The sequence below is a fragment of the Cryptomeria japonica genome, chromosome 7, assembly GCF_030272615.1.
Source record: "Cryptomeria japonica chromosome 7, Sugi_1.0, whole genome shotgun sequence".
In the NCBI taxonomy this organism is placed as follows: Eukaryota; Viridiplantae; Streptophyta; class Pinopsida; order Cupressales; family Cupressaceae; genus Cryptomeria; species Cryptomeria japonica.
The window spans coordinates 787,079,186-787,151,274 of NC_081411.1; the positions used below are offsets into that span (position 1 = coordinate 787,079,186).

Here is a 72,089-nt window from a genome sequence, read left to right on the forward strand (position 1 = left end):
AAACCACTCCATAGCTTGTCCTCCTAGACTTCTTGGGAAGAGATGCATAAGATATGTCTATTCATGCATAAATTCCATACATAGAGCATATAATTCTCAGACATGGTCTTGAGGATCTGAGTTGCCATCATATTTGTCAAATTTAGGAATTTTTGTTCTTGAAGGAAATGGAGGCATGTGAAGATTCTTGTCGAATGGGAATAGACAGATTGTGTCCAAGGAATACTGTACAAAAGATTTATCTTTTCCTTCCATTATTTGATCTCAGTTTGCAATGCTTGCTATTGTTTGGTTACCAATGATAGTGGTGTCTCTTCTTCTTTAATGATAATGTTTTCAATGTTGTAGTCTGCAGGAAGTCTAGCTCCTTGTTTAGCCAATTCTAGAAAATGTTCTTCTTTTTCTTGGGCCATGATAATTTTCATCATTTTTATGAAACCCTTTTCCTTTTGACATTTAACTATAGTATCTTTTTTAGGTTCAAAAGGTTCATAATCACTAGATGAGGTGTCACTATCAGTACCATGAGTGCTAATGTTATCGTGAGCACTACGTTTTGAAGCCTCTCTTTCTTGTCTTTCCCCATACATATTGGAAGATAAAGGTTGATCAAAAATTAGTTGGCTTGAGGATGAAGTTTTTTCAAAGATTGGTTGTTCTTGAAAGAATGGATTAGTTTGCAATGAGAATGACTGCCTCTTACTTTCATCAGAATTCTTATAAGATCTCCTGGTTCAAACATACATTTATAATTGATGTGACCGAGAGCTAGAAGTGATAAAGATGTCAAGATCAAATTGAAGCTAGATGTTTGTTTGAGGTGATGATTGGATGAAGAGATTGAGACCAAGTTTGGTTTCAGGAACTATCTATTAGGATAACCAGTGAACAACTGAGAGGGGGGAGTGAATCAGTTGTTAACAAATTATGAAACTTTAAGCACACAAAACCTTTTACTAGAATGCATAAACCAAATACCAGAATAACATATATATCAATTAAGCACAAACATAAACTATAAACCAAATACCATGCATCCACAACACAACACCAAGATTTGTACGTGGAAAACCCAATAAAGGGAAAAACCATGGTGGGAAGCCTACCCATAGTCAGATGATACTTCTGTGGTAAGTATGTGATTACAATAAGGGGCCCGTACATGTAGGAAGGCCAACAACCTAGAGTGCACTGCTCATCACAAAGAATCCTCACTGACTACAAAAGAAATCCAAACTACAATCCGGAAATAAGAATGAATTGCGAGAATAACATTTCCTATGCTTGAGTACAGTTTCGGTTAAGCTCAATATCAGAGGTTTTAACCCTCTTACACAAACCCAATTTGATCACCTATGATCGACCAAACCTTCTCCATATGATTATAATTTTATTTGCACACAGATTATCCTTAATCTGATGCCACAATCTACAAAGAGATCTTACATCATATTTATACCAACCTGAGACCTAAACAATTAGGTCAAAAACCTAAAAGATAATACAATAAATGCATTACATAAATTCACAAACCAATGATAAACCAAGTCAGCCTAAGATCAAAACAACATTAACCAAACAATAAATCCAATTGGTAACGCATCAGGAGTATCCACCAACACGTTACATAAACCTGTCCATAACATAGAAGAATAAGACCGGACCTAAAATAGGTCGCTAGAAGCCAAATGAAATACCACCAATCAATTGGAACATGAACATGATAACTATTAGCATCTTGATAACCTTCTAGAAGCCGCACCAACACCACTTACCGAATTCATCAAAAGATCTTCAATAAAGCTATGTTGGTAAAACCCTTACCGGTAACCAAAAGGCTTACTAGAACATATAATAGCTTCCAGATCACCAAAACCCGATCCAACCGGATGTGACAAGCATCTGAACCACATGAATGACCAAACCAAACCAATTCCACCAATCGGAATATATCGAAGACAAATCTCCTAATCATCATCAAAGTCCAACCACTCTATCGAAATTTGGTAGACAACCAAATAAGCTAGTGTTGACACCAGTTCCTCCAAATTGCCAACACGATCTATCCTATATAAGACGTGATCTAAGCGGATCAGACTAATGGATGATTGATTGAACCAGCTAGGATATAATCGACAAAATCATGTAACACAATGACCAGGGCATACTATCAAGATGCTATGCTTAGGATGAAAAAGACTAGGTATATGTTGTCCTGTGATGTATCGGGATTGACCAGGAAAGTATGACAAAGGTTTGTAAAAGATATTAGAATCATGCAAACAAAGTTTTTTGGACTCAGGAAGAAGATTTTCGTATGAAAAAATGCCTAAGACTATATGACAAACTAGGTTACTCGTACGAGATGTTGTTATAAGTGTTAAAAGAAGACAGTGAAAGTTGTAGGCTGGTACAACAATTCTCAAAGGCTCATCCGAAAATTCTTTGATATCAGTACGACAAACTGGGCAATTAAGGTTTTGACTCATACAGAACAAGAAATGAGTTTTGATAGGAAACGGGGTTTTGACCACTGAGTTTGATACTTCAGTTGATTATTCAGGTTTTCCAGTTTCAGTTTCAGGTTGTTCAGTGATAGTTTCAGATAGTTCAAGGATAAAGATACAACAAACACACAAGATATAAAGTGAATTCAAGCACAACACACTAATCTTAAAGAAGTTGGCTAAGAGAGAAAACCTTTGCTTGCAGACTTAGGTACACACCCAATAGCTAATCAGAATACGGTCGTTGAGTCTCACACAATGGGTTTCAATGCCATATTAGTCGTCTCCAAATGCTAATGGGGGCACGATATGGCAAGTATCTTGGGAGAGTTATTATCTCTCTTGCACAAAGATTATCCCCCTTTCGGAGGTGAACCGGGTAGTTTCTATCCTAGAGTTCTTAGTAAGGGTTTCCATTCAAAGTTACCCCTTGAAGTCGCGCAAGCATGATTGAGGCCTATAGCATGACAAGGTACCACACAAGATGTAGTCACACAAGTGTAATTGAGATCGTGAGGCCCTACAAAATGCCCAATATGAGAAATCTCAAAGAGAAAATTCAAATAACTTCATCCTCCGAGAATTTAATCTCAAAGAGGCCTATTTATTATAGTGAGTCAGAATGCTTGGGTCTAGCTATACTCACTTGGGTCATTCTCAAAGTGTGATTACTTTTTCCCACTGTGACAGGCTCGCTAAAGGAACACAAATCTAAAACTAGAAAAGCTTCAAGGGTCTGGATTTCTAATTGTCTATGCAGATAAGAGCATACTCTCCTACCTTTTAGACTTTTCTTAAACATGAAAAAAAGATTTGTTTATTTACCACATTGCAATTTAGGTGCCTAGAAAATAATTAAGAATAAACAAAGTTTGCTTGAATCTTCTTAGGCAACTTGCAAAAACAATGAATCAGTAATCATATTGTTTTTGAGCGATACAGGCATATTCTTGGACACACGTTCTGTAAAAAATTGTCAGGCTATGAAAATCACTTAGACAGAAAAAAAAATCAGGGTTAGCTTTAGTGCTAGAAAAATCAAATCAGAAAAACCCCTAAAATTAGTCTTTTTTTCATGCGAGAAAGCAAAAAATCGTACAAACTTTCTCACTTGACCATACGAGAATTCTCACCTACACATATGATAGAAGATAAAATATTGTATTGTAATGAATATAATGTCATACGAGATTTTGCAGAGAATGTACGGACAAAATCCGAAAGATGAGAATTTGATCATCTGCGAGGCCAAAAAATTGAGTTTCCTACCCCATGGTGGGTGCCAAAAATGTGTGTGAAATTTGGCATCTATATCTGAAACACAAACACTCAATAAATCATTGCATGCATGTTTAGTTGATCAAAATCAATAAATGTAAAAACCATAACAAATTGACCTATTGCCTCCTAAAAGATGCGAGTATAGATTTGCTCTTAGATTTATCTAAGCAATACCAATGACTAGACTACACCAAGACGAAGGATTTAATCTATATGAATGCAAGATTAAGCTATCTAAAATCTAGATGCAAGAAATAATTATCAAGTTATATGATTCTATCAAGCTAACATGATTAAGCTAATATGCAATAAGATAAGATACAATATTTTCAATGACTCTAGAGAAAAACCAACATGATAAAAATAAAATCTCTAGCCTTTTTTATTGAGATATGAGAGCCTGAATTTATAGAAAATCTAGAGAGAAAGCGATGGTCGAGATTGATTGTTGATGAGTGGTCAAGATTCTCCTAGAAGTAGCACAATCCAGGTGATTTGATGTGATTGGTTGCTTTCTTCAGATTTGAAGGAGATAGGAATGAACTAAAATTGAGATAAAATCAGAAAAACTGATTTATTCCACTTTCCTTTCTTAAAGCAAGCTTTCTTTGATTTATTCCATTTTATTCAATTTTGCTCCTTTTTTGAAATTTGTTTTTCAAATTATCTCAAATTAATTCCCTTTTCAAAATAATTACTTTTTTAAAATTTAAATGGTAAATTAATTTATTAATTAAATATGCTAGGATATTTAATTAAATAAATAGGATAATTGATTAAAGAGATTTTGATGATTTATTTAATTGAAAACATTAACTTGTCATGTGACGTTGATGATTTAGGAATTAATTAATTAGGTACTCAAAATTGATTTAATTGCCTTTGGTTAGGACCTTGGTGATGTAGTCGAGATTAGGGGCCCATGGTTTAGATGACATTACAACAACCACCAGTACTAATGTCACCAATTCAAGGTAAGTCGTTGTTACTATATGTATCAACCACATAAGTATCATTAGGAGTTTTGCTCGCACAATAGGATAATGAAGGAAAAGAACGAGCTATTTACTACATCAACATAACATTACTGGGATACGAGCTCAATTATTCACCAACAGAAAAAGCATTCTTAGTGGTAGTGTTCGCTTCTCAAAAATTATGACATCATCTACTCTCTCACTCAATCAAACTGATTGCGAAAATAGATTCATTAAAGTATTTGCTCAGCAAGGCGACATTAACAGGAAGATTAGCAAAATGGGTCATGATCTTGAGCAAATTTGATATTGAATATGTGGACAAAAAAGCTATCAAGGGACAAGTCATTGTAGACTAGCTGGCAGAAGAAACACTTCAAGATGATCATCCCTTAAACATTGAATTTCTATATGCTAATATACTCACAGTCACCAAACAGACATGGCAGTTGTACTTTGATGGTTCATATACACAGCATGGATCAGGAGAAGGCATTTTATTCATCACACCACATGGTCACACAAATCCAAATGCATATAAATTGAGTTTTCCATGCACCAACAATACAATAGAATATGAAGCTTTGGTCATAGGAATCAAAATGGCCATAGAATGGAACATCACACAACTACAGGTTTTTGGAGACTCTCAGCTCGTCATCAATCAAATTAATGATGATTATCAAACAAAGGATGACAAACTAATGCCTTATAAAAATATGGTAGATGATTTCAAAAATTATTTTGTAGAAATCACTTTTGAGCAGATTCCACGAAATGACAACAAAGCAGCAGATGCCATGGCAACACTTGCTTCTCTACTTCAAACGTAGGAAAATCAAGAGCGTTACGAATTCCTGGTGGAAGAGTTGTTTTACCCTGCCCATGATTGTCTTGATTCCCAAATTATATGTCATGTTGCTGGGCATGATTCCTCACACTATGGCTAAATTTATACATACCTTAAAGATAACACCCTCCCTCCTGACTTGTCAAAGAACCAAAAGAGAAATTTCATCCGCCAATCCTCTCATTATACTCTTGTCATGGATACCCTTTTTAAACACGGTCTGGACGATACTCTCTTAAGATGTCTCAAGCAAGAAGAATCTGAAAAGGCCTTAAATGAAGTCTATAACAACATTTGTGGCACTCATTTAAGTGGTCTTACTCTTTCGAAAAAACTCATACGCTTGGGCTATTATTGGCCAACTATGGAATGAGATTCTTTTCAGATAGCTAAAACATGCGAACAATGTCAGATCTATGGAAATTTAATTCATGCACTAGCACAAGAGCTTCATGCTTTAGCAAGATCTTGGACTTTCTGCTAATGGGGTCTTGATCTAGTAGGAAAGATAAATCCTCCCTCATCCAATTGTCATAAATTCATCCTCGTACCTACATAATATTGTATAAAATAGATTGAGGCGGTACTTCTCACAAATATCATAGGAAAACAAGTTGTTGGATTTATCTTGAACTACATCATATGTCGCTATGGCATACCCATGACCATTATCACTGATAATGGGCAACCATTCAAGAACCAGGACGTACATGAACTTTGTGAGGAATTTTAGATCCAACATAGGCTCTCCACACCCTACTATCCACAAGGGAATGGACAAGCAGAAGCATCAAACAAAACAATTTTGAAAATCCTCAAAAAGATAGTGAATGATGCTGGCAGAGATTGGCATATTCAATTAAACCCTGCTTTATGGGCCTACTGTACTAGTATATGCACTCCTATAGAAGCCACACCTTTCTCTCTTGTCTATGGATCTGAAGCAATATTGCCAATAGAATTAGAGATACCTTCTCTACGTGTATCATTAAAAGGCCATTTTCCCAAATGAAGAACAACAAGTATCTAGACTGCAAGAGCTAGAATTGATCCATGAATGACGAAAAAATGCCTTTGATCATTTGAAGGTGTATCCACAAAGAATGTGTCGAAGTTATAATCACAAGGTCAAACTAAGAGCATTTCAAGTTGGAGAACTATTGCTAGAGGAAAATCCATGCAACTAGTCAAATTGAGAAAAGAAAGGGAAGTTTGAACCAAACTGGTTGGGTCCATTTGTGGTCACAACAACATTTGGGTCAGGAGCCTATCAACTATCAATGCTAGATGGGGATCAGCTCGAGGAACCCATCAATTGTCTAAAACCTTGAAAAATACAAAAAAAAGTGAAAAAGCAGAAAATCCAAAAAAAAGGTGAAAAAGCATAAAATCCAAAAACTATGAAAAAACAAAAAATCCAAAAACAGCAAAAACAGTGAAATAATAATAAAAATCAAATATGAGAAAAAGTGCAATAAAAAAAGGTGGTGAAAACTTGGCAATGGGCGTTATCTATTAGCTAGCTCTTCCATCTATTAGTTCATGCATCCTTTTGCTTGCATTCATTTTCATCAACATTGTTCATATCCATAATAAAGACTTTGTACATACACAGGCTTCACAGGTGATTTCTCACCATGGTTTGGATCATTGTATATACCATAATAAAGTTTGTTTCTGGACTGGGGGCAAAATTCTGAACTTAGCTAGGGGCAAAATTTTCTTGGGCTTAATCAAACAGGTAGAACAACAGTTAGGCAACACTTGTGAAGCAAAAACTGAGACACATCCAATGTTGAACACAAGATCAAATTATCAATTATCAACTATCAGTCTAAACATGACAAACACATATCAATGGATGATATCTTTTGAGTAATGGTTTTAACACTTTATCAACATTGGTTCAACTTTTATATCATGATTTTTGAGTGACTCCAGAGTGTCTCTGACTAGAAGAACAAGGAAGGAACATGATATTTTATTGTCTATTGTATGTAAATTAATCATTAATATGTGAAAATTTGTCTTAGGACATGATCATCAAAGTATCATCGAAGACATTTTGGATTTGCATATAGAAATGGTTAATACTACCTATTTTATGCAAGCAACACTTAGGTTATCTTGGTTCAATTATATCTTGATGCTTGTGCTAACTTGCAATATCAAAACCCAAAAAAGTAGTGCTTAGGTCATCATGGTTCAAGTATACCGTCGATGTTTGCACTCACTTCCCACATTTTAAAGGCTTAATGATGACAAAAAGCAATGACAAAGTGACTGATCCGATCGTAGTATTGCATTTAATTTGCATATTTAAAGTAGATTGAATTTCATTTTGCATGGGATCACAAAAGCTCATCTTTTCCAAGGCTAAATGCTTCAACAGGTGTTATCGATGATCAATCTCTCATATCAATGTCAACTAGGATGATGACTAGAACTCTCTCCAGATGTTGTCGGCCTAAAATAATCTCATTCTCTTCCCATGAATGCACCAACATCGACACATCTAAATCTTCTTGCAACAGGATATCAACAAAATGTTAGTTCTTTATCCAATCAATCGCTTTGATCAATTGATCTGCTATCCTATCTGCTCACTTGAGATTTACATTAATCTCTTTTAGTGTCCATCAGTGATGCTCGTTCATCATGAGGTCATGCATCTAGTCTATCCAATCTTGTGTTTACATCATTGAAGCTCATCAGTCATGAAGTCAATCAAATCATCAATCATGAAGTCAATCAAACTCTATCAATCATCAAATCAAGCCGAATATCAAAGTAATCAGAGAACTGACATTTGTATCGACCAAAGTTGCATAAATCAAATAAATTTTATCGAGAAATCAATTTTGCACAAATCCAAACAATTCAGTAGTCAATTTTCTCAATTGATCTCCTGAGGGGGCATCCTCATATTGTCATCTATCAATCAACGGCTGGGGCATCGTATCGAATTATGTCTGGGGAATCATATCGAGATCAAATCCGCATTGCATCAAATCATATCAGCAACATCATTGAATCAAATTTTATTTGAACCAATGCATCATCACACGTCGCTTCAAAGAGGGGCAAAATGTATACACCTAAAAAATGGTCTGAAGATAATTAATTGAATAAGCAGTTATTTAATTAATCCCCCTTCTTAATTAATTGAATTTGCAAATAATTTGATTAATTTCCCTATTCATCTACTAATAAATAAATCTACATGATTTATTTTTATAGTTCATTTCATAATCCCCCTTTGATTAATTAATTCCCTCCATCAATTTCATTCTTCTAATTCCTAATTAAGATTAACAAATTCTTAATTTGTTGAGATTAATTATATTTTCCTAATTATTTGAATTTCTAAATTCAAATATGAGCACATGGCTCCTAACTTATAACCACCTAGCCTAGCCTCCCCCTAACCTAACCCATTATATCTAATCTTGGGCTTAACTAACCCTATCCTATCTTGCACATCCTAACCTCTTATGGGTTGGACATTCTCCCCTTGAGACACATGGCACTTTTGCCACATGTCTTCTCCCTTGGACACTTGCCCTCTCATGAGCAAGGATCCTTGACACTTGTCACCATAGAGATGACATGTGTCCCTTCCTCCAACCCCTTCTCCAACTTCCTCAATCTTAGCCCTTGATATCTTTAGATCAAATTTGAACCATCGATTCCTTCCACCTCAACTTTGGCCTTGGAATTCCTATAAATACCCCTTATTTTGGAGTAATAAATTTCCCCTGCATCCTAGATTTTAGCATCATTACTATAGGCATTTTTATCTCAATCATTTAGTATAATTGGCATTATAGATTAATCATGCATACAATCATGCTTCTCATATCATTTTATATTAGTCTAGCTTAATTTGCTTAATCTCGCATTCATTTAGTTTGCATTCATATAGATTAAATTCTCCATCTTGGTGTAGTCTAGTCACTGGTATTACTTACATAAATGTGAGAGCAAATCTATACTCGCATCTTTTAGGAGGCAATAAGTCGATTTGTTATGGTTTTTACATTTATTATTTTTTATCAACTAACCATGCATGCAATGATTTATTGAGTGTTTGTGTTTCAGATACATATTCCAAATCTCACACACACAGAAACCATCTAGCTAAACGTGGAAATGGTACAAAAAGACTCGGTGCTTCAACAAAATACTATGGTTCTTATACAAGAAGCTTTTATGTTTTAGGATTTTCTTTAGACAACTTATTTTTCTTGACTTGGTGATGGATTAACTTTTTGAGATGCTTAAGGGACCTTTGGTTATGGTGTATGGATGTGAACTGGCTAGGAATTTGATTTAGGTGAAGACAACAAAACAACAATGGAGACGACGGTTTGCAGGTGTAGATGATGTTTTTTAGGAAAATGGAGACAACGATTTATGAGTGTAGATAGAAAAATAGAGGCACAGATGGTGAAGTGTACTTAGATAGTGACTAGGAAATTTTTTCATAGATTTGGTCGAATTTAAGGTAAAATTTGATATTTTTGGGCTTGTTGTTTTGGCAAGAGATATCAAACAATAAATACGTGTTAGCCAAGGAGTTGCTTGAAAAACGCGTGAGATGGAGGGCCTAGATTAGCCAGATTTTATAAAATCAGTAGTATGCACAATTGAAGACATATGTAAGCATGTACTACCTAGGCTAGAAATAGGATTCTACTTGTTGAGTCCCCTCTTGGATTTCTCCATATACTTAGACAAGGCAGACATAAAGAGATTTTATGGCATTGGATCCCCCTTACATGACACACACTTATCGAGCACACCTGAATCTCATACCTTAAAGATCTAGATATCTTATGAATCGGGGAACATCTATCTCAATAATGAATAGTACAATGTGTGGTGACTTCAGAGATCTAACCTCCTACACAAACAAGCAAATGGGATTTTTGCCTCTACTACAAATGGTGTCTAGTCAAATTTTGGGGTAATACTAGTGTCTATACATGCAATAGTTCGCTCAATTAGGAGGCCTCCCAACCCTTTGAACAAGGGTTTAACATGTCACACAAACATTGGAGAAGAAATACATTGGTATAGAATAGCGACACCAGGTGGTGATGAATTTTTTCACCCTCCCAAACATTTGTATAATGGACTGAAAGAGTACCACTTGGTTCGTTCCCTCTCACCTGCATATTGCATTGGGAGGCAGACCCACTAGAGAAACATTAAGTGTTATCCTCACCCACCAAAGGGGGGAGAATACCACAAAGTTTTTATGGTTCTAACTAAGACAAAAAGGGATTGGTTTGGCTTTTTGATCACCCAAGCTTTCGCAAGGGGAGAGCATATACCTACTATCTCGTGCAAGCACAATTTTTTTATTTTTTTTCTAATCTATGATGACTATCATAATCATCATAAATTCTCTTACAACCCTTGAAAAGTGTCCAATTGCCTCAAAGTATAAGTTTCCAAAAGGGGTCACCTAGATATTTTGTCCTTTTCCCCGAAGACAAATGATAAAGGTAACTTCACCTTTACATGGTCTCTTTCACCACTGTTGGTTAAACGGTTTAACCTCTTATGGGTAAATTACAAAAGATATTAGGAAAATAATAAATGAAGGATTTACAAGGTTGATGGTGCCTAAATACTAACATTCTCCCACTTGACATCATACATTGTAAATTATCCCATAGAACTACAAACTACAAATCAAGTATAGTGATCAAGGCCCATGGCTTTGCTGCACCAAGAGAACTTATCTATGGTTAGTGGCTTCATAAGTGAATTTGCTACATTATCCAAAGTGTCAAATTGTTCAATCAAGACCTTTCCACTCTCAACCATCTCTCACACAAAGTGATACTAAACATCAACATGTTTAGTACGAGCATGATATGTAGGATTTTTGGCCAAACATATGGCACTTTGACTGTCACATCCAATACTCACTGTCCTACAATAAAAAACAATGCCATTGCCAAGTCTCTATAGCCAAACTGCCTCCTTCAAGGTACATGTAGCAGCCATATACTGTTCTTCATTTGTGGACAATGCAACTGTAGGTTGTCTTTCACTCTTCCAACTCACTACACCTCCAAACAAAGTAAACACATAGCCACTAGTGGACCTTTGACTATCCAAGTTAGTTGTCCAATCTGCATCAACAAAACCTTATATGTCTAATGACATATAAATCATCAATACCACAATAAACCAAATAATAATCATAAGTACCTCACAAGTATCTTAATACCTTTTTAGCAAAATTCTAATGCTCTTTACTTGGGTTAGACATAAACCTGCTTAGAACTCCCACTGCTTGAGCTATATCTGGTCTAGTATAAACCATTGCATACATTAAACTCCCAATGACACTAGCAAAAGGAACATTATAAATCTCTTCAATATCATAATCAGAATGAGGAAACATGGCTAAACTCAACTTAGTACCAATAAAAAATGTAATACTTACTGGTTTACAGACTTGCATTTTAAATCTCTACAAAAGGGTATCAACATACTTACTCTGACTTAACCAAATCTCTTTGTGAAATCAATCCTTGTTGATTTCCATCTCAAGAATATATTGACCCCAAATTATTCATATCAAATGTTCCATAAATCAAAGTTTTGAGCTCTCCAATCATCACCTTGTTGTTACCAATAAACAACATGTCATCAATATACAAGACAATAATTAATAACTCATCATCAATAGCCTTAATATAAACACAATGATCCTCTTCACTTCTAACATAACCCAACCTTAATGCAAAAGCATCAAACTTTTGGTACCACATCCTAGGGGACTATTTCAAACCATACAATGACCTGCAAACCAAGTTTTTTTTTCCTTTCTCAACAAAACTGTTAGACTGCTGCATATAAATCTCTTCTGAACAAGATCCCTATGCAAGAAATAAATTTCAACATCCATTTTCTCTATCTCAAAATCACAAGCAGTAGCAATAGATAATAGGAATCTAATAGAAGTTACCTTAACAACAAGAGAGAATATCTTATCGAAATCAACTCCTTCTCTCTAGGAGTAGCAGCCCTTGGCCACTAGTCTGGCCTTATACCTCTCTAACCGACTATCTACTCCAAATTTCTTCTTAAATACCACTTTTATCCAAAGGGATTTCCTCCTTTGGGTAAACTAACAAGATCTTAGGTGTCATAACGATCCAAAGTTGTCATCTCCTCCTACATGGCCTGCATCCAAGACTCACTTTCCTCAAAAGAGAGTGCTTCCCTATAAGATCTAGGTTCATAGTCAGTACTTAATAAAACAAACTTACAACTAAAATCTAGTGGGCTATACTTGTCAACTAGATTTTGTTGTCTTGTGGACCTTCTCAAAGGTGGAGTAAGAGGTGTTAGGAACCAGAAGGGCAACTGAGAGTGGGGGGGAGTGAATCAGTTGTCAATGAATTTTAACCCAATTATAAATTAATCCAACTTAATACTTAATATCGGAAAACCAAACTTAATGTTGGTTAACAGATTAGCAATTAATATCAATACCGGTGAAACTTAATGCATGAAACAGAAAGAGAAACAACATCCACAACACATAACATAGATATTTTGACGTGGAAACCCTGTAAGGGGAATAACCACGGTGGGAAACCTTACCCACAATCAGATGATACTACTACAGATAGTATGTGTATACAAATGGGGTCTGCACATGCAGAAAGGCCAACCACCTAGAGAACACTGTTTAAATGGGAGTCACATTGACTACAGTAGGATGGTTAAATCCTAGAATAATGTACTGCTCAAAATAGCATCTCCAATGCTTGTTTCAGTACCGTTTAAGCTCTGATAGACACCTTTAAACCTTCCTTTAACCTTCAAATGATGGCTGCTTGATTCGCTCTATGATCTACTCATATGATTTCAATACTCACACATACCATGACCATACCACAATTCCACACTTCATCTCATAAATGAGATCTTACATTTATACAAAACTTAAGACCAAATGTGTAGGTCAGCTCACTAAGAATATTGCAATTAAATCAATTGCAAATAAGTCTTGATGCAATACAACATGTCGGCTCAATACATTTACAACAATATCCAATCAATAAATCATCTTCATAACGTGTCGTGCTGATTTGGAATAGATAACGTATACCGGTCCATAACCTAGACCAATCTGTCGGTAACAACAAAAAATGTCAACCCGATTATACCAATAACCAAAACACCAAAACCAAGTATCCAAACCATGTCTTAGACATAATCAAGTGATCTCCAGATGATAACGAGTCATCATCAGTGTCGGTGAACCATATAACCTGTTGGTGAGCATATACTGGTGACTGTGCATAAGTCACTGACCTTGTCGGTGAACACAGGGTGAGCTCACAAAGTTGGTTCCCACTTTTTGGTACGTCCTGATTTTTGCTGAAATCTTACATTTTTTAGAAAATATAATGATTTAAGCTTTAAGAGGTCCCATTTTAAGTAATTAATTGAAGAGAGTTAAATCAAAAGCTCTTAGATCAAAATTTCTTGGATAGAACCTCTCTACTTCTAAATCATACTTGCAATGGACTCTCCTTTGCATCTATCAAATGTTGATAAAAAAACAATTTTACATTAGCTTTTGGGGGATCAAATTTGTTGGTGTAAATAATTATTCATCATGGATATTATTACACCTTACTTAAGTTTACTTAGGATAATGCATTTCATAGTAGTTTGGGTATGAGACACTTGGGTGTTTGCGCCACATTGGGATAGTGTGTGTAGGAGAAATTCCACCTTTTGTGGTGTTGATCTTGTTGTTACACTCCACTCTTGTTGTTACACTCCACATTCAGTGGGTGAGCCACCTCATGTGGACTATTATATTATTTCTCCTACCTACCCACACCTATTTCCTACCTACCCTTGTTTCTTATTGAGCCACATGTCATGTTTGTGTGCTCACATATCCCTAGCCTTGCCTATATAAGCAAGCTCATCTACATTGTATGTAACTATGTAATTATGATTATTGATCATTTTCTATTGATGAGAATACAATTTATTCTTGTCCTATATTGTGTCTCTATTTTGTACATTTCATTGAGCTCTTGATCTTGGCAAAATCTCACAAAATTAATTCATTTAAAAGTTTTTAAAAAAAAGTATTTAGTCCTTATTATAAGCTTTCCAAATAGTATAACTTTTAATATATTTAATTTCATTAATATATTTTTATTTTATTTCTTATACCAAATATGAACTTCTTTGTTCAATGCATTGGGAAAAATAGTAAACTAAATAAAAAAATCTGAAAAATATCTATGCACTAGGTATTGATGTTTTCTTTCTAACAAAAAAAAGAAAATTGAATTTTGATATATATAGAACAAGTTATGTGTTCAAATGTACACCTATATCTAAATTATAATTAGTCAAACTTCAAAACTTAATAAAATGAAAAATATTCAACATATCATTATCAAACCAACTACATGCCTTAAGTATTGATGTTACAAACCAAAATTCAAAATAATTAAGTTTTTATCATTTATAGAAAAAAATTATGCATTTCGGGATACACATCACTCTTAAAAATGTTGTTTGTTGTAAAAAATTACTTTTTGAGGGAGATGGAAAAATTAATAAAATTTTATTCAAACAAATTTGAAAAAAAAAATATTTAGAATCTACAAACAATATGTTAAAAATCACTAGTTTATATCATCTCCAAATTCTTAACGGTTTAAAAGTTATAGGTGTCAGAAAGTGAAGGTTTTTTTCAAAATATTCATATAAGTGTCAAAGTTGGTCAAAAAGTGGGAACTAGTATTGTGAGTTCACCCCATATTGCGTCGGCTCAACAGTAAACCAATATAACCATAGTGCCAAATCAACAATGTAGATCTCCATAAGGATAAGTGTTGACATCAATGACAAAACCAATGCAACACATCCATAATACCAACAAGAGTTTCTTCCTCATGTTCTTCTTTATTATTTTCAACTACTTCGATCACAATTGAATCTTCAAAACTTTCACTTGAACTCTCTTCTTCTTCTCCATCTTCTTGTCCATCTCTCTATTCTTCCACAAGTGCATCTTCTTCCTTAGTTTCAAATTGCATTGTTTTTTACTTTTCCTTTGGTTGTTCTTCACCTAATCAACTCTAAATTTACTGAAAATGACATTTGTCAAAAATATCATTTAATGAGTTAGAGGATTCCTATGCTTATACCATTTTACATTCTCACCATATCCTACAAAGATGCATTTCTAAGCTTTTGGATCCAATTTAAATAAATTGCCTTGAGGCACATGAACAAAATCCTCACAACCAAATACCCTTAAATGTGAAATTGGAGGCTTTTTACCCAACCACATCTCATAAGGTGTTTTATCAACACGAGCTTTACAAGGAGATCTATTAATTAAATAACAAGTAGTACTAATAGTTTCTACCCAAAAATAGTTATCAATCTTAGCACTACTTAACATGCTCCTAGCTCTTTCCATTAATGTATGGTTCATTCTTTCTTCTACCCCATTTTGTTGGGGAGTGCAAGGTGTAGTATTTTACCTAACAATTCCTACATGTTTACAAAACTCATCAATTTCCCTAGAGAAATATTCACCCCCATTGTCAAGTCTCATTACTTTTATCTCATAATCTTATCGATTTTCAACCAATGCCTTAAATTCCTTAAACTTAGTGAAAAAATAATATTTTGAATGCATAAAATAAATCAAAGTATATCTTGAGACATCGTCAATGAATGAAACATAATACTGAGATCTATTCAAGGAGTCAACATCCACTAGACCACATACATCCAAATGAATAATCTCTAAAAGTCTCTTAGCTTTATTAACTCCTTAGGAAATGACGATCTATTTTTTTTTACCAAACACACGATGCTCACATAAATCACTCTTGCTAACAAAATAATAAGAAATTCCCTCAAGTAGTTTGTTATCTAGAATGGTCTTAAGACCTTTTTCACCAATGTGATCCAATCTATGGTGCCACAACATACATGCATTTTCATTCCTAGTTACAAAAGTTGAATTGCAAAAATTAGAAGCATGTATCTTAAACAAAGTCCATTTCTAAGATCCTTTAGCCACTACCAAAATTCCCCTTACCAACCTATAACTAGACTTATCAAATGTCACACACATTCTAGAATCATTTAACTTGGAAACTAAAAGTAAACTTCTTGCAAAGTTTGGAGTATGTAAAACATTATCAATGGAAACAATCCTCCCATCATTGAAACATAACTTTACCTTTCCTTTGCCAACAATCTTCACTGAGGAATTTTCAGCAAGACAAACTTCTCCTCCATCATATCCTTTATACTCAGAAAACCACTCCTTGTGAGGAGTCATGTGGTAGGAAGCACCTGAATCAACAAGCCAAGCATCATTACTAATAGAGTTAGCTGAAATAAATGAAGCATCAAAATCACCATCATCTAAGGAATTATTCGTGGAAGCTTCAGTTCTCTTTTTTTTTTCTACACTCCTTCACATGCCCTCTTTTACCACAATTCCAGCACTTCATTCTACTCTTTCTGGGGGTCTTAGAATTTTTTTTTGACTTATCCTTCTTTTTATCCCCTTTAGGCCCTTTTTCCTCAGGCCTTTCTCAAACACGCATGGCATCTTAGGAGCCAACATTCATGATCTTTCTCCTCATCTCTTCTGAAAGAAGTATGAGAATCACATTGTCCATCTTAGGCTCTACACTACCACTACTTGTGACAACAATTAGATTTTCCCAAGAATCAAGCAAAGAGAAAAGTAGAAGAATACATTTATTTTCATCTTAAATACTAACATTTATTGATGCAAGCTAACTTCAAATCAAAAGCATTCAAATGTTAATTAATAAAATCACCATCCCTCGTTTTTAAAGAATACAAACATCTTATTAGATAAAGATTGTTATACAAACTCTTAGTTTGATAGATATCACCTATTTTCCTCCATAGCTTGTATGCAGTATCTTCTATAGAGACATTCAAGAGGATAGAGTTAGAAAGACACAACCAAATGGTTCCTCATGCCTTCTTCTCTAACTTTTTCCACTCATCATCTATCAGGGAAGAATCCTCTAGTTTCTTTTCTTTTGAAACTAGGAACCATTGGTCTCTCTCTTCTAAGCAATCCTCAACTTTCAACTTCCACATCTCGTAACCAGTGCCATTTAACTTCTCAATATCTTGATGAAAGGTGGAGGCCATGGTATACAACCTTTCTCAAATTTGCAAAAAGCTCACAAAACAAAAGCTCCCACTACAACAAAAAATGTTCAACACTTATAGAGAAAGGTGTCCCTTCCTCAACAAAACCCATTAGCTCTGATACCAAACATTTTAAAACAAGGTGAAGAAAGCTTGCAATATGAACTTTAAATGAATATTATTGCAAATCTAAAACTAAGATTGACCCTTATCACAGTGATTGTAGAATCAAAACAAGAATAAGAAAACCATTACACATGAAACACCAAAATTATGTGGAGAAACCCTTTCGGGAAAAAAATCCACCACAAAAAGAGATGCAAGTATATAATAATGAAATGATTATTACAACAACAATACACTTCTCTTTTAGACCTTTGTAAAATCTAGTAGCACTTCGTTATCCTAGAAACTGGACAAGATAGAATGAATAACTCTAGCTTAAGGAACCAATTTATAGAGTTTTGTGAGAATGAATACCACCATTGTATCACCAAACAATATGCTATAAAACAACCTACAAAAACTCACATGTATCTCCTTGAAATGAGTCAAAAACATCCAAAATAGCCTCTTACAGATGCTCTTATAATTGTCATAAGGCATCTCTCATGCATGGGCACTTGCATAAGGATTCTATCATAAATACTATCACAGAATCAATAATGATTGTCATAACCCTCATATATGCTCCTACAAACCTTAACAAGTATCCAACTACCTCAAAATAGAAGCTTCCAAAAGGGGTCATCTAGCTATTTTATTTTTTTCCTCAAAGACAAATGGTAAAAATAACTTCACCTTTATATGGTCTCTTTCACCATCTTTGGTAAATAGTTTAACCTATTATGGGTAAATTAAAAATATATTGGGAAAATAATAAATTAAAGGATTTACAAGGTTGATGGCACCTAAATCCTAACACCATTCAATAAAAAGTGACAGATATTCTTGGGTGTCAATTTGAGCTTCATTATCGAATTCTTATTTGGGTCTTCCTCTTATATTTAAGCTTCCTTCTCACTCCCTTCAGAATAATATAATTGAGAGATTTCAAAATAATTTGTTAGGTTAGAAAGGGAAAATGTGAAGTTAGGCAAGGAAATTACAGTTGCTTAAGGCCTCTCTTCAAAATATTTCAGGTTAATATCTTTCTCTTTTTCAAGATGTCTTCTCTTGTTGCAAACAAAATTGAACAAATCAAAAAAAATTCTTTGGATATGTACTAAACAAAAAACTATAATCTCACTAGTTAGTTGGGGGAAGGTTTGTGCTCCAAATAAGTATGGTGGATTGGGGATAAGACATTTGAATTTGTTTATTAAAGCTTTATTAGCTAAAATTGGATGGTAGTTTTTAGAACGTAAGAAAGATAGGGTCTCAATCCTAAAAGCTAAATACTTAGAAGCTAAATATCAAAGCTATTTTTTGCATTACATTAGCATGCCTTAGGGTTCTGTTTTATGGAATAATATCCTCAAAATTAGAAATTTCCTAAAACAAGGTCTTAGAAAGACAGTTGGGAATGGTAGAGACTCCTTTTTTGGGGACGACCCTTCATTCTCTAGTTCCCCCCTTTGTACTAATGGAAGCTTAAAAAGTATTAAGGAAAGAATTCAAAGGAGTTTTGGAAAAAGGATAAGTGATTATATTCAATGGAAGGAAGAAGCTCCCAAATGGAAAGACTTTCGAAGATAGTTGGCTTATGAAAGACAGCAAAGGAACAAATATGTTGCTAACTGGGATCTTAAACAGTTTCAAATGTTGCTCCTTAGATTGGGAGACTGTGCTTTCTTTTCTTCAAACAAACGAGATGAATAGATTTGGGAGTTGGTTCGCGCAAGTGAGTTGTATGTTCGATCATTCTATTCTCTCTTGGAAAATCCTTTTTTAAGATAGGAGGATTTTGAATGGAAGAAGGTTTGGAATTTTAAAATTACTCCTAAAGTAAACTATTTTTGGTGGATTGCATCTCACAATAATATTCTTGTCATTAACTTGATTAAAGGAGGTTGTCAGTTTGTTAATAGATATTGACTTTATTACAATGCCTAGGAATATATTGATCATTTGTTCTTCCACAATGATTTTGCTAAAGAAGTTCGGTTTCATATTTTGCAACAGGTTTTGGTGGACTGGGTTTTTCCCCAATCTATGTTGCTCATTTAAGCATAATTTTATTCATGATTTGTGGTTTCAGATTCCCCCATTTGTGGCTTGGGCTCTCTAGAAAGAAGAAATAATAGGATTTTTTTAGAGATAAGGCTAGGAACAGTACAAAGGTTTTTATGACAATCAAATGTCTTGTTAAGGAAAACATAAATGTTATCTATTATGGTTATTCAAAAGTCCTTTCATCTCTCCAAGAAATTAGAATAAAATAGCTTTGGGGTCTTCAATAGGACCTTACAAGAATTAACTGGCTAGATTATTTTTTTAGGAGGAATACAGTTTGGGTTCATCCAGGTAGGGGAAGGGTGAAATGTAATTTTGATGGTTGTTCAAAAGGTAATCTAGGAATTGCGGGGGTAGGAGGAATCTTAAGAGATCATAGGGGATTCTAATTGAATGTTGTGCTAGAAATCTAGGTATCACTACGAATAATAGGGCATAAGCAATTGCAGCTTGGAGGAATATCAAATTGGCAAAGGAACTAAGGTTTTAGAGGGTTATTGTAGAAGGAGATTCAAAACTTATTATTGATATGCTAAATGGAAAAGGAAAAGGGCCCTAGGAGATAAGAGATCTTAGGGAAGATAGCATAAAAAAAATTTCATCAGTTCAAAATTTAGCATATTTTTAGAGAAGGTAATGTAGTTGTGGAGCTTATTGCTAATGAAGGTTTGAAATTTCAAAATTCGAGCCGTTGGAATAAGGAGACTGTCCCACCAAATATTAAAAAAGTGATTTTTAATGAAATACAAGTGGATCAAGTTAATGCCTAATTGGCATATTTGGATGTTGATGTATTTGTTTGATTGAGGGGTCGATTTGCAAAGGTGTAAGGGGAACACATACTCCTTATTTAAAATGAAAAATTGTAATCATTAAATGATAAGAGGGAGTGTAAAGGTGGCAGTTTTAACGCTGATGATATGACTATTTTTAGAAGTATTTATTTTATTATTGGTATGGCGAGGTTAGAATATATTCATAAGATCTTTTTTCCTATCTTTCAAAGGCCTTGCTCATGTGGAGGGGATAAAAATATGAAAAATATTAATTATGAGTTGGAGAGGAAGTGGAAAGTTAATGATCGTCTTTAATTCCCAAAGAAAGTATAGAAAGTTAATTATTTAATCCTACAAAGTTAACATTTGTAAGCTTCAAGTTGTCAATTTTCACTTTAATGGTTTTTGGGAGAAGTTTTGTAAAATTGGCAGTTCTTATTCTAAGACATTCTTCATGGAGAAACTGTAAAATGGGGGGTCCTCATAAGCAGTTGGAGCTTGTCAGTTGTGAACCTCTGAAAAAGAAAGTTGGTCTATGGGATTTTTTTGTTAGGGCAAGGTTGTTTCCTTTCTTTTAGGCTATGTATGGATATAATAGATCAAATTGAACTCTGACCCTAACACTAAATAAACATTAACCCTAACTTTAAATCATATTTAATGTTAACGCTATACAAACTAAACCCTAACAATGTAGGATATTGAACACTAATCCTAATCCTAATTAAATATTAAACCAAATTCAACACTACCCCTAACCCTAAGTCATATTATACCCTAGCTCTAACAATAAAACAAATCAAACGCTGACCCTAAACTAAATTGAATTGTAACCCTAACCCTAATTGAAATTATATTTTAACCCTAGTCTTAATCAAATTGTAACCCTAATTGAACTCTAACTATATCTTCTAATAAACATTACATTAACCTTTATTACTATTACCAAAAATTGAACCCTAACCACCCTAATTAAACTTTCACCATAAACCTTATATTAACTCTATTTTAACCATTTCTTAATAAAACAACCACCCTAAATAGTGTCTTATCACATATGTTTGAACTAAGAATCTACTCCATCATCATCAAGCTTATTTACTCTGTAATTACCTTCCAAAATTTACTCCCATGGTGAATGAAAATTTATAGTCATTGTCATTGTAATCTATCTTGATGTGTATTGAAGATGAAACTAAATTGAAGTCTAATTCTAATACAAAACCATATTAAACCTTAACCTTAACACTAAAAAAAATTGAATATTAGGGTTAGAGTTTAATTTGATTTAATATTTAATTAGATTTATCGTTGGGGTTACAAATCAATTTGATTTAGAGTTAGGGTTTAATATGGTCTACTCTTAGAGTCATGACTCAATTGATTCAAGATTTGGGTTCGATGTGGACTTCATAAAAGTCTAGTCAAGTCCAACTACAATTAGAGTTAAATTAAAATTAAGACTAAATAAAGATCCCAACTAGAATTTACTTGTAATTACTATTGAATTAGGACAAGAGTTATAATAAAATAAGATTTATACTTTAATAATGATTAGGGTTCAATTTGAGTTTGTCTTTAATAAGAGAACTGTTTTTTTTATAAATTAAAACAATTTTATTAATGTTATTTAATCTAAATTAAAATAATATTAATTTTTAATTAAATTTACTTTATAATTAATAAAAATAAATTACTTAAAAATAATAATTTTTTTTTTTTGTTTTCTTTTATGTTGTAGATGTAAATGTTTATATATATATATATATATATATATATATATACACACATATAAAAACCGAGCTAAGAAATATCAAGATTTTAATAATATATCATTTTCACTTAAATAAAAAATAAAAAATCAAAGCCTTCACATGGACTTAATTTATTTATATATTGGTTATCTTTTATTCCCATCCACCTTTTTATATTTAGCTTTGATAATAATATAGTATACTACTTGTAGTCACACAAATCTGTCCAGCTTAATTAAATAAATATTCGCTATTTATTTGATTAAAAATCCACTAGCCACCAGTTAATTAAATTAATAGTTAATTAAATTAATATTTAATTAAATTAATATTTAATTAATTCATCCCCAAACATTCTTCTATTAATTAAATAAATTATTCAATTTATTTTAATTAATTCATTAAATCAAATTCAAATCAATTAAATAAATAAAATCTATTTATTTAATAAAATCCCCTTTTCCTCTTTTAAATAAATTAAATAAAACATTTATTTAAATCATTATCCCCACCCCACTTGCATTTTCCTACAAATGCAACTTGCACACATTTATTGGAATAAATGAATTTTTATTTTAATAAAATCCTATTTTCCCTCACCCACCAAATCCAATTTCAAAATCTAATCCCCTTCTAGATTCTTCTAACCCCTTCCTAATTAGCCTAATCCATCCCCTAATTATTGTCACATTCCTAAGCAAAATGGAGTCACTTTTCAAAGACTCCAAAGTCTTTGAAAAACATTTAATGCTTTGTGTGTTCAACAAATTAACCCCCAAAGTCTTCCAAGACCACTAATGGCTCTTACATGACCATTTATGGCTCTTACATAACCATTTATGGTTATTTCAAACTTGTCCCCCCAAACATTTATTGTTTTGACCATATTCCTCCATTTCACATTTGCGCAAGAATTTATCCATTGGATAAAAGCTTTATTCTTTGAATAAAGAGTTTATTCATTCAACCAACCTTGACTTTAGCTCCCAAGGTCATATCAAACATTTAATGCTTATTCCCTCCCCTCTCAACCTATCTCACATTGACACTTGTCATCCTGGGATTGGGTTGAAAGCCATCACATGGATTTGAAATCATTCAATCCTGACCCTTGTTGAGATTGCTCAATCTCAACCATCGATTGCTCCATTTTTCCTATAAATAGAGCCCATTTCTTCATAATCCAGATCCTGAAAACTTGTATGCATTTAAGCTATAGGCATTTTAAGAGAGCATTTTAGCATAATTAACTCATATATTGTCATTTTGGATAAAATCAATCATTTTAGTATCAATAGCTTAATATTAGCTTCTTTATTTACATTTAGAGCAACATTTCAATCTCAATCCTCCATAAGCATCCATAGTGCAAAAAGCTGCTGAGAGCTACACTATTTTGGAACTTGGAGAGGAGAGGAACAAGGGAGAATGAGCTAAGAGCATGCTAAGAGGCATTTGGAGATGCCTCATTATCTTTGTTTCATTAGTTAAAGATATTAGCATGATTTTAGTGTCTCTCTTGATATGCCTGTTTAGATTAGTTTTTGATTGAATAACACTAACGATGTTTTTGTGTGTCTTGTGTTGTTTATCTTAGACTAACCTTGTTGCCTCTTAGCATGTTTCATTAGTTAGAGATATTAGCATGATTTTAGTGTCTCTCTTGATTTGCCTGTTTAGATTAGTTTTTGATTGAATAACACTAACAGTTTCTTGTCTTGTGTGTGTTTTATCTTAGACTAACTTTGTCCACTTTGCAGGGCATCACTACTATCTCACATTGTGACCTCAACCAAAAAAATCAAAGCCTCCATATGGACTTAAAAATTTATTTATATATTTTAAAATATATACCTATTATTTTTTTTCCCATCCACCTTTTTATATTTAATTTTGATAATCAGAAAATATACTACTATTTCATATTTTGACCTCAACATTCTTTATGCACTCAACATTGACAAGAATTTTTTATTTTATTTATTTTATATATGATCAAGTAATATTTTTTGTTATTTTTAACTTACATTAAATATCCTTAATGCAACGAACCTTGACCAAAAATTTTTATTTGAGAAATTGAAGATCAAACAGTTTATTTTATTTTTTTCTTTCTATGTATCCTCATTATTGGATATCAATCAAACTTATCATAGTACTAAATATATTAATACAAATTTTAAATCTTTTTTTAATTTTAGGTATCTTTTTTCTGTTGTGAAATAGGTAGCCCATGAAGAATCTTATTTGGATGAATCAAAATCTTAGCACGTTTCTCAATAAAAAAAAACAGTAAGGCTTTCAACATAGGCAAAGACATAAATGGATATTTATAGAAAATCGTATATACGGCAGGTCTAGGTCTCATCATTATCATAACAGAGGACAAAATAAATAATAATAATAAATATAACAAAAAGGATATCTCCATAGCAAGCATTTTTCGTAAATTAAGAAATCGTATGCCTTTTGAAAACCATACGACGACGTATATGGCTGACAATCTATACACAATCTTAAATATCTCTCTCCCGTCTACAAAAATACACAAGGCCTTTGGGAGACTTCTGTCTCTCCCTCATATTTTCCGTCACAACCCTAAATAAATAATCATAATATCATATCATATCATATATGTATTTGTATTGTATTGTATTAATCATCGTATTTTCCGTCCCCTGAATATATACACACACACGCATATGTTAGCGACATATACACATGTATATACTCACTGTGTATACATCCGTCGAGCAAGATTACGTTACCTGTGGAGCGAGAGGTGGCGAGCACACCCAGCACAAGGTATCCGTTCCAGAATATTACGCGGCCGCCACCGCCCTCGATACGCGCCACTTCATCAGCTCGGTCCGGCTGTCATAAATCAACCCCCAAAAAAAAAAATTTTTAACGTAAGTGCCTGCCACCCTCTGCTACAAGCCATGATTTATAAGGTATTTAAAACCCCCAAAGAGCTGATAAAAAGAGAATTTTGTGTATATACAGCTACAATCACAAAAAAAAAGTGTATATACGTCTCAAAAACCGCATTTAGTAAGAACAAATTTGTGTGTATACATCTAAAAGTTAGTAAGGATAAATTTTATATAATCATCTATATTTTATATAATCTGTATTACTAATATTATATTCATATTTTATTTTTTAATAAAAAAATATTTCTATTTAAATCTCAAATAATCTTTTTATGCTATATTGTTATTGAAAATAATATATAATATAATAATTATTATAGAAAATTTTGATTTCAAAATCTAATAACAAATTTAATCACTCAAATCCAAAAATAATACAATTTAATTAAACTACTAATAACCTAACCAAAATTTAACTTTTAAATAAAATACAATAATAAGAAATAATTATTTTTTTATTGAATCAATATAAGAGTACAAAGAATAATTAATAGCTTAAAAGAGAATACATCACAACCTAAAAGGATTGCAATATGTCATCAATAAGCAACACGTAACAACAAGCAACTGAAAGAGAAACATCACAAATTGATAAAGATTACAAAGACAAAAAAACAACCTGAAAAACATTTTTACTTATTTAACCCCCCAAAAAATTCACATTTAGAGAAATGACCATGACATGAAAACTATCGTTAGCTAATAAATTTTAAAAAAAATACTAAATAATGCTCTACCACAGATGCCTTATTTATTTAACAACAAATTATTAATTAAGTACATTAAACGAAGTCGAATGGTATGTAGTAGGTTTGACTGTAGGTTTGGGGCATGCATCTCTTATGACCTTGTTCCGGCAGAGATGCCAAGGCAAAAGTTAAGCATGGGAGGCCAAATATCTCACTAGATGAAGGTGGCCATTGAAGAAATAAAGCTCAAACATCTGCAGCACAAACACGCTACACCACCAGAAATACCACATAACACACACAAATCATCACTAGTTGATAGAAACCACCAAAAACTCGCACAACTATCAATGCGGATCGCTAAGACAAATAGGAAATGATTAAGAAACACCAACAAGCACATTAAAATCATCCAGAACAGCTGCACCAACACCACTTTTCAAATCTTCATCGGTCAACATTTGAAAGCTCAAGAACACAACCAATCAACAACTGTCACGAAGAAAGATAACTTGTGGATCACCAAATCATGATCCAACTAAGATGAAGATACACAAGATCATCCAAAACAATATCCCAAAAGCTCACACCGAATCTGATCACACCGGAATATACTGGAGGATACATCGGACTCTACAAAACAGTGATCAACAAACCAACATTACAAACCGAATCAGAAAATCTTCCCAAACTACAATCACTGGAGCAAATCACCAGAATATGTTGATATCAATGACAACAACATATCCTAGCAGCAACAATGACCAACAATATCCAACAATCTCTCCCTTTGGCATTGATGGCAGCATATGAATATGAAAAACAATCAATGCAAAGAAAAGAATATATCTCTAGCAAACTCCCCCTAAGATCATGACTTAGAAAGAAGTTTTTCACATGATCTCTCTCCCCCTTTGACAACAATGCCAAAGTTCACAAAGCAGAAAACCAAACTCTCCCAAAAATAGAAACATGAATCTTCCTCCCCAAAACATAGAATACTCCAACAGAGGAGTAGCACCAACTCACCAATCCAGATAAAAAGATAAAGCTCGAAAATCCACCGGATTGATGCAACTTAATGCATCTAGTTCTCATCAGGAGGGGTGGATACTCCTAACTTGTCTCTTAAGTAGACAAATGTATCTGCAGGCAAAGGTTTAGTGAAAATATCAACTATTTGTTCCTTTGTAGATACATACTCCAGCTTCACCTTCTCTTCACTGACTTGCTCTCTCAAGTAATGATATTTGATTGACACATGTTTAGTCTTTGAATGTTGCACCAGATTCTTTGACATATTGATAGCACTAGAATTATCACAGTATATAATAGTAGGCTCATTATAAATAATTATGATTTCCTTCAACATTTGCTTCATCCAAACTACCCGAGTGCAATTACTAGCAGCAGTAATGTACTCAGCTTCAATAGTAGATAAGGACATTGAATCTTGTTTCTTGTTAGCCCATGAAACCAACTTCTTACCCAAAAAGAATGCTCCACCGGTAGTGCTCTTCTGGTCATCAACATCACCAACCTAATCAACATCGATATACGCACAAAGCATGAAATCATCATTCCTAGGATACCATAATCCATAGTCCACAATCCCTTTAGGTATTTGAATATCCTTTTCATAGAAGTGACATGACTCTCTTTTGGATCAACTTGATATCTAGCATCCATGCACATAGCATGCATAATGTCGGGCCTAGTCTGAGTAAGATACAATAGTCCACTGACCATAGATCTATACAAACTCTGATTATCTGTAGGAGATTCATCATTCTTGGACAATTTGCAACCAGTCACCATAAGAGTTCCAACTAGTTTGGAGTCATCTAATCCAAACTTCTTCAACAATTCCTTCACATACTTAGTTTGAGATATGAATATACCTTTTCCAACCTGTGCAATCTGCAAACCTAAGAAAATTTTCATTTCACCAATCATAGACATCTCAAATTCTTTTTGCATATCAACGACAAACTTCATGCTCAAGTTATCATCACCACCAAAGATAATATCATCAACAAAGACTTCAACAATCAAGATGTTATCATTTTCAATCTTGAAATACAAATTATTATTAGCAGCACCTTTACTAAATCCCAATTTCAACAGGTATTTATCTAGTCTAGCATACCGGGCTCTAGGAGCTTGTTTCAGTCCATAAAGAGATTTCTTCAACTTACATGCCATGTCTCCATCATCTGACAGTGAAAATACATCAGGTTGTTCAATGTAAACTTCTTCCTCAAGATCACCATTCAAAAATGCAGATTTGACATCCATCTGATGTACCTTGAAATCTTTATAAGTAGCATAAGAAAGCAATAGTCTAACAACTTCAAGTCTGGCAACTGGAGAAAAATTCTCCTCATAATCAACCCTTCTTGTTGTGAATACCCTTTGTAGACCAGTCTATTTTTATTTCTGACAACTTCACTAGCTTCATTCAGTTTATTTTTGAATACCCATTTAGTACCAATAGCATTCTTATCCTTAGGTCTAGATACAATAACTCCCAAGTGTTATTCTTTTCAATTTGATCTAGTTCTTCTTCCATAGCTCCCATCCAACTTTCATCTTTACAAGTTTCAACAACATCTTTAAGTTCAACTTTGGAAATCAAACATACTTCTTCAGCAACTAACCTTCTTGTAGTCATCACACCTTTAATTTTATCACCAATAATTTGATTTTAAGAATGATTTAATATTACATACCTCATAATCTTCTAATTGTTCTAGTTTTCAGGTTCCTGCACTCCTTCACTAGCAACATCCGGATTCACAATCTCTACTGGATCATTCTGCTTAGGCTCTTCAGGTTGAATAGGGGCTAAAATAATGTGTTGACCATCATCATAACCACATGCTCTAATCTCTTTCCCAAGGTTCTCATCCACCTTCACATTTGCACTTTCTACTATCTTTCTCAGTCTCTTATTGTAGCACTGGTAGGCCTTGCTCTTTGTTGAATATCTTAAGAAAATACCTGCATCACTTCTAGCATCAAAATTACATATATCCTCATCTCTTTTCATATAATATTTGGTACCAAATACTTTGAAATATTTCACAGTAGGAACTTGACCAAACCAAAGCTCATAAGGGGTCTTATCGGTATCTCCTTTGATGAAAACTTTGTTGAATGTGTAAACAGCGGTACTAATAGCTTCTCTCTAGTAGATCTTCAAAACATTCTCTTCAATCAGCATAGTCATTGCACCATCCAAAACAATTCTATTCTTTCTCTCAATGACTCCATTCTGCTGAGGGGTTCTAGGAACAAATAATTGTCTTCTAATCCCATGCTTCTCACAGAATGAATTGAACTCACTGGAAAAATATTCTCCACCTCTATCAGATCTCATAAACTTCACCTTCAATCCAGACTCGGTCTCAACCTTAGCTTTGAATATCCTGAATTTATCAAATGCTTCCGATTTCTCCTCAAAAAGACAACCCACATCATCCTAGAATAATCATCAATTAACAGCATAAAATATCTATCACCCTGCACACTTCTAACATTTGTAGGTCCACATAGGTCAGTATGCAGAAGTTCTAGCAATCCATCAAATGTATATTTTTTGCTTTTGAAAGAAATTCTTGTTTGCTTACCCAACTGACATTCCTTACATACCAGATTAGGAGGCTTATCAAACTTAGGCAGATCTCTAACAACATGTGTAGAACAGATCTTAATCATTGAATCAAAATTTGCATGACACATTCTCCTATGCCATAGCCAACTCTCATCAATCTAAGAAATCAAACAACTTTTCTCACCAGCATTCAAATGAAAATATTACCTTCAGTCTTAGTCCCAGATGCAATCTCTATACCAGAGGCATTCAAGATCTCGCATTTACCATCCTTGAATTGTAGATCATAACCCTTATCAACCATCTGTCCAACACTTAAAAGATTATGCTTCAAACCTTCAACATATAAGACATCATCAGTGTTATGCTTACCATCAAAGAAATAGAACCTCTCCCATAGATCACGTAGGTTTGTCATCTCCAAATCTAACTATTCCACTATCATATCTTTCCATGCTTAAAATTTTTCTTTTATCACCAGTCATATGATGTGAACAACCACTGTCAATCACCCATTCATCTTTCTCTTCAACTTTAGCAGCTAAAGCTTTCTCCTCAATAGTACAGCTAGTGGAATCAACAGGTACAGGTCCATCTTCCTTAATGGAAAGGAATACAACTTCATCTCCTTTAGATTCTTCATTTGTAATACCTTCATTAGCAGCATAATAACAGTTCTTCTGATTCCTATACTTTTGGTTAGGCTTGTAAGACTTGTCATACTTCTCATGCTTGTCATATCTATCATTCCTATCATGCTTATCAAACTTATCATGTCTGTGATACTTAGCCATTCTCTTTGGGCATCTAGAAGCAAAATCTCCTATCTTGTTACAAGATAAACATTTCAAAGGCAACTTTCCATCATACTTACTGACACCTTTACGCAATCTTCGAGCAATCAGTGCTTCAAGTTCATCTAGTTTCCTTTCTTGTTCTTCCATCTCTCTTCTCTCTCTTTCATATCTAGATATTTTGCACTCATCGGGATCATATTTATGCTTACCTAATATAGATGCAGATGCTCTAAATATTGTCTCAAGACTTTCCATGCGATTCTCCAAATTCATTCAGCTCAAATGCAGCAACATTTCCAACCAACATATCTCTTAACATTGTAGTCACATTCCAGATCTCATCAATAGAAGCAACCTTATGCTTATAGGTAGGAGGCAAAGATCTCAACACCTTAGCAACAATTTCATCTTCCTCAATGGTTCCACCAGCACATCTGAATACCTAGGACAAGATCATTCACCTTAGGCATAAAAGAGTGTATGTTCTCATCATCTCTCATATTCAATGTCTCATACTTTCCTTTTAAACTCTGCAACTTAACAACCTTCACATGTTTATCACCTTCATACAACACCTCAAGCTTCACCTAGATCTCATGTGCAGTTTGAAGTACCATTACATTTGTCATCTCTGAATCAGTCAGGGCACTAAGAAATGCTTCTTTCGCTCTAATATTATGTTCTTCTTCCTTAACTTCATCAGGAGTAGATGGTCCATTCTGAGGAACAACATTGACATTCTTTGTAATCTTTCAATAATCTTCACCAAGACATTTCAAGTGCATTTCCATCCGGTCCTTCCATATAGCATAGTTACTTTCATCAAATCTTAGACTGTCCTTCTTAAAGATTGCACCTTGAGTTGCCATCCCATATCTCCTCAAGTGGTTAAGCTTCTACTAGAGGATCTAGCTTTGATAGCAATTGTTACCAGCAACCAAGAGGGATGACTAAGAGGTGGGGGTGAATTAGTCTTCACCAAAATAACAAACTTAACCACAAAACACAGATCTGATAAACTGCATCAATAAGACAGATAAGCAAATTAACAACACACCACACAACACCAAGATTTTGACATGGAAAACTCGATTAAAGGAAAAACCACAGTGGGAACCTACCCACAGTAAAATGATACTCTGCAATAGTATGTGAAAATATTACAATGGGGTATGCACATGCATTCGGGCACACTGCTCAAAAGATATTTGCCCAGAAGGCTACAAACCTCAGGGAAGTTTCACTGACTTACAATATAATTCAGACTACAATCCAGAAGAAATGAATTGAAAGAATAACATCTCCAAATGCCTGATTACAGTTCCGGTTAAGCACAAATGTCTGCCCTGCAACACACCAATCTCACCACAAACTCAACACCAAATAATAAATCACTTTTTCACACATACACCACTTTTTGATGATGAAGACACAACACCGACACCCAAACTACATGACCATATCACCTATATATACAATTCATCAACCTTGACAACAAGGTCGACTAAACCCTCAATTACAAAATTACATCACACGATACAAAGAACGGCCACCAGATCAATATAATGGTTTACATAGCATAGCATGGTCCTAAATTAGATTTCCAAACTCACAACTCCACCAAAAATCATGCCAAGATCAACCGCAACACGCTACACCACCAGAAATACCACATAACACACATCATCACTGATTGATAGAAACTGCCAAAAACTTGCACAATGATCAATGTAGATCACCAAGACAAATAGGACATGATTAAGAAACACCAGCAAGCATGTTAGAATAATCCAGAACATCTGCACCAATACCACTTTTCAAATCTTCATCTGTCAACGTTTGAAAGCTCAAGAACACAACCAATTAGCAATTGTCATGAAGAAAGATAAATCAAGGAGCACCAAATCACGATCCAACTAAAATGAAGATACACAAGATCATCCAAAACAATATCCCAAAATCTCAGCACCAGATCTGGTCACACCAGAATATACCGGAGGATATACTAGACTCTGCAAAACAGTGATCAGCAAACCAACACTACAAACCGTATCAGAAAATCTTCCCAATCTACAATCATTGGAGAAAATCACCAGAATATGTTGACATCGATGACAACAACATATCCTAGCAACAACAATGACCAACAAAAATAAATACCCCCTAACATAAGGAAAAAATAAAAACCTACACTAACATAGTTTCCTAATAAAGACAATGCGATTGATGTTAATGTTAAGTCTAAAGATGCTAGGGAGGAAGGGAGTATAAGAGTTGAACTGGTTGATATCCAAATGAGGCTCAGTATTGTAGAGTCTAAATTGGAGGAGATGACTGAAAATATGAAGGCTAAGGAGTAAGATAATGCCTTTATGTCTATCATTAGGATCACAGATGGCATTATGAAGAAAGATCTTATGAGTACCTCTACAGGAAGCGCAGAAATCAAAAAACAGTTGAAGAAATTGGGTCCAATAGGTGACAAAAAAAATGCTAGTTCGGAGGACAAAGGCACCACTAACTGGAAGTGTTGGGAGAGCTGTAAAAAATTGGGACATCATTTTGGTTCCAAAAAATATTAGTTAGTTTGCATTGCTTTTTTAAGTAGCTTTTTGGTGGCCCTCTATGCCCTATTTAATCTCTGGGTGATTAAAGACTTTAACAGTTTCTTTATGATTGCTTATGTGAACTATTATATGTGGCTTTTGATTAGTGGTAGTAGGTTTGTTTATTAGGATATGAACTGTTATAAGTGTTTTTTTGTTAGTGTTAGTAGGCCTATATGTAGGTTTATGAATTACTCTATGGATAGTGATGATATAAGCTAGCATGTTCTTGATGTAGTCTTTGATCAACTATGTGTTGGCTGATTACAGTTTCTTTTTTGTTTTTGTCGGTTGTTTTGATGTTTCTCTACTACATTGTCTCGTAATGTGACTAGGGCCCTTTCCTAGCTAATCTAATAAAAACCACTCAACCAAATTAAACCCCAACCCTAACCCTAAATCAAACTAAACCCTAAATTCATCCCTATCCCAAGATGAAACCCAAACCTAATAGTACACCAAATTAAACTTTAACCCTAACCCTAACTCAAATCAAATTGAACCTTTACCCATAACAAATATTAACCCTAAGCCTATACAATATTGAAACCTAATTCTAACACTAAATGAAATGAGACACTAACACTAAACCAAATTATACCCTAGAATCCTAAACAAAATTGAACCCAAATCTTGCACCAAATTAAACTGTAACTCTAACACTTAACCAAATTGAATACTAACCTTAAATCAAATTGGATTGTGAACCTAACCTTGAATGAAATTGAATTCTAACTCTAATTCTAATTTAATTATAACATTAAACTTGAGTGAAATTGAACCATAACCCTAACTCCAAACAAATTTAAACGTTGACCCTAAACCTAATTCTATCCTAAACAAAATCAAACTCTACCCCTAATAGTAGAATAAAATAAATCCTAACCTTAAACCAAAATTTACCCAAATTGTAAACCAAATTGAACCCTAATTAAACCACATTAAACCTAAATCCTAAACCAAATTGAATCCCAACTCTAACACTAAACCAAATTGAACCTTATATCCTAAACCAAATTGAGCAATAAATCAAATCCAAATTGAACCTTATTCCCTAAACCTAATTGAGCAATAAATCAAATTGAACTCTGACCCTAACACTAAATAAACATTAACTTTAAGCAATAAACAATATTGAACACTAAGCCTAATCCTAATTAAATATTGAACCAAATTCAACACTACCCCTAACCCTAAGCCAAACTATACCCACAAATCAAACGTTGACCCTAAACCAAATTGAATTGTAACCCTAACCCTAATTGAAGTTATATGTTAACCCTAATCTTAATCGAAATGTAACCCTAATTGAACTCTAATTATATCTTCTAATAAACATTATATTAACCTTTATTAAACCATTACCAAAAATTGAACCCTAACCACCCTAACTAAACTTTCACCGTAAACCTTATATTAAACTCTATTTTAACCATTTCTTAATTAAACAACCACCCTAAATAGTGTCTTAATCATCAAGCTATTGTGAATGAAAATTTATAGTTAAACATGGTTGAGCTTATTTGATTTAATATTCAATTAGGTTTATGGTTAGGGTTACAATTCAATTTAATTTAGAGTTAGGGTTCAATATGGTTTACTCTTAGAGTCTTGACTCAAGTGGTTCAAGATTTGGGTTTGATTTGGATTTCATAAAAGTCAAACTTATGAATTAATCAAGTCCAAATCAATCAAGTCCAACTACGATTATAATTAAATTAAAATTAAGACTAAATAAAGAACACAACTAGAATTTACTTGTAATTCCTATTGAATTAAGACAAGTTACAATAAAATAAGATTTATATTATAATAATGATTAGGGTTCAATTTGAATTTGCCAACTATTTATTTAATTATATAAATTTTTAATTAAATTTATTTAAATAATTAATAAAAAATAAATTGTTACTTATAATTTTTTTTTTTTCATGTAAATGCTCTCACACCCACACACATATATATACACACACTAAGACAAGAAATATCAAGATTTTAATAATATATCATTTTCACTTAAATAAGAAAAATCAAAGCCTATGGACTTAATTTATTCCCATCCAGCTTTTTATATTTAGCTCTGATAACATTATAATATAATATACTATTATTTCATTCCCATCCTCCTTTTTATATTTAGCTTTGATAACCATTATAATATTCTACTATTTCAAATTTTGCCCTCAACATTCTTTATACAATGATATAATATCTTGTTCTCACTGTTTTACATTCTTTATACAATGATATAATATTTTGTGTCAAACAGTTATTTTACTTTTTGCTTCCTATAAATCCTTAATATTGGATATCAATCAAACTTGTCATAGTACTAAATATACTAATACAAATTTTAATTTTTTTTTAATTTTAATTATCTTTTTTCTTTTGTGACATAGGTATACAATGAAGAATCTGATTTGGATGAATAAAATCTTAGCACGTTTCTCAATAAAATAAATAAATATAGTGAGGCTTTCAAAATAAGCGAAGACCTAAATGGATTTTTACAGAAAATCGTATATAAGGCAGGTATAGGTCTCATCATTATCATAACAGAGGACATAAAAAATAAAACCAAAAAAATATCTCCATAGCAAACATTTTAAGTAAATTAAGAAATCGTATGCCTTTTGAAAACCATACGACGACGTACATGGCTGACAATCTATACACAATCTTAAATATATCTCTCCCGTTTACAAAAATACACAAGGCCTGGCCTTTGGGAGACTTCTGTCTCTCCCTCGTATTTTCTTTCACAACCCTAAAAAAATAATCATCGTATCATATCATATATGTATTTGTATGGTATTGTATTAATCACCGTATTTTTCTTGTCGCAGGTCTACAACGACCACACTGATATTATCTGAACTCCCGCGCGCAATTGCCAGTTTCGCAAGCATGGTCGCCGCCACGCCGGCGGGTGTTCCCTCCGGCGCTCCCGGCAATAGCCCGTCACAATTGTTGGTACGACCGGCTAGGCACCGTCTCGCTACCTCGCATGCTGTTTCATTGGAGACTACGTCCCACAGTCCATCGCTGCCCAGAATCAGACACTCGTCCTCAATGCACCGGCTGCTGAAGGTCACCTCCGGCTCTGCAATTACATATGGCTTCAAGTATCCGTCCCCTGAATATATACACACACACGCATATGTTAGCGACGACATATACACATGTATATACTCACTGTGTATACGTCCGTCAAGCAAGATTACGTTACCTATGGAGCGAGAGGTGGCGAGCACGCCCAGCACACGGTATCCGTTCCAGAATATTACGCGGCCGCCACCGCCCTCGATACGCGCCGCTTCATCTGCTCGGTCCGGCTGTCATAAATCAACCCAAAACAATTAAAAATTTTAACCGAAGTGCCTGCCACCCTCTGCTACAAGCCAAACCAAAAGAACTGAAAAAAGAGAATTTTGTGCATATACATCTAAAATCACAAAAAAAGGTGTATATACGTCTCAAAAACTGCATTTAGGAAACAAAAAAAAGGTGTATATACGTCTCATAAGCTGCATTTTCTTAAGAACAAATTTTTTTGTGTGCATCTAAAAGTTATAGTAAGGATAAATTTGTGTATATACATCTAAAAGCTATAGTAATGACAAATTTGTGTTTTACACATCTAAAAACTATGTGCCTGCCGCGACTAGAAACAGTTACCCTTGCAGCTTCATCTTTATAAATACAAATAAAACGCAGAATTTTTTTGTCCTTTAACTATACTTCATAAAGACAAAGAACAACATGGCAATGACACTTTGGCTTATAAAATATTGTAAGCAAAGAAGAGCTGATAAAGACAAATGTGTCTATATATCACCAAAAACCCATTTTGACAACGACAAATGTGTGCATATCACATGAAATGCATTTTGATAACGACAAATGTGTGTGTATGCATCCAAAATCACAAAGAAACGGATTCCAGACAAAGTTACTGTGCAAATGTGCAATGTATGTATATATACCTTATGATCGAGCGTCAGAGGAATTGCATGGCCGCCGCGGGCAAGTACGGCACGCGAGTCGCCGCAGTTAGCGATGGCTATTTCATCGGTGCCGACAACCGCAACGACGGCCGTAGAGCCATCCGTGCATGGCGGCGCAACAACAGACGAGCGTTCATCACCATCCCCGCTAGTCTGAAAGCATGCCTCGTCATCCATGCGAAGGAATCCAGACGAAAAGATGCTCCGCCAGGTCGCGTGGTCGAAACCCGGGGCGTCGGAGCCCTGAAGCTCCTCCGCAAGGACCTTGTGCAGGCGTTCCCTGCACAGAAACGCCACTCTTGAGCCGCCATGGCCGTCATAAACGGCAAAGAAATGACGCCCCTCCGAAAATGACGGCACAATCGCCGTTGCATCTTCCATTTCCCGTCGCCTGCCGCAGACGGAGACACACCCGTGTGGCGGGCAAAATTCACGCCCTGTTAGCACAGCATTTCCGTCATTTGACACAAAATTTGCAGGGCGCCTGCTCTTATTCTTACCAGAGGCCCTGCTTCGTAGGGATTTAAGGAAATCTTCCTGCTCGACTATACTCAGCCGCCGATGGCGGCGGCGTCTTAGCGCTTGCTTGTTCATGGAGCTTTAAATGCATGCCAAAATATAAACTTCCGCTACATTTTGGTACCGCTCATGTGACCATAGGCCAAGAGCAACGACACAGTCAAATCAAATCACCATTAAGACGGAAACCTAAACAGAAGGAAAAGAAGAAAACGAATAAGGAAGGAAAAAGGAACGATCCTTTCCTTGCTTCCTGTAACAGCCTTAATAAGGCTCCCCGGTTGCCCAGATGAGTGCCACGTGTACGCCCGAAAGGGTGCCAGCGCCGCGTGTCAATTCGAAGCAGGAGTCTGACAAACATTTCCCCCGGTTCCTTCATACGCCTAAATCTGTGCACTGCAGCTAAAACGTGGGCCAATAGGAATCCAACACCTCACGACGAAAGCGACACGTTTATATCTGTACGCCTAAAGAAACGCAAGGACTGTGTACCAGTTCGAGTCTGATTTTTGTTATAGAATAAAATGTCAATAAAGATTGCCTTGTGTTTGTCGAATTTTGTCCACGTGGCACCCTTTCATTATAGGAGTCCATGCATCGATTTGAAAAAATATTATTGTGTCGCCTCACACCTTAGCCAAAGCAGCCCTTTTGAGATATTTGGAGATCCTTTGAAACACAATAATTCACATACATTTGTCCAGGAAAATGACTTGCACACTATCTTTTCGTTGGATGGGCATGCCGAATCAGATTTGATCGTCTTTTCGTATTGCTTTCACACCTCAGCCAATTAAACATGAAGTCTATAAAGCATTTTGCCCGTGTCCCGACAGATAATGAATTCACATGGGACACGTCATTAGGTGGTATCCAATAAGAATAAATCATGTACACCTTCTCAGGCATAAATATCTCCACGTTCTTCTTTCTCGTTTTTCATTCTGTCTTAAATGTAATCTTCTAGCACTCTACTCTCTCGCTTTTTCATGAAATCTGATCACTTACCTCTTCTTGATAAGCTGGACATCTCTTCAATCAGTCAACACGATAATTAGGATCTTCACAAGCAAAAGAATACTTATAAAATAAAGAGAAGAGATAAAGTGTTTAGTGCTGTCAATATAAGTAGATTTCTACAATCTATTAGTATGTTTCTATGAGCTTCTAGATTTGATTGTGTGAGCTTTATTGCATCAACGTTTTGGATCACACTCTCTGATGAAAGTAGAGAGTTCAAGGGGAAATGAAAAAATAGTATTAAGGGTAATGCAGCTAATGAGATGGGTGTTCACAGTAGTATGTTAATCCTACTAATTCATAAGGCTTTACATGTATGCAAAAGGTCTCACTTCAAATTGTGGGTTGCAAACACTTTTCCAGCAAACTCGTGTTATGATGAAGAATGTAAGACATCCAAGAGATCACTAAAAGAGAAAGGAATGGACAAATAATACAAGGAAAAATATGAAAAAATTGGTGTGATCTAAAAAAATAAAATATATAAATGAAAGAAGGCAGGCATTAATCACTCTTGGAAAACATAATCTCAAAGATTTTTGAAAGGAATTGCAGCAAAAGAAAAAGAAGATTCAAAACAGTATTACAGATGTTCAGTGGTTAGAATATGCTAGGCTCATTTATGAGCAAGTTCATGAGAAAGATTATCCATCCATTGTCAATTCTTCTATGGGACTTTTCACAGTGGATGATATTAAACAAGGAATAAAGAATTTTAACAAGTGGTAAAACACATGACATAGATGGGTTACAAGCAAAAAATTTAAAATGGAGGATTGAGACTCTTACCCCTCACATAAAAAGAATTTTCAATAATGTCAATCAAGAAGGCTTCCCAGTGGAGTGGACAACCGGTGTGGTCGTCCCTCTTTTTAAAAGTGGTGATATCAATAACCCATCTAACTACCGCATGATTATGGTCAACCCTCTCTTTGGCAAGCTCTTTGGGACCATGTTAGAGCAAAGGATCAGCAATTGGGCAGAAAAGGAAGGTAAAAGGGCAAAAGCGCAAGCAGGTTTTAGGTCAAGACACTTTACTATTGATCATTGCATCACCCTTAGACACTTGATAGAAAAAATATGGGACACTCTGTTGGAATCAATGAACACTGAGGGGGGGGTGGGGGAAGGGGGGTGAATCAGTGTTTTGCAATTCACAAATTTATTAAATTAATTCTTAAACCATCAGATGCATAAGAATGAAAGTAAAGTGCAGAAATAGAAACCAATCAACCACAAAACCATAACACTAGAATTTTTACGTGGAAACCTAGAAAAGGAAAAACCACAGTAGGATTTGAACCCACAATATTATTATACTTTGATCAAGAGTATGATAATATTACAAAAGGGGAATGCACTTGGATTCAGGCACATTGCCTAGAGCTCACTGCTCAAATACAAAAGAGGGCAACAACCCCGGAGGACTCATTGTCCTACAAATGATTATAAATTATTACAATAGTGTCTGAACTGAAGAATAACATCTACTAATGCCAAATAATAGTTCTGATTAGGCTCAAGAGTTCTTCTACAACTGTTATGTCTCTCTACTTTGTTTTGTTGCTCTGTCATATACCGGATCACTAAAACCTTCAATCACATTCACAAAATTTTGCACATTTGATCATACAGTCTTCTCAAACTCATACCATGTCTCAAAATGCTCAAATGAATCGATCTTATATATCCGCATCAACAAAATAATTTAATTCCCATGTCGGCTTCCAAAAACGCATAACATGCAACATGAAACGTGTAACCATAAGTCGGCTCAATTCGATTACCAATCCATATGCGGACCCAAACAAATTGACAACAAGCTTCACACATGTCGGCTCAATCTCCTCGAACTCAAAACTAATCACCAAAATCATCGCAAAGATTCTGGATCACACGTTACATCAAAAAAGCTTTGTTCTACTTGAATTATCGGTTACCGAACCTTCAATCTCACTCATGAATCAACACCGGTTACTAGGATTACGAAATAAGTTGCCTCGGACTTCGAATCATCCGCCTCTATTACCGCAACCAAAGTTATGCAACCAAAATTAAGTTTTGCACAATGTACTCATACTCTGTCGGATATTGTATTCCACCTTCCAGACTTACGCCTAATGAATAATACAACTTCCAGTAAATCAAGTCTACATATACCAGATATGATTTCTAAATCGAGTTGCCATCAATGACAACTCCTAAACATCTCTCATGGATCAATCTTCACCGAAACAATGTATCTTGTCAACACACTCAAGGTGAGGAAGCCTATTGTTGTTTTGTTGATATAAGAAATCTTTTGACATGATACCTAGAGACAAACTATGAAGCATAATGGAAGAATTAGACATCCCAGATGTGTTTAGGGTTGTTGTACATAAACTTTATGAAAAATTTAGAGCTAAAATTAGAACAAGTGAAGGTATGTTAGAGTGTTTTGGCAATGCCATTGGAGTTAAGCAAAGTTGCCCTTTATCTCCCACACTTTTTGGGCTATACATTGATAAGTTGGAGGCATGGTTAAACAAGATAGATGAGGATGGTATTTAGTTGGTAGGTTAAGTGGTGAAATACTTTTATATGTTGATGATCTTATCCTAATTTCAAAATCGGAACATGGGCTAAGAGAACATTTGAAGGCATTAGAACACTTTTGTCAGGAAGTTGGGATGCAAGTGAACATCTCCGAGACCAAAATCATGATTTTCTCATTAAAAAGAAATGATAAGTAGATTACCTCTCTTTTTGAAGGTAGGCCACAAGAAATAGTGAAAGAATACAAGTATCTTGGGATTGACTTCCACTATAAGCTCAGTTGGGAGACTTGTAGAACAAAAATGATACAGGGAGGTTGGAATGCTTCAAACTTGCTTCAAAATAGGTGCAGAAAAGCTGAACTTTGGGATTGGAAAACCAAAAAAATCTTTTTTGGTTTGCTGGTCACACCAGTGGTCCTTTATAGTTGCGAGGTGTGGGGAGGCAACATATCAAACTATAGATGGAGACAAATAGAAAGAATCCATAAACATCTTATAACAAGTAATCTCAAAGTTAAATGATCCATAGTCCCATATGAAATTCTTCTAGCTAAAGCAGGAACTTTTCCATTAGAAGCATCAACAATAATCTAGTTGATAAGTTATTTAAAGAAGGTTGAAAACATGGATAACCAGCGTTGGTCTAAAATAGTGGTGGAGGAGATGCCTGATCGTAGGAAGAAAATGTGGATGAAGCAAAACAACATCTGGATGAACAAGTGGGGCATTGATTTGCACGAATGTCCTAATACCAATGGTGAAATAAAAAAGTTATGTGATTGAAAAATTTCGGATTGCCACATGGAAAAATTAGATTGGGCGAAAAAAACATATGAAATTAAAGAGTTTAACCCAACAAAGTGAAAGGACCATGGTGAAAAAACATATTTAGGGGTAACTATCAAAGGAAAAGTGATGTTGTTAGTTGCACAACTGAGGACGAGGTCACATCATCTTAGATGTGAGACTAGTAGGTGGAAAATACCCAAAGAAACTTGGAAAGTAAGAGTTTGCACATTTTGCAACAAGGGGGTAGTGGAAATGGAATGACACTTCATAAGGGAATTCTCTGCCTATGAGGATATTCGTACCCAGTACGAAAATAGCTTAAAATTTGACAACATGCACCAGTTATTTGAGGAAGACAAGATTAACCAGACAACTAGTCTTCTAGTCAAAATCAGTTTTAGGAGATCAAACATCGAAAAGAATTTGAAGATAAGTTAAGGGTGTTCATCTTGGTCCCATAAATTGTTTAGTCTCGTGGACATCATTAAAACCTTTCATTCATTCATTTAGGTGCTTCCTCTTGGCCTTCCTTTTTCTTCACATTTTTTTACTTAGTGTTTCTAGCAGTCTCCATTTATTAAAATTATTTAATTATATCTCACTTCCACCTCTCAACTTCATCAATCAATTTGTCTATCTATATGCAATCAGTTAACTTCGTATTTATCTCAATCTAATATTATTAATTATGGGAGATTGAAAGTGTCCCTACAGAAGTCCATTGTTTTCCTTAGAATAAGGATAGGAAGGAATATAAAATAAAAATATAACAAAAATAATTTGGTAATATAATAATAATAATACATTAAAACATAATAATCTAATCATATCTTAATAATAATTTAATATTGATTATAATATCATAATGTAATAATAAATTTTGGTAAAACATGACACAAGATTGTGAGAATTGTATTAAATCATAAAAGTGTGATATACATATTGCATTGCAGATCTTACAGAAGATCGAAGTTGCCTCTGACAACTCAAAACATAGATTATTGTGTCTACGTCTATATGCAATATATTACAAAAAACAAACAAAATGGGGTCTAAAAGAGAGGCATCAAAGAGTCCACCCCCAACTAGAGAGAACACTAGAACAAAACCATATGTAGCTAGCCATTGTCTTAATGCCATATTGAAACCTATCGCCTCGACCCATGTATTTGGCAACAGAAGGCCTAAGAGGAAAAAAGAGGAGACCGACCTTTAGTTCACTCCTCATATTAAAAAGCCTCTAAATATATGGTATCAAAAACTGAATTGAGCCACTGCAGATTGTCGAAATCATCAATCCCCAATTGCTTGCTCAAAAATTTTGGACCCGCCATTGACCAATGCCTGTGTTGAGTGAGGGCTGCAACATCCAAGTTAAGGATGAAGGGTTGCCTTGTCACCATAATATTGAGTCACAAAACCTTGGACAGGTTGTCCAGCACAATGCCAACCCCCAACTCTACATATACCACAATGTTTATATCATCCAAGAGTGATGCCAAGAAACAAGAGTATTCCCTCTCTATCTTGGATCTCTTTTAAGCTATTTCAAAATACTGGTGAATGAAACATACTGCTTGCCGCATCACTTAATCAGATTGTCACTCAAGCTTTGTTTTTTAAAAATGAATTGACCTCGTCAACACCATCATTTGCCAACTCATTTGCCATCATGTTGCCTTCTCTGTACATGTGATTGAAGGTGGCTTCATCAAAGCTTCTAATCAATTGTCGAGCCCTCTCTAACAGAGCTCAGAGCTTCCAATTAGGAGTAGAGCCCATGTGTACAACACATTTATGACAAGAATTAAATATCCTTCCACTTCTAACAATTGGATCCCTAGATCCTTATTTAGCTTTAGGCCATGGATTAGTGCAAGAAACTCTGCTTCATTATTATTCCTTTTGGCAATGACATTGAAGCACTTAGAATAACTTGACCTTCCTAATTAAGCACAACTAATCTAACCCCTAATTTTCCTAGGTTACCTCTGGATATCCATCAATGTTAAGCTTAGTCCACCCAAAATTGGCAAGGGACTAGGTAGTATGCTCTCTAGCCAGTTTTGTTGTTGAGCCACCCTGCCAACCTAGGGGGCACCTTTAGTCCTACCTAGTTCAGGCTCATCTTTGCATCCCAATTGGTGAATTGGACACATTTAGGATGAAGATTCAAAAGTCTATTGTTAATCACTTCAACTATGGACACCTCAATTTTATTTCGTAAAGAGGCCACATTCATCTCTTTTTATTGGAATAACCTTTTGTTCCTTTCTTTCCAAACTTCCCACATCATTATCAAGGGACTGGAAATCCATAGTCCTACAAATGCTACTCCTTTTTATATTAATCACCATGATTGATAAAGGATAAGGATGTCATTTGGCAAAGCACCAGATTACCCCAGTTTGGCACAAAGCCTTCTAATAGGTTTGTGACAAAGGACAACCAAGAAACAAATTGTCTATGGTTTCTTCATGTGATTTACAAAGGACACGGCTAGATGATCCCTAAAAGCCCATTCTAAGAAACTTATCTGTCATTAAAATCTTCTTTTGAAGAGTGGCCCACACAAATGTTCCTACCTTTGAAAGGTAGAATTTGTCCCAAGAAAAGTGCAAAGACAATCCCGAATTGATATGGACTTGATTCCTCGTCAGACATATGTATCCATCCTTAGCATTATATTCCCCAGTCTCAGCACCAACCCAAATCAACAGATCTTCCCCCCTTCTAAACACAATTCTTCGATTATATAGGACATCCTCGAGCTAATCCATCTCCCTGTGTGGAAGATTTAGAGATGCAAAATATTTCCATTTCCAACACAATATATTATCCTCATCTTGAAACACTGAAGAGGGGAAAATAGATTTGAAGGTCAAATGATCAAAACATAACGAAATAAACCTGCAAAATGCTAAAATAGCATGAAAAGACCATTTCACCTTTCTATTTTACCTTCTCCTTCGGATTGAGCTTGATGAAGTGAAGGCACCCCTTGATAATGCTCCACTTGATGTGCTCCTTTGATTGCTGGATGTGGATGGCTCTCCAATGTTGTGCACAAATGGAATGGATTTGAAAAATGATAAGGATGAGATGATCAAGTTGCCAAGATGATTTCCTGGGCTCAAAAGGGCAGCATAAACTTACTGGATTTCAAGATGTTTAGAATGAAGGGATGGAGCCCTATTTTATAGGAAGAGGAGACGAAAATGGATGGCTAGGATGAATTCAAGATGAAGGGCTAAGATTTACTTGTGAGCTCACACAAGGTCCAAGAGAGGGTGTGGAGACCAAGAAATATGCCTTAAAGGCATTTCGTATCTCCACACTCCACAAGATGCATTGGAGGAATTAAAAATTCTCCAAAAAAGGATATCATGGGGATTGGAGGAATAAAAAGGAATTAAAAATTCCTTGGGAGAGGGGATGCCTAGAGGAATGTGTGATTTAGAAAATCTTACATTCACCTAAGAAAAGAGCATTTAAAGCTAGTGGTTGGATGAAAATGACAAAGAGTTGACTTTGTGGCTAATCAAGTTGATTAACCATTAACGACTCATTAGGAGGGGGATTAGAGGAAATGTTAGGTGGGATTAATATTTGTAGGAGAATTCGACTGGGAGAGAGAATGAGTGGAGGAAATAAAAAAAATTAGAAGAATAATATTAAGTGAGTTTAGGGAGTTTCTAGAAGAATGAATTAAGAAGATGATTTGTAGGAATCATGTAGGTTAACTAATTAATTGAAATTAATTAGCTAAGAGGAAGATTTGTGAGGATTTGATTTTTTTTAAGAAGAATAAAGAAAGGGATTGATTTATTAAATAAATCAATCATATGCTATAGTGACAATATTAAAATTATATTTGATTAATATTGAAAGGAATTTGAATTAACATAATTAATTAATTAATTATGCGAGGAATTAAAAATAATTAAAATAATTATTTTTAAGTGTCTACATTTTGCCCCTCTTTGAAGTGAGGTGTGATGACACATTGATTCAAAGAATAATCTTGTTTTGATGCTAATATTGGTCTGATAGGATGCCCTAACTCTTGATTGATAGATTATGGTATGGTGATGCCCCCTCGGGAGATCAATTGAGGTATTTGATTTTTGGAGTTTTGCGAAATTGATATCCCGATAGATTTGATTTGATTCGATTGATAAGATCTAGATTCAGTCTGGTTTCAAGAAGAATTCATCCTGTATAGTGTCTGGTTTCAGGAAGGATTCATCCTGTATAAGACATGATTGATCACAATATCTGGTTTCAGGAAGAATTCATCTTGTATAAGACATGATTGATCACAATATCTGGTTTCAGGAAGGATTCATCCTGTATAAGACATGATCAGAGTGTCTAGTTTCAAGAAGGATACATCCTGTATAAGACATGACTGATCACAACGTCTGGTTTCGGGAAGGATTCATCCTGTATAAGACATGATCAAATCATAACGTCTGGTTTCAGGAAGGATTCATCCTATATAAGACATGATTGATCACAATATCTGGTTTCAGGAAGGATTCATCCTGTATAAGACATGATCGGAGTGTTTGGTTTCAGGAAGGATACATCTTGTATAAAACATGACTGATCACAACAGTTGGTTTCAGGAAAAATTCATCCTATATAAGACATGATCAGATCACAACCTCTAGTTTCAGGAAGGATTCATCATGTATAAGACATGATTGATCACAACGTCTAGTTTCAGGAAGGATTCATCCTGTATAAGACATGATCAGAGTGTCTGGTTTCAGGAAGGATACATCCTATATAAGACATGACTGATCACAACGTCTGGTTTCAGGAAGGATTCATCCTATATAAGACATGAATCAGAATCAAAATTGATTATGTGAGGAAAAAATAGAGGAAGAAAAATTAGGGTGGAAAGGATAGATGAGGAACAAATATGAAGCAGTCGTGAGGTATTTGGAAAGAAGAATACGAGATGCGAGACCGTGGAGGAAAATGAGGGCAATTGAGAACTCCATGGGATTATTGAGTTTAGGATTTGATGGAATGATGGTGAGATTTTGTGCACAACAAATGTGGAGAGCCAACCTAGTTTGATGTTGCCCTGAGTGACTTGCACCACTAATTATAGAAATCAGGATGCCATGAGAAACGCAGGGCATGGACTGACTCTGTAGACAAATGGGAATTTCTTGCACACAACAATGCAAGTGTTAAGAAACACAAATACAAAGTTGTGGGTTTGTGCAATGAAACCCTTAAACACACCGATACCTCTTGTATACGAGAAGGTAAGTGTTGATAAACACTAGTACCAGGTCGCCGATTTATACAAGAAGGATCCAAAACATGCCATACTATGAAATATGCCCCAGTATGCACCTATCATAATGTACCTGGATATGGAAGAACCCAGGCAGTAGTAAATAGTGGTAGTCGTAGGGCAAAAGATGCAAGCCTATATGAAAAGATCTAACAAAATCTAACAAGTCTCTTCCTTGTGACCACATGATACCTCTTGCCAAGAGTAGAACTAAGATGGACTTGGGATTGTTTCTCAAGACTTCTTGAAGCTTACACACAGAGGCATAAAATCTAAGTTTCAATGGGACATTCCTTGTTCATGACTCAGGCGAAGACTTCATCATCATACGCATGTTTTATTGGGAGGTGGAAAAGAAGGAATGGTGTGCATGGGTGGGTTGGATGGCAGATGATTTGTAGTATCGACATGATAGACAATGGATCCGATTATTTACCTTGGCACTTGCACAAAGGTTTTCACCAAGGTACTTGTCCATAGCGCCACCAAGTGGTTTTCACTAATGGACGAATTGTTTTTTTTTTCTTTTTCTGATTTTTTAATTTTTTTTTTTGTGTCATAAGGTGCATGTTTGCCAGGTTTTCACCAAAGTGACGATTTTTTCAGGATCTTTTTCTTTATTTTTTTGACAATTTAAGACTTTCTGAGGACTAAGCATAAAATCTTTTGAGGTGCATGATATTCATTGGATCATCCAAAGGATCACCTTCAGGAGTAGCCAATTGATAAGCTCTTGATCCATATTTCACTGTGATTACATATGGTCCAAGCCAATTAGGCTTGAACTTGCCTTTTTTTTCTCTTTCTTGTAGATTTTTCTGATTTTCCATGAGGACAAGATCACCAACCTGGAATTCTCAGGTTCTGAATTTTTTATGATAACTCATGCGCAGATGGTTTTGATATACTCGAAGATGATTCAAGGCCTTGAGGCGCCTTTCATCTAACAATTCTAGCTCTTATAAGCGGGCAATTCTGTGTTCTTCCTCTGGTAGGATGTTTTGCAGTGATACCCTTAGAGAGGGGATCTTGATCTCAAGGGGAAGGATGGCTTCGGAACCAAATACTAGGGAATAAGGAGTGGCGCCTGTGGGGGTGCAGATGGAGGTGCGGTAGGCCCACAATGCAGGATGGATTTGGAGGTGCCAATCACAACCTGCTTCATTGACTGTCTTTTTGAGGATTTTTATTAGGGTTTTATTAGAAGCCTCAGCTTGGCCATTGCCTTGGGGGTAATATGGAGTGGAGAAGCGGTGTTGGATGTTGAATTTTTGGCAGAGTTCTTTGACATCCTGGTTCTTAAATTGTTTACCATTATCTGTGATGATAACTTTTGGGATGCCATATCGGTAGATTAGGTAGTTTAGGATGAATTTGGATATTTGCTTGCCGGTGGTGAAAGTAAGAGGGATAGCCTATACCCACTTGGTGAAGTATTCGGTGGCGGTGATAATGAATTTATGTCTATTGGAAGATGAAGGGTGGATTTTCCCAATGAGATCGAGCCCCCACTGCGAGAAGGACCATGGTGTAATGAATGGCTGCAATTCTTGTGATGGTGCATGAATCTTGTCGCCATGCTGCTGGCAAGGGATGCATTTCTTCACATAATTGTATGCATCTTCTTCCATTTTAGGCCAATAGTATCCTGTTCTCAAAAGTTTTTTAGCCAATGTGAGTCCACTTGAGTGTGCCCCACAGATACCCTCGTGTACTTCACGTAATGGCCATTCTGCTTCTTGTTTATCTAAACACCTTAGGAGGGAACCATCAAAATGCCTTCTGAACAAGGTGTCTGCAAGGATGGTGTAACGGGCACATCGGCGGATAAAGGTTTGCTGTTGGGTTTTGGTGAGGTGTGGGGGAATGGTGTTGTCTTTGAGGAAAGCGAAGGTTTCTTGGTGCCAAGGGGACTTGGGACCAACGAGAACACACACCATTTCAGACTCTGGTAGGTTGTATGCCAGTATAAACAATTGCTCAACCAAGAACTCGCACTTCTGATTGTGTGCTGGCATTTGAAGGAGGGAGCCAATGGTGGCCATTGCATCTGCAACCCTGTTGTTTGTTCGTGGGATTTGGTCAAACTTGATTTCCATGAAATGTTGCTTAAGATCTTCAACCATGGTATGACAGGGAAGGAGTTTATCATCTTTTGTCTAGTATTCATCATTGACTTGTTTTATGATGAGTTGGGAATCGCCATAGACTTGTAATTCCTTTATTTTCCAGTGGATAGCCAAGCATAAATCTGTGATGAGGGCCTCGTATTCTGCTATGTTATTGGTACATGTAAAGGCTATCTTGTATGATTTGGGGATGCCATCTCCTTGAGGTGTGACCAATAATATTCCTGCCCCCGATCCATTTTGAGTGTAGGAGCCATCAAAATACAATTTCCATGTGAAGGATGTGGTAACAGTCATAATGAACTCATCTGGTAATTCTGTGAGAAGAGGATGGTCACCTGGAAGTGGAGCTTCAGCCAACTGATCTGCAATGACTTGTCCCTTGATTGCCTTTCTATCCACATATTCAATGTCAAACTCGCTTAAGAGCATGACCCATTTGGGGGTTCTGCCAGTGAGAGCAGCTTTGGACAAGATATATTTAAGTGGATCAATTTTAGCAATTAATTTTGTCTTATTATTTAGCATATAGTGTCGTAGTTTATGTGTGTTGAACACTAATGCCAAACATGCTCTTTCAATGGGGGTGTAATTGAGTTCATATCCTACCAATGTCCAACTGATGTAGTAAATGGCGTGTTCCTTCCCTTGATCATCTGTTTGCGCCAATAATGCCCCCAATGCCACTGCAGTAGCACATATATACAAAATAAGGGGTTTTCCAGGAGCAGGAGGCATCAATATGGGAGGTGATGCTAGATATTCTTTTAATTTCTCAAAGGCTTTTTGACATAGGCAATCCCATTTAAATTTTGTGTCTTTACGCAATAGGTGTGCAAATGGATGGCACTTGTTTGCTAGCTGTGAAATGAAACGCCTGATAGACTGGAGTTTTCCCTGGAGACTGCACAGTTGTCTGAGAGTTTTTCCATAATAGCTTTTACCTTTGTGGGATCAACCTCGATGCCTCTGTGGGAAACAATGAATCCCAGTAGTTTTCCCGATGTGACGCCAAACACACACTTTTTGGGATTTAGGCGTAGCTTGTATTTTTCCAATCTTTAGAAGATCTGTTTTAGAATGGGGATGTGTTCTTGTCTTGTCTTGGATTTTCCTAGCAGATCATCCACGTAGTCCTCCATAATTTTGTGCAAGAGGTCATGAAAAATTGTTGTCATTGCCCGTTGATACGTAGCTCTAGCATTTTTAAGGCCAAAAGGCATGACCCGGTAACATAAGGTACCCCATGGTGTTGTGAATGCAGTTTTATGCTGATCCTCATCTGCTATCCTGATTTGGTTGTATCCAGAAAACCCATCCATTAGCGATAACATTTCATGTCCTACTGTAAGGTCCACAATCATGTCTATATTGGGGAGTGAGAAATCATCTTTAGGACAAGCTATATTTAGATCTTGGAAATTTGTGCAAATGCGAATGCCCCCAGCAGGTTTGCCGATAGGTACAATGTTGGAGACCCATTCAGCATAATCTATTGGTTTGATAAATTCTGTGTCTAACAACTTTTGGAGTTCCGCCTTGACCAAGAGTGCAATATGTGGGTGCATTTTGCACAATTTTTGTTTTACAAGTTTTGCATCTAGGCGGACGGTGAGATTGTGAACCACCAAGGCAGGGTCCAACCCTAGCATATCGGAATAGGACCATGCAAAATTGATTTTTACCTCTGTAAGGAAGTTGATGAAGTCTTGTTTCTCGATTTCTGTGAGGGATTTGACAATGAGTACATTTTTCAGAATGACCTCGGTGCCCATGTTGATTTTGTCTGTTTCTTCTATCAACAAATTTGATTTGTCCTGTGGAAGGTAACCAATGGTAGGGAGGTCAAATCCCTCATCGTCAAGTGCTTTTTCCAAGTTTTCACTTTCAGATACGCCATTTGTTTTTATTTCTTGTTCATTCAAAGGCGCCTCAGCGAGGTTTTCACCTAGGGAATCATATCTTTTTCTTTTATTATCTTTTTTGTGGCTAAGAGCATTGACTTGACTACCAAAGTATCCCTTTTCGTGTAGTTAAATACCCTCGATTCTGCTACAATCTTCCATATTTTGCGCTATTAGGAGAGCAGTGAGAGCATTATCGTCAGCGCAGATATCTAAAGTGGGTTTGTCTCGTTGGCCCCAGTCAATGAGTTCAGGATGGACAAGATGTAGCTCATGTGAAGTGGGAGGGGTTACGGGGGTGATGGTATTGATGTAAGCGTCTAAGAAGATATCTTTCTCATATTCATAAGGCATTTCGTGGAATTCCTCTTCATCAGCGCTTTCGATATCCGAAGAAGGACTAGAAGGGGCACCAACGATAGTAATCTTAGGAACCAGAGTGTACCCCAAGCCTCTGTTGTATCTGTAGGAGATAGGATTTATGGGTGTTTTTCTTCCTTTCTCCTCTGGTCCCAGGCTGTGTCCTTTGTAACCCATTTTTTAAAACTATGGCAGATGCTTTTGGGTACATTTCTTTGGATATTCTTGTTAGATCTTCATCTTCTTCTTGGTACAACCATGAAGAGATATCTACTTCGAGGCTCTCGTTATCAAGTGGACCCCATTGCTAGAAGGTGGTGTTTTGGCATTGCATGCCTGGTTTTGGGTCCTTTTTTTATCTCTTTTGGTTTGCCAAATGACTTAGGAGAGAGAGGGAGGTTACCTATTAATAAGACGTCCTCCAATTTGTATACTCCACAGTCATTATCCAAGATCTTGATTTGATTATCTGGTTGGGATGATGTGGAGGCAACATTTGATGTGTCAGATGGAGGCGTTGGCGAGGGTCTATTTAGTGGGCAATGATACAGATGCTTCCCCTCTAATAGTTTGCAATATTGAAAAGGCTTGGGATCACCTTTGATAGTGATCTCTCTTCCATTATAGGAGAATTTGATGCATTGGTGATAGGTGGAGGGTACGACCTACAAGGAATGAATCCATGGCCTCCCGAGGAGAATGTTGTAGGGGAGGTCAATATCTAGTATTTGGCAAGGGGTTTCAATTGTAATGGGGCCCACTTGAAGAGGTAAGGTGACCACGCCCTTTGAAATTCTTTCTGCATCATCATATGCTTTTATTGTGATCCTTCCTGATGTGTCTATCAGATCCTCAGAAAGTCCCAATTGTTTTATTAATTTGTATGTACACATATTGAGCCCGGACCCACCATCTATCAGGATACGTTTGACCTTGTGCTTGTGGATAAGCGCTTCGATGTGTAAAGGTTTGTTATGGTCTTCATCTGCAGGAGCATCTTTGGAGTTAAATACAATGTGCTGCTGGGCAACAAGGTTCCCAATGAGGGCTTGGAATTGGGTGGCGTTGATGTTATCTGGAACAAGTGATTGGAGAAGGGCTTGTTCCAAAATTTCTTTATGGACCGGGGAAGTCTTGAAAAGTTCGAAATGGAGATCTGCGCAGGTGTCTTCCCAAGTTGATCAAGGAGGTCATATCGGCGGGAGGAAGACATGGGTGGGGGGTTTGGTGAGGGAGGAACTCCTTAGATGGTGACTCTTCCTCGACATGTAGTTGCATTGTAGTCATTCTGGAAATGGGAGGTGGAAGGCGTGGTGCCTTGAATGACTATTCGAGCAGGATTTGGTCTGCTTTGGGAAGAAGGAGGATTAACTCCTTGGATGGTTATGACATTGACATTATTGTCTGCAGGTTCAATACGACCTACCAAAAAATCAAAACTGGTTATGTGATTAGCGTAGTCATAACCCATTGCGTTAGATGATGAGCCTTTTCCTTTATCATGATTCGGGAAGGGTTCATGGTACATTTTGAGTTTGTCATTGTTATTACCAAGTTTTGCATTTGCTACTTCAATCTCACCTCTATCAATGAGATCTTGTATTTTGATCTTCAATTTCATACACTTTCGTGTATCATGTCCCTTGATACGATGGTATTCACAATACTCATTTTCATTGTACCATCTTGGTTTAGGTTGATTGGGGTCAAACGAGCGAGTGATTGGAAAAACCACTACACCTACTTGGACAAGTTTTTGAAACACCACTTCAATAGGCTCAGCCAGAGGAGTGAAATCTCTTGGAGTCCTGTTATTCGATCGGGGTGGTCGTCCCTAGATTGAGACATTGTTGTGAGGTTTTTGGGATTGATTTTGGTTGTTGAATTGATGATTGTTGGTGGTGGATTTTGGTGGAGTGGCCACAGTTTGGACCCGCTTTGCATCAGTTATACCATCATTGACCACATTTTTGTTTTTGGACCAGAATTTTGGCTTGTTGTTATGATAAGAGGAAGAACTTTGTGTCGACTTCTGGTAATGTTTCAAGGTTCCTTCCTCCAACAAGACATGTTTGAGGGCGAGGCCCTTATTTGTCAATTTTTGGAAGGATTTGATACATTGAGATATTAAAGGTCTTGAAAGTTCAAGCACCAAGTTCTTTTGGAATAGCTCAATTTGATGTTGTTCTGGCATATCCCACTGGAATTTCTTGATAAGATGTCACCATCTTTGTAGGAAATTGGTGAAGGTTTCTCCAGGCCTTTGTTTTGTATTACATAAGTCCATCATAGAAACATCATTACCCATGTTGTATGCATAGTGGGCCACAAATTTTTCTGCTAAGTCTGGAAAAGAGACAATGGAGCCTCATGGTAGAGATGAGAACCATGCTAGGGCGTGTCCCGTGAGACTCTTGGGAAAGAGTCTGCGAAGATAAAGGTCACTATAGGAGACTTCTTGGCATAAGATGTGGAATTCTTGAACATGATCGCGGGGGGTCTCCTTTGCCTTCATACTTGGTGAATTTAGGAATTTGAAATCCCAGTGGATATGGTGCAACTAATATAGACGGGTCGTAAGGACAAGGGAAAAACTCTTCAAATGAGTAAGTTTTCCTTTTATTAGTCATTTGTTTCATGTCCTTGATGATATTCTTCATGTCTTGAATTTCCTTGATGAGGTCTTGTTGTGGGCTTTGATAATGATGAATTGTATTTGCCCCAAGAATTGGATGAACCAAAAAAGGTGCACCACCACCAATATATTGATATGATGAGGAGGTGGGAACGTGGGATGTGATGACCGATGTCGCTGGGGTTTGAGGGACAGTTGGTTGCGGTCCGCCAACTGTTGTGACGGGATTGAATACGGCCTGGATAAAATTTGCGACATTGTTGGGAGGAAGGGAAGTTTGTGGAATAGAAATTTGTGGTTGAATAGAAGGAGGTGGTATAGAAGTTTGTTGGAGAATGGATGAGATCGGATTTGATAGTGGTATGGATGGTAAGGAGGAAGAAGGTGGGATGGAGACCACGGTGGAAGGTACCGTGGGTGGCATTGATTGAGCCTGGATGATTGATGGGGCTGCAATTGATTGAGTTTGAATAGTAGGTGCAACACTTTGTGTGGGAGCGAGGTCTCCTTGTGGTTGTTTGGTGAGAGCGGATCTATTAAATTCAGGTGGAAGTTGAGCTCCATGTTCAAGGAGAGTTTTCAGAAGTGCAGTAGGATTGTGTTTAATAAACTTTTCCATCATCTCTTGGTTATAAGAATCCGCTAGGAACATTTGCACTTCCGGACAAAGTTCATCTTGGTTAACCATGTTAAGATTTTGACTTTGATCTTGATCACTAGGTTGCCCACTTTGTGTATGATCTTGTGTGGAATCTTCATATAGGACATCAATGTCCAGCATGCCATATTGTTGTTCAACCATCTTTTTCTTTTGGGATCGAGTTGCGACCATACACGATATTTGTGATGAAAGGACTTAAGAAATTTGTGATGAAAGGACTTAGTAAATTTGAGGATGATTGATGGAGGAGGTATAATAGTGATGGTTTAGAAGAAATTTGATGACTAGGTTGTCTTTGGTATGAACATGAAGGATCAATTCGAATGGCAACTTGTATGAAGGGATACGACCACCCTGATTTGGACGATAGTTGGTGTTTCAAAGGACAAACTTGAATGTTGATGGAGATGACGAACTCTTAGCTTCTCTCTTAGGCTTATGAAAAATGGGACGGACAAAGTTTTGACGCAATTTTGGACTTTGTGTGGGTAATGACTTGGACAATTGTTTCTGTCTTGACAAATGTTTTTGCAAAGTGTTTGGGGGATAGTGATGTGTTTTTAGTCTACTCAAGTATGTATCAAACAAAGCAAACACAGTGATCAAATGCATATTATATCAAAGACACTCATGCTCATATACAACATTCTTAAGGCTGGCAAGGACAATAGTCATTGAATCCCAATTGGTTTCCCATCTACGCTTACCTAGAGTGGACACTTAGATGCTTGACCCCACTAGCTCCCCTCCACGACACTCACTTCTCGGGGCAGCCAAGTATCAATTCCCATGAAAACTTCTCATGGCGAACTTTGTGTCTCTACTAAGGGCCGTAAGAATATGGGCCGCTTCAGAGGTCCGACCTCCTGCACCAATGACTAGAAGGTTTTTGGCCACTATGAACAAGGTTTTTAGTAAGTCTTCCCATTAGGAGCTACCCTTCGAAGTTGTGCAAGCACAATTGAGCCTATAGCCCAACAAAACACCAAGAACTTAGTAGTCACGCAAGCGTGATTGAGATCTCTAGGATCCTACTAAGCACCCAATGTGAGAGTGAACTCTCATATAGCCCCAACCATAAAACCTTTCATAGTCAATGGCCTATTTATTATAGTGAGTTGGGAACCCCAGGTCTGGGTGTACTCACTTGGGTCATTCCCCTCTTACCTTCTCAAAGAGCAAGTTGGGAGAGCAGGTCCACTAGAGGTAAACATATTAATTTTTTTTTTTTGATTTTTTGGGAATGAATAGAAAAACATGAATAAAAACTTTTTTACTAATGACAAATATGGATTTGAAGAAAGCTTTGATGGGTAAATGGGGTTTAACTAGGTTTTTGCCACTTTCCAAGGGATAGGCAAGCAAAAAATGGGGATTTTGGAGGAGAGATGAAGGAATGGGAAAATTTTTCCAAGAGGGACAAAGAAGCAAAAGTTGGAGATGGATAATATGAGAAAAATTTGGAGGTGATTGGATAAAAGGGGAAGGAGTTATGACAAACCCTAAAAATAGAGAAATATGGAATTTTGGGCTCCAAAAAGTGGATTTTTGGGATAAGACCTCCAAGAAAGGAAACATGGAAAATAGCAATGCGGAGAATTTGGTGAAGTTTGGAGGAAAATGGAGTCGAGATAAAGAAGATATGGCGAATTTTAATTTTTTAATTTTAATTTAAACCTTAGATTTAACAGAGCAGATAGAAACCCTAGATTTAACAGAGCAAACAGAAACCCTAGATTTAATAGAGCAGAAACCCTAAATTTAACAGAATAAAAAAAAATGTCAAAGGTCCAAATTTCTGATTGTCTAGATAGACAAGAGCATAATCTCCTACTTTCACACTTTCTTACGGTCAGACAGATTATATTTAAACAGAGCAGATAACAAGAAATGAAAATAAAAAATTAAAAAAATGCAGACTACAGTTAGCGCCTAAAAATTTCAGACAAATTAACAGAGCAGACAATAGCACTAAATAGATAGAAAAGTGTCAAAGGTCTGGATTTCTAATTGTCTAGATAGACAAGAGCATACTCTCCTATTTTCACACTTTCTTGTGGTCAGAGCATACAGTCGCGCTAAATAGAATAGAAAAGTGAAAGGTCTAGATTTCTAATTGTCTATATAGACAAGAGCATACTCTCCTACTTTCACACAGATTATAATTAAACAGAGTAGATAACAGAGCAAATAATAGATCGGATAACAGGAATTCAAATTCCCACAAAAATGCTCGTGCTAATCGTAGAGCTATCATGCTGAAACTGAAACGGAAACAGAAACAAAAAAAGAACAGAAACAAAAATGAAACAGAAACAAAAAAGAAGTTGTTGTGCAGAAATACAGAGCCACTATTCTGGAACCTGCAAAAAAGATTTTTTTTTTTTCTGCAGTCGCGCTATTCTGGAACCTGTGTCTCACAACTCACAAAAACCTAAAAAAAAAACATTAGTTCTTAGGGATGTAGGTCCCACCCGACATGCCAAAATGAAGAGGGGAAAACAGATTTGAAGGTCAAATGATCAAAACATAATGAAATAAACCTACAAAATGCTAAAATAGCATGAAAAGACCATTTCACCTTGCTATTTTACCTTCTCCTTCGGATTGAGCTTGATGAAGTGAAGGTGCCCCTTGATAATACTCCACTTGATGTGCTCTTTTGTTTGCTGGATGTGGATGACTCTCCAATGTTGTGCACAAATGGAATGGATTTGAAAAATGATAAGGATGAGATGATCAAGTTGCCAAGATGATTTCTTGGGCTCAAAAGGGCAGCATAAACTTACTGGATTTCAAGATGTTTAGAATGAAGAGATGGAGCCCTATTTTATAGGAAGAGGAGAGGAAAATGGATGGCTAGGATGAATTCGAGATGAAGGGCTAAGATTTACTTGTGAGCTCACACAAGGTCCAAGAGAGGGTGTGGAGACCAAGAAATATGCCTTAAAGGCATTTCGTATCTCCACACTCCACAAGATGCATTGGAGGAATTAAAAATTCTCCAAACAAGGATATCATAGGGATTGGAGGAATAAAAAGGAATTAAAAATTCCTTGGGAGATGGGATGCCTAGAGGAATGTGTGATTTCAAAAATCTTACATTCACCTAGGAAAAGAGCATTTAAAGCTAGTGGCTGGATGAAAATGACAAAGAGTTGACTTTGTGGCTAATCATGCTAATTAACCATTAACGACTCATTAGGAGGGGGATTAGAGGAAATGTTAGGTGGGATTAATATTTGTAGGAGAATTTGACTAGGAGAGAGAATGAGTGGAGGGAATAAAAAAAATTAGAAGAATAATATTAAGTGAGTTTAGGGAGTTTCTAGAAGAATGAATTAAGAAGATGATTTGTAGGAATCATGTAGGTTAACTAATTAATTGAAATTAATTAGCTAAGAGGAAGATTTGTGAGGATTTGATTTTTTTTAGAAGAATAAAGAAAGGGATTGATTTATTTAAATAAATCAATCATATGCTATAGTGACAATATTAATTATATTTAATTAATATTGAGAGGAATTTGAATTAACATAATTAATTAATTAATTATGCGAGGAATTAAAAATAATTAAAATAATTATTTTTAAGTGTCCACAAACACAACATAGTATCTAACATTTGAACCCCAAATGTGCTTTAGAGTAGCCTTTGTCTAAACAATGTGTAATAGGCTATCTAAACTTGGAAGGCGTGCCCACAAGTCTTCCCAAAAGAGGGATTTGCAATCATCATGGATGTACCAATACAAGTAGTATGTGACAATATTTTTGTAGCTTTAAATGAAGTTCCATATTCTAGAGCCCCAGGGAGGGCCAAAGGTGGCGAGGATACTACTCTCCTCATTGCCATCCAAATATTTCCTCTACAACAACCTAGCCCATTTCCCTCTATGACTCCCTGAACATTCACCAAACCGACTTTTCTCCCAATGCCATATTCTAGGCCACTAGATCTTTAATTCCCAATCCACCTTCTACTTTTGTTCGCCATCTTATCCCACGAGATTAGAGAAATATTTGCTTTAGCCTCAGATCCTTTCCAAAATAATCTCCTCAAATGTTGTCTTAGCTTGTTATTTACTCCACTTGTTAATGGCATACATGAGAGAATATAAATGGGAATGGTTGATAAGACGACTTTGACCATAATTATTCTCCTAGCCCAGGTGAGCCACTTGCCCTTCCATGTTGAGAGTATGTTCCACATCTTCATGTTGAGAGGATCCCATAACAGGTTTGTTCTTAAACCTCTAGCCAATGGGAGACCTAGGTATGAGGAAGGAAATGATCCTTTCTTGAAGTCCAAGATCCTTAAAATTTCTTGTTCTTTGCATACTAGAGTATTCAGGAAAAAAAATTGTGGATTTTGACTTATTCACCTGTTGTCTAGAGGCCCAAGGGTAAAGGTCCAAAACTGTTCTCATCATGAAAGCCTCTCTCATTTTTGATCTTCCAAACAACATGGCGTTGTTCAAAAATTTCTAGTGAGATATGGCAAGGAATTCACTTGTGACCTCTATGCCTTCCAAATTGCCTCCAAGCAACTCCTTCTTTGGGGTTCTATGTAGGGCCTCCACCATAGTGATAAACAAAAATGGGGAGAACAGGTCTCCTTGCTTTAACCCTCTTGAAATTTCAAAGTAACCCTCTAGGGAATCATTAACCAAGATTAAGATTCTAGGTGTATAGATACAACTAAAAATCCAACCCAACCATCTTTTATTGAAGCCAAATGCCTCCATTGTTTTTAGGAGGAAGTGTCAATCCACCATATCATAAGATTTCTTAATATCAAGTTTGACAATCATGCCTTGTCTCTTACTCTGTTGTAGGGAGTGAATGATTTCTTGAGCTATAATGACACCATCCAGAATCAACCTGCCAAGGACAAAACTATTATGCTCACCTAAGATTATATCTACCAGGATTTTCTTTAATCTATTGTCCATTGCTTTGGATGTTACTTTATAGATTGTATTGCATAGGAAGATAGGGCGAAACTTGTCCAAAGAGCATGCATTCTACTTCTTAGGGATTAAAGTGATGAAGGTGTTATTTACTTCTTTGAATAACTTCATAGAGTTCCACATAGCCTCAATGTTTGTCATGAGATCTTCCCTAATAATGGCCCAACATTTTTGAAGAAACTTGTAGGGAAACCATCCAGTCCTAAGGCCTTATCTAGAGGAGGTTGAAATAATGCCTCCTTGATTTCTTGTTTCAAAAATTTCTCATTCAACATCTTACTCTGAGCCTTGGTTACTAACAGATGGATGTTTTCAATCATTTTGTTTTGTTCTATCAAATTAGTCCCTTAAAATTATTTAAGAGGGCATGAAATAAATCCATCATCTCCCTTATGATTATCTTAGGCTCATCTATCAATGACCCATCGACTGATTTCAAAGAAATAATTCTATTCAGATTTCTTCCGTGCTTTGTGTTTTTATGGAAAAACTTAGTGTTTTTTTCCCTAGCCACAATCCGAGTTTGCCTTGATTTATGTTACCAAAAGAATTCTTCTTTGGCCAAAATTTCTCAGAGGCTTGCATTAACTCCTTCTCTTTGGCAACACCTGGTTGGTCCATGCCATTTGTAATGACCTCATTCTTTAGTGAGTTCATATCATCCTCAATTGGTGCTTGGTGGAAAATATGTTCTTGAAGTAGATGTGATTCCAATATTTAATCTTTTTCTTCAAAAAATTTAACTTAGATACAAAGAAAAATATCCTCGAACCCCTAGGTTGGTCATCTTTCCACCATCCTTCCACAAGCTTTAAGAAGTTTGGATCCTTCAACCAAATATTTTTAAACTTGAATGGGTACCTTGCTAGGCTTTTCTCTTTAGCAATGTTGAGTTGAATGGTAAAGAAGTATAGTCCAAAGCATGGAACAATCAAACCCTTTAGTACAAAGGGTAAAGAGCCTAGATCCTCCGCAAAAAAAAAAAAAAAAAAAAAAAAAAAAGACTAACTTTTCAGCAATGTAGCTAAATCCTAACCTTTTGCCAAGTGTAGGTTCCATTTGAAAGACCCACATCGACCATTTGATTTTTGTCTACCCAGCTCCTAAAATATTTCTATCATTTTTTCTCGCCAATAACACCTCCCTTCTTATCTATATCCAATAGAATGAAATTGAAATCACCCCCAAAATATGACTATGATTTGGTGAGAGGCTGATCAAATTCTCCAATTCAGCCCAAAGTTCTCTTTTCATTAGGCATGAAGTAGGAACAAAAACATTTACCAAGTTGAAGTGAAGATTCAAATTTATGCTTTGAATTATTAATCCCAACCAATTTGAATTTTCATTTATTAGCCCCACACATACTAATTGTGGTTTCTAGAATGTGGCAAGGCTACTCGAGGCACCCACAGAAGGTACTCCATGGACTTGTTAGAGTTTCAAATTCCTAGTGAATACATCTAATTCAATGTTGGTCAGCTTAGTTTCTTGAATGAGGATAATATCTTCCTTTGAAAATTCTATCTTTCTAATGCAAGAGCACCGGAGTAGTTCATCCGGTTGATGCAGAAGCACCGAAGTAGTTCATCCGGTTGGAGCAGTTAGTAGTGGAGTTTCTTGAAGATCATTGCATTTCTTCATGTTTTTGGATTCTGAGTTGTGGATTTGGATTTATTACCTTGAGATCGTTGTCTTAAACATATTCAAAATTCATGGCTTCTAGATTTGATTCTAGTATTGTTCCAATATTGGTGTGTTCTTATTGATTGGTATTGTAGTGAGTAAAGCGAAGCTGAGTTGGGTTGCAGATGGTTTCTGTAACTTGAAAATCATTGGGAGATGGTGTTTTGGACCTGACTGATGTTCTTGCAAAATTATAAGCATTATTGGAGGTGTTCATGGTGATTTGGGCCAACATATTATTGTTTGCACGTTTCATTATGAACCTGTTGATCTTTGGCCGACCTGCTCGAGTTGATGTTGCTTGCAGATGGTATAAAGAGGAGGTTTGGAGATTCATTTTGGAGCATAGTGGTCTAAGGAAGAAGAGATCCAAAGAAAATGTAGTTTCCAAAGAGATTCTGGTCTGGGTGGGGTTGAAGTCAGGAGGGAGTGAGGTCTGGATCAGTGCAGAATAGTGCAGACTATTATCGGAGGCTGAATTCCTGAGCAGATGATCTGCGGATCATATATTTGAGTTATAAGAATTTTTTTGTAATCCCGGGCTGTGGTCTAGCATGTGTAAATCCTAAGGGCATATGTAATTCATTAAAATATTATAAAGATTGTTCTTTCTATTTTTTCAGTTATATCTTGTGTTGTGTGAACCGGTTACCGGTATCTTTCATGTTGATTGTGTTATAGGCTGCAAGACGGGGTTGTCCTTCATTAGATCTCCCTACCTTGTCTGCATCAAGTGGTATCAGAGCTGGTTATGAACCTGTTAATAGAGGAAGAGCTGGTTGCAAACCAGTTGGTTGAAAAGAACTTGAGGTAGCTTGAAGACTTGTCTAGATCGCCGAGCATTGAGGCAGTACAAGGCTTGCAAGCAAATCGCCGAATCGAGGCAGGCTGCAGGGTGGTCTGGTAGATTTGCCAAGGAGAGGCAGTCAGAACCTATAGTCAGACCGTCAAACCTCTGAGGCAGTTGCAAGTACCTACTGACAAATTGTCAAACCAAATCAAGTGATGGGACTCACTTCTCAATTAACCCCGAGAGTCTGATGCAGGAGCACCATAATAGTTCATCTAGTTGGAGCAATTAACAGTGGAGTTGCTTGAAGATCGTTGCATTTCTTCATGTTTTTGGATTCTGAGTTGTGGATTTGGATTTATCACCTTGAGATCGTTGTCTTAAACATATTCAAAATTCATGGCATTTGGATTTGATTCCGGTATTGGTGTGTTCTTACCGGTTGGTCTTGCAGTGAGTAAAGCGAAGCTGAATTGGGTTGCAGATGGTTTCCGTAACTTGCGGATCATTGGGAGATGTTGTTTTGAACCTGATTGATGTTCTTGCAAAGTTCTAAGAATTATTGGAGGTGTTCTTGGTGATTTGGGCTGACATATTATTGTTTGCACATTTCATTATGAACCGGTTGATCTTTGGTTGACTCGCTCGAGTTGATGTTGCTTGCAAATGGTATAAAGAGGAAGTTTGTGTTGGAATTTTTGATGTTTATGTTGTGATTGTCATTGATGGACACACACTTGCATTGAGATCCTCTTTATATGTATGAGTTAAAACACAACCAGTATTTGTTCCAACCGGTATGTTGTATTATAGTCTTTAGACTATTGATGTTTTGCAGAATGTGTTTCCCGGTCTGAAGCAGCATGTTGACCTCAAGCGGTACGAGGGTTTAAAGCGACATAACACATTTCTACGAGTCTTCATTTTTGTCGAACCGGCCACCGACACTTTCTATGAACCAGTAATACTTTGTGATGAGTTACCACCCACCGATTGTTTGACGGTGTCGATATTGTAGCGATGCTTTTTGTGACGTATTACCTAGTATGTCCAGGTTCATTGAACCTAGGAAATTGTGATGTAATCCTATTGGACCGACATGAAATCAGTTTCCTTTATAAGGACATCATGTATATGGTTTTAGGAAGTAGTTGTTATTGTTGTTGCGATAGTTGATATTGTAGCTAGGGTTTAAGGTGGTTGAGGAGTTGGAGAGATTATGAATGTGTAGAAGACTGAAGTAATGCAATAGTGCATTAAGAATGAGCTATCAAGGATCTAACTGAGCAGCTAGTGCTATTAGCTAGATCAAACACTTGTTGATTACTCACATATTTGACAAGTCTGTAGCCCTTAACCGGGTAGGCCCAAAAGCCTCTTGTAAATCCTCTAACAAGGTGGTTCACACCTGTGGATCTAAAATCTTCTAGCAAGGTAGTTTTTAATAGGACTTGTCTCCTAACAAAGATTGAGATTCCTAACAGGATTTGTTCTGGTAAAGAACATTATAAGACCTTAACCGGTCTGGTTCCTATTCTGCAGATAGTGACTTGTGAGTTCCATCTCACCGTGGTTTTTCTCATTTGGGTTTCCACGTCAAAATATCTTGTGTTATGGTGTTTGTGCTTCTGTGGGTAAATGCATTATTAGCTATTTGGTTTGCATGTTTGTTAACTAGTTTGTCTGTTAAACTATTTTACTGGTTTACTGCTAGTCTTGCAAAGTGTTTAAGTGCGAAGATTTTTGGCATACTAATTCACCCCCCCCTCTTAGTATTCATTAGTTTGGAGATTCATTTTGGAAGACAGAGGTCTGAGGAAGAAGAGATCCAGATCAGATGTAGTTTCCAGAGAGATTATGGTCTGAGGGGGGACTGAAGTTCAGAGGGACTAAGGTCTGGATCAGTGCAGAAGAGTGCAAATTATTACTGAAGGCTGAATCGCTTAGCATATGATCTACGGATCATAGATTTGAGTTGTAATAATTGTTTTGTAATCTTGGCCTACGGTCTAGCATGTGTAAAGCCTGAGGGCATATGTAATTCATTAAACTATTATAAGGATTTCTCTTTCTATTTTTCCAGTTATATCTTGTGTTGTGTGAATCGGTTATTGGTATCTTTCATGTTGATTGTGTTATAGGCTGCAAGGCAGGGCTATCCTTCATTGGATCTCCCTACCTTGTCTGCATCACTTTCACTTGACCAAACATTGTTTGTTAGGGGTATTTAGGCCTTGAACATTATAAGATAGGAGCTCATGGCTCCTCGGGAAGGGGAGCCCCCTTTCTTGATTTCAACATCATTACAGTGATTTTGTCTTGGGTTTATACATCCCCATCTACAACTCTCAACTCTTGGAGTGACTTCCTTCTTGGTTTCCCTTTTCCATAATTAGGTTTACTCTTTTTCTCCATTTTTTGAGAGATGCCTAGTTTGCCCATATCTCCCTCTAGATCATTTACCTATTCAAGGCTAGTCATATCTCTAAAGAGTAGGGCTTTCTCCTCCTCCATTATATCATCAACTTCTTTCACTAAGTGTTAAAGCCCTTCTTCCTCATCTGAAGCTAAAGATTCTTGGCCCCTTCCCTATCATTAACACTGTCCACTAGGAACATTATTTCATTACATTCTAATGCTATTTATTTTGGCACGATCACCTCTAAGAAGTGGCTACATTCCATGATAGATTCCACTACAATTTCACTTCTCTTTATTGTAGCATCATCTATTGCTAGGGATATAGTTACCTTTGGTCCTCTGCCAATAGTATCCATGTCCCCCCTAATACATAGGGGGGCATCAGTCTCCAAACCCTTCTTGTCAAGAACCTTGGCTACTATAGCTAGAGAGGGAGGATTCTTTTTCTTTTTCATATTATCCCCTTCTTTTGATACTACCATCGAATATTTTCCCTTGGTTGTCTTTTGGATGTTCACATTTACTTCTCAATATGATCAATTGTTCAAGGGTCCATTAGGGTTAGTCGAGGGCCTGTAAAATGTCCATGATTCCTTTAATACCTTAGGGATTTTGTCAGCCATGATAGAGCTACTAGTTGTGAAACCTTTTCCCATGATGCATTCCCCCCTGAAAAATCCAAATCTACTGCCACTTTATGAAACCACTTCTCTTTATTTGAGATTATCTCAAAATTACCCAAATTATTCAAATCCTAATCCAAATCCACAAGGATCTTAGAAATTGACCCAAATTTGCTAAAGAAGAAGTCCCTCTACCCACACGAAGGATCTTAGGGCTTCTCCAATTTTGCCGAGGGTTGGATGACTAAGGTTGGTTTAGAAAACAGTTGTTGAAAGGATTGGAGATTGGTAGATGTATGCTCAAAAAGTGTGGAATCTTGCAAATGAGAAACAAACAACTCAAGCACACCAATGAAACATTATGTTCGAGGATTGAAATCATAAAACAAGTTAGTGACATAAAACTCTAAGAACGTCCCATTGTCCTCTATCTCCAAGGATCCTTCATATTCAAGATGGCTCTCAGCTTGGATGAGAACTTGATCTCTAGGATGACAACCTAAAGAATGAGATATATATGATTCTAATATCTAAATGTATGCAACTATGATCTTAGTGAGATGCTATTGATATGAAACTATGATATGTTACCAAATTGATGAAATTGGTGTGATATTAAGCTATCATAAGAATGATATGAAGATGAGATTAATCTAGAATTGAAAAGAAACTAACATGATGAATTCTATGCTATGATGCCACTATAATGATCTAAAATGCTTAGAGATGACAAAAGGATCTTCTAAAATCCTTGATATGAGAAATTGAGCTTTATTTATAGAAGAATTGGTCAAATGGATGGCCAAGATTGAATAATTTTGACAAGGGCTAGGATTGAAAGTTATCAACCCATGTGAGATTTTCAACCCAATCTCATGTTGGCAAGTGTCACCATGAGATTGCTTGAGAGGAGAAGAAGGAAACATTAAATGCTTGTGAAGACTTAATGGTTAACCCCATGTGGGCAATTTTTTTGGATAAAGCTTTTATCCAATGGTAAAAGATATTGTCCATTGGGCAAAATCTTGTGCAAAGGGGGATCCGATGAAGAATTGAAGTCTTGTAAGAGTATTAAATGTTTTTTGGAGACTTTGAGGGCTTTACTTGTGTGAAGGGAGAAACCTTCAAGGCTTTTGCAATAGCATTTAATGGTTTGGAAGACTTTGGAGGTTAATTTGTAATAGCCTTACAAATTTGGGGAACTCAACAAGTTAACTTGTTGAAAAGGATAAAGTCTTAAATGAATTTAGAAGACTTTCTTCCAAATTTGGAGAAGTGACTTCCCCAAATTTAGGGATGTGATATTGTAGCGTCGTAAATTGTACGCACTTGCTACGGTGGTACAATTTCACACCTAGTTTAGCACTCGCCTTGGCGCATTTTGCATTTTGCATCGCATTTCCCCTTTAGCACTTAATTAATTAAATTAATTAGGTCTAAGGTTCTATTTTATCATCTCCCATATCATAAAGTTGGGCCCTTTTCATTAAAGTGTGCCCCTTTCATTTTATTCTTCCAATGCATCATTTAATCTAAAACCCTAATTAGGTCCTATTTTGAACTTGGGGGCTTGATTTCGGGGGTCAAAACATCTCGAAATCAGCTGTAACTTCAGGATTCGCTCTAAAATCATCATATCCGATGGCCCTGAAAATTTGGTGAAAAGTTGTCGGGACCATGGCGCCCGGTGTGCACATGGTCTCGGACATTTTTCCCAAAATTTTAGGAGCACGATCCAATCAGAAAATAAAGCTTAACCCCAAGAAATTGGCGGGATATTCAATCTCTAGGTCGGCCTAAAGATGAAATTAAGACCTAGGGTTTCATATATAAGAGCTCTCTTTCTTCATTTGAGGGGATCCGAATTTTGGCTTTCAAGGACCTTCTACGCAGCGAAAGAACAGATCTTTGAAGACTTCAACAACATTCAACATCCCTCTATCAAGCATTCATCAATTTCATTCATTCACTTAGGGCTTGGAAGACATTGAAGAACAATAGGAGATTACTGACTGAAGATTGGCTTGTACTCCTCCCTTGAGGGTTGGGTATGATTTCATGTTGTTTTCATGTCTTTGCATAAGCTTCAATATATCCTTTATTCATGCTTTAGATCACTTTGCATCTTGATTTAGAGCATTTACATTATCATTTACAAGCAATTAGGGTTTACTTTCTAGGTTGCTCTAGTTTGCTTTCTTGCATTTTAGGGCCTTGCACACACACTAGGTCTGCACACACAATACATTTTACAATACAACTTGGCTATTCGTGGAGGTGGAAATCACCGAAGCAGGGGTTTGACTAAGGCAAAACCCTATATAGCCGCCCAAAACACCTTTTCAGATATAAGTGCAGGTTTCAGGACTCGGACGACGCCGCAGGGTACAGATCCGGGAAGAGCAGACTGAGACAAAACTCCACACCAAATTGCAGAGCAGAAACCCAGGACAGGGGCGTGGGGTGCCCTGGTCCTGCCAGGACAGGGGCGTGGGGTGCCCTGGTCCTGCCAGGACAGGGGCGCTGGGTGCCCTGGTCCCTGGGACAGGGGCACTGGGCGCCCTGGTCCTCCTGACAGACAACATTTTCAGCATTTTTGACAGCTTTTCCAGAGTGCAAAACAACAGTTTTCGGAGCAGTTTCAGGGGCAGAATCAGGACAGTGGCGCCCGCGCCCCCGTCCCGAACATTTTCACTCAGGTTTTAACTCCAGGTACGCATTTGCATTCTTGTCTTGTCCTTGTGTTTACAGCTTTCCATTATTTAAGTTCAATTCTGCAATCTTGTTATTAGTTCATACAAGCATTTTGGGGTTAGGGATTGAACTTGCATCATTTCATCTTTCAATTGCAACAAGGGAATAGAAATCCTAATAGGTATCCCGTGGCTCTCTCTTCCACAAAAAGAAGTAGCCAATTGTGTGATACCTCTAGGCTCTTTTGTATTCCACAAATGTGTGATTGAAAGTGAGATTAGGGCATGTTTTCTTAGTGTCACTTTTTCCCCCACACAGATATGATTAGAATAATTAAGCTCATTAAGTGGGACTTGAGGACTTCTAGAAGATTGATTAGGAGGTTAATGGAAAACGTAGGAGAATGCAAGTGGGAGAATAGGGGTTTTAATTAAAATAAAAAGATTTATTTTTGTCGTGCTCTGTGAAGTGTACCTGTACCTATAACCACAATGCACTCAATAAATCATTACAAGCAATGGTTAGTGAATTAAAACAATGAAATGTAAAACCATAACTAATGGACTTATTGCCTCCTAGTAAATGCGAGTATGAAAATGCTCTCGGATTTGATTACGCATATTCCAGTGACTTGACTACACTTAGATGGAGGATTTGAATGATGAAGATGAATGATATAGCAAGAATAGAATGATTAAGCTATATGAGCTCATAATTATTCTAGAAAATAAGCTAGAATGAAGATGTAATTGAGCTAAAATTGAGCATGATAACATTGCTAAGAATGATAAACTAAAAGCTAGATGCCTATAGTAACAATGCTTGAATGCAAATGATATGAATCAAATGATATGCAAGAATGATACGAAATTGGGACCCTTTGTGCTCCAAAATGAGGTCTATTTATAGGATTTCCCAAGGCTAGGGGTGAGGTGGCAAGAATCAATGGTCAAGATTGATCTGAAGATATCAATGGTTAAATTGGAGGAGGATGGCAAAGGGGGTTGGGTTAAAGGGAACATCTATCATCTCTATGGTGACAAGTGTCAAGAGGCTTATAGAAGGGTTTAGATGAAAGGGAACACTTAGTGACAAGTGTCACAATGTTCTAGAAGATGTTGGATGAAAGGGGACATAGTTGTAGGTAGAATGGGTTAGGTTTAGGAATGGTTAGGTTTAGGAGAATTTGAATTTAAAAATTCAAATAATAGAAAAAGGCTAATTAATTTCAACAGCTCTTAATTGATTTGTTTTAATTAATTAAAGATTAGAATAAATGATTTGGATGGGGAGAATTTAATTAATTTGAATTAATTAATCAAAGGGGATGAAATGAACCTATTAAATAAATCCTTAGATTTATTAATAAGTAGATGAAAGGAGAAATTTAATCAAATTGTTTAGGGAATTTAATTAAATTGGGAAGGGAGATTAATTAAATAATTTTTTATTTAATTAATTATCTTCAGACCATTTTTAGGTGTATACATTTTACCCCTCTTTGAAGCGAGGTGTGATGACACGTTGATTCAAAGAATAATCTCATTTTGATGCTGATATTGGTTTGATAGGATGCCTCGGCTCTTGATTGCTAAATTCTGGTATGATGATGCCCCCCCGGGAGATCAATTGAGATAATTGATCTTTGGAGTGTTTGTGAAATTGATATCCTGATAGATTTGATTTGATTTTTGCAACTGTTTTTTGATGACAATGTGAGTTCTTCGATTTGCTTGATTGATTAGATTGATAAGATTGAAAAATCTTGATTGATTAGATTCAGTTTGGTTTAAGGAAGGATTCATCCTATATAAGACAATGATGATCAAAGCGTCTAGTTTCAGGAAGGATTCATCCTGTATAAGACATGATCAGAACGTCTGGTTTCAGGAAGGATACATCCTGTATAAGACATGAATCAGAATCAGATCGTCTGGTTTCAGGAAGGATACATCTTGTATAATACATGATAGAATCGATTAGGTTTGATTGATTGATTTGATTTGATAAGGTTGATAGACAAAGAACTGACAGTTTGTTGATGTCAAGTTGCTTAAATATTTGGATATGCTGATGTTGATTCTGTTGAGGGATATAGCATAAGATTTGGGCTAGGTTGATAATATCTGAAAAGAGATGAGTCATCATTCTGATTGCGTATACACTTGTGATGATGCTTTGATGATTCCTGTGATAGATTTAACCTTGGATAAAAGGATCTTTTATGATCCCATGCAAGAATGAAATGCAATGGAGATGCAAAGCTACAATCAGACCAGTCACTGGATTATTTTGCATTTTTGCCATCATCGAGCATTTGAAATGTGGGAAGTGAGTGCAAACATCGATGGTATAATTAAACCATGATGACCTGAGCACTATTTTCTTGGATTTGTATATAGCAAGTTAACACAAGCATCGAGGTATAATTGAACCGAGATGACCTAAGTGTTGCTTGCATAAAACAAGCAGTATTAATCACTTCAATACGCAAATCGGAAATGTCTTCAATGATATTCTGATGATCATGTCCTAAGACAAATTTGCATATATTAATGATTAATTTTCAAATAGTAGACAAGAAAAATATCATGTTTCTTCCTTGTTCCTCTAGTCAAAGACATCCCAGAGTCACTCAGAAATCATGATAGCGAAAAGCAATTATAGAAAAGTTGAATAATCATGTTACAATCATTATCCAAAAAGATATTATCCACTGAAAAGTGTGCGATGTGCTTAGAGTGACTTTGTGATAGCTTGATAATTGATAGTTTGATCTCGTGTTCAACGTTGGATGTGTCTTAGTTTTTGATTGATAAGAGTTGTCTAATTATTTGTTCTACCTGTTTGATTAAGCTAAAAATGATCAATAGTTTGCCCCCAGCTAAGTGTAGGATTTTGCCCCAAGCCTAGAAACAAATTCATTATGATATATCCAATGATCCTAACCATGGTGAGAGAGCAGCTGCGATGCCTAAATATGTACAAAGGCTTGATGATGCATATGGACAATGCTGATGGAAAATGAATGATAGGGAGATTGATAGGTAAGTGCTCAAAAAGGCCATAAAAGGAAACAAGAGGTATTGTTTGTATCTACTCTTGATGTTTGCAATAACAAGTTTAGTTACACATGATAGGTCTCTCTACAAGTCTTCACCATCAACCTCCCTTCTTGGTGGAAACTCATACCCTCGCTCTAGCTTACTCCAACTCCTCACTTCACCCATCGACACATTTCTCAATCCCTGGCTTGCTGGACACTCAACTTATTGTTTTCAGTGTGCATTGGGTAGTTCCAACATGGTCATGTAAGGGAAGCAAGGTTTTGTTCAAGTTTGGCAACCAACTTAGTTTATGGTTCATAGCCCTTAGTTTACCCAATACACCAACCAAAGGTCAAAAGCCTCCAAAAAGGACTACACACTGTCCAAGGGCCTATATTCTACTTATTTAATTGTTTTGGAGAGATCTCATAAGGTCTCAAGAACCCCAAACTCCTCCTTATAATCGGGTTTAAGCATTTTGACAAAAACAATCAATTGTGTGTTATGCAGTCAAAGGGCTACTAGCCCATGGAGGGGTAATTGCCATTGTTTTTGCTTATCCTAATCAATGATGGTTACAAACTCCCACAAAATTGGTTTGGGTGATGGTTTACAGGTATATGCTAATTGATTTTCATGGTTTAGGCCATTGTTATGGCAATATGAGGACTGTCCACCATTTAAGGCACTTTTGGAGGGTTTGGTAGGGTTTAAACCAAAGAACATTGAGAAGTCTTTCGAACTCCACTCATCAAGTCTCCAAACTGACTTAGAACTTCT

General features: G+C 36.1%; 1 protein-coding gene across 1 annotated transcript; it reads right to left on the reverse strand.

Moving 5' to 3' along the window:
- Positions 1-35,764: 35,764 nt before the first annotated feature.
- LOC131068956 (probable protein phosphatase 2C 8) lies at positions 35,765-37,967 on the reverse strand. Its single transcript, XM_058004242.2, has 3 exons — positions 37,179-37,967; positions 36,422-36,527; positions 35,765-36,328 (listed from the first exon to the last, which is right to left on the reverse strand). Exons 1-3 carry the CDS (start codon positions 37,791-37,793, stop codon positions 36,012-36,014), a joined length of 1,038 nt encoding a protein of 345 aa, XP_057860225.2. The 5' UTR covers positions 37,794-37,967; the 3' UTR covers positions 35,765-36,011.
- Positions 37,968-72,089: the final 34,122 nt, after the last annotated feature.

Excerpts from the sequence above, each read along its gene's own strand:
- LOC131068956 (XM_058004242.2), bottom strand. The coding sequence starts at position 37,793 with ATGAACAAGCAAGCGCTAAGACGCCGCCGCCATCGGCGGCTGAGTATA. Across the intron at positions 36,528-37,178 it reads CTCTGACGCTCGATCATAAG|CCGGACCGAGCAGATGAAGC; the intron begins GTATATATACAT and ends GATTTATGACAG. Across the intron at positions 36,329-36,421 it reads CGCCACCTCTCGCTCCATAG|GGGACGGATACTTGAAGCCA; the intron begins GTAACGTAATCT and ends GTATATATTCAG.